Genomic DNA, 72,089 nt, shown 5'->3' with positions numbered 1-72,089 from the left:
CAAATTACCATGCTGTGAAGATAAGGTTTGGCTGATACCTCATTGTTTGGTTTTCAAATAATCCTTCATTTCCTGTTCCAGCTCAGTATGCTAGAATCAGACACGACTAAAACAACGTTTAAAGAGACCAGTTTTGTTCCCAGATCTGAATTTGTGATTCACATTCTTTTACTTTTGTTTTTTCCTCTTTCATTTGCACTCTGAGATTTCTAACATAACCCTTGAGATGGAAATATTTCTGCTAAGCTTATAAATTAGTTATTACCTTCACCCAGCTTCACTTATCAGCTCCAGAAGCTCCTTGAGTGTGGTGCACTGAGAAGTGTATTGCACTGGATTTTGAAATGCCACAAGGCACCTTAGACTGCGTTTCTGTGACCATCTGACCGGTCTGCCCAAATTTAATCAGGTAAAATTCGTTGTGCCTCTGCATGGCATATCTCGAGAGAGGAAAGAAGAAGCTTCAAGTACAGATAAATCCTGATGCAGCCTCAAATTTTGTGGATGTCACCAACAAAGAGACACAAGTCCAGGTAAATTACATCAATTGTTTTTTCCCTGATCCACCAGCATTGTAACTCCATGTTAGAAGGCCACCAGATTTATCAGTTGTGATTTGTCCTTTGTGGAGCCGTGTTGGCTGCCACCAATCACCTCCTTGAGTTCCATGTGCCTTAGCACAGTTTCCAGGAGGATTTTCTCTATGATCTTGCCATGCACAAAGAAGAGATCAGCCTGTAGTTACCCAGATCTTCCGTATTTCTCTTTTTGAAAATGGAGGTTATAGTTCCCCTTAGGTCACTACTTGATTATTGCATTCTTCATAACATTGCATAATATTTTTTTTTATTATATTTAAATTGATAATCTCAAAGCTTTTTCAGCTCTAATTCAGGAGATTTTGCTGGGGGGAAACATTTTAAAATTACCACCCCCTTTTACTGTAATTGTAGATAGAGGACATCTCTGACCCCCTGGAAGCAATTTTAATTAGGTCTCTGCATGCCAGAGAAAATACAAATGAATAAAGTATGCCATTGAAGCCATTGAGCCAGAGTGTGCTGGCTGACCCACATGACTATGGGCATGCTAGCTAGACATCAGCCCTGGGGAAAGTAATGAGAGAGCTCTTACAGAATTCAAAAAATAATGAATATAAAGGACTGTAATTAATATAAGACAAAGAGTAAAAATATAATGCAAACAATTGACATGCTTTCCCAGAAAATGTATCTTGTCAAATGATTCTGTTTAATTATCTGAGAAAATTGCAGGTTTGATTATTAGAGGTAATGGCACCAGGCATCTGACAAGCACCCTGTGTTCTGATATTAAAAATAGGGCTGTATTTCAGATTTCAAAAGTTGTTCTCAGATGGAATCGCCAGGGAATATGGGCAAGGTTCCCCACAGGCTCAAAAAGCTTCAACAATTTCTAGTCTTTGTTCAGAGCAAATATGAAATAATACTTATTTTTAGTTATAAAATGGAAAGACCACACTGGAAGTCTAATAATTCGCCATGAACTCAGAACAGCTCTGCAGATAAATTGGAGCCTTTGATAATTTGAGCAAATTTATATGTAATGTAGCCAGTTTCAAACTTTCACATCTGGAAAGACATGACAGCCATACTGGAGGAGACTGAGAAGGGAAGGAGTGAGTCTAAAATAGATTTAACTTCCAAAACAAGGAATGGATCAAAACAGCATAAGAAATTTCCATTGTACTAATAGACAGCAGTACATAAATTGAGGAAGGCAATTTATAAGTATGGTATGGAAAAGAAGCAAGTCCTAAAGTATTTTAAAAATGTGCAAAGTTAATTACGACTCACACATACATACACATACATACACACACCTGTTCTTGAGAAATAGTTTAAAGTAAGAAAAAAATCAAGCCAAAAACCAAGGAATACAAAATCCTAACAACAGTCTTCTTAAACAAAAATCTATGGTTACAAATTGACAGTTATTTCCTTATTTGTGACTGCAAATGTGACTAAGCAGTGTACAACATACTGAAAAAAATGGATTAAAAATTGATTAAATGGATGATAAAATAATGTCTTATTCAATGGAACAATTAATTCATATGCAATCGGTAAGTTTAACACCTGTGGAAAAATATATAACCCAAAGGATACAGGAGATGAAATGAAGTAATTTAAGCATTCCTTCTTGACTTAAATAACATGATTCGATATGTCAAATTAGCCTCACTGACTAGACCTAGCAAAATGAAACTATCCATAGACATCAAATTAATTTTAGAAAGGAACTATAACCCTCTTAGTGGGAAGGAAAATGGAATGTAGATAGTGTAGCTGAAATGAAAGAAACAAAATCCACAATCTAGTGACTAGCTAAAGGAATGATGAGCAGTGGATATTCTGCCTATTTTCTTGATCTTGCTTTGATTCGTAACATTCTTTTTCTGTACACTGATATGGATTATTATCTAAGAAAAATGTAGAGATACAGCAATTTATAGAATGTAGGCTTCTGCAAAATGACTATTCACAGACCAAGTGTATTATTTCAAGAGATAAAAGGAAAACTCATTCCAAAGTAAGCAAGATTCATGTGCTCATCCCATTTTCTTCTAAGACTATTTTCTGACAGGAAAAGAAAACATCTGCCTTCTTCAGCTTTACTAATGCTTATTTTAGTACATGTGTGAGGCAGGTACTCTTTTCCAAAAGCACCAGGTCAAAAGATTTGTTACTTTTTGTGAATGTTTGTTGACATCACTAAAAAGTAACAACCATGGTCATATAAATATATCAATATCTATCTATCTATCTATATATATATAAAAAAATATCAATAAACATTTAGGATTATGCAGCTAAAGCACTGCACTATAGAGTTTATTATTCATAAATGGATTTGCAGTGTCTTGCTGAGCTTTACCACAAGGGTAAATAATTGTCTGGTTTTGCCATGCTGGCTGTCTGAGTTCATCACTGTGGCAGTTTTTACTATGTTTTTCTTTTTGTCTCACTCCAAAGAGAGGGAAAGGTTCCCAGCTGCAGATCTTACATGGGATCTTACATGCTAGACCCATCCCCAGGCTACCTTACTGATGCACGTCTCCTACCATGTGCAAGAAAAAGTTTTTTTGATGGCTCTAGTACACTTCACACATAGCAGATGAATGATTTTAACAATGGCATCATCCTGAAAACTACATTTAAAAAAACACAACAAAAAAACCTCAAACAAACAAACAAAAAAACCTAACCAAACAAACCAAAACTCAGGCTGTTTCTACATGGTTTGATTTTTTGTATTTGCTGATTTTTCTTCTCCTTATGGATAATTTTTCTCTTCCTCCTCCCCTCTCCCCCCCCTTCTCTTCTTTTAAAAACACAATATCCCAGTAACAGGTGTCAAGATAAAAACATGTTCTAACTGAACAGAAAAACAGAGTAAATATAGGTTGCTACCAATAGTAAATAGTACTTGCTATGTACCTTTTCTGGCAGGATTATTCAATTTCTTGGCAGGATGATCCGATTTCCTGGCAAGATTGCAGTTTCCACTTCTTACCAGCTTTGTGACTCTCAAAAAAAAAAAAAAAAAAAAAAAAAGGAAATAAAAAAAACAACCCACACAACCAAAAAGGAAGAAATGTTTCAAAACAGGGGCAGGTATTTCCATCCTTTGAGACCATAGAGTAAGAGCCATTACACCATTTTCCATAGCTTGCTTCCACTGGCTCTTAGCCTTCGATATTTTAGACTAAATTATGTAGAAGGTCTGAGTACTACTGAGGATCTGAAGAATCAACAAATGCATTAAATTATTGTGCAGTGTTGATTTAGGAACAAAATAATAAATGACGTTCATAGAGCATTCATATGAGATAAAAAGAGCACTTGCATATTCAGCTTATTTTTAAATTAAGAATCTTCCATTTTTCTTTAGAAAATTGTTTATCAGCATAGAAGACAAAGCACTGGAGGGCAATGGAGGCAACATGAACAGGAAGATAAAGGAGGGTTTATGTTCTGAAGTATCCCTTACCATAACATCCTTGGCATGCTAGAAAATAGGATGCAAGAACACCTGTTCTTGTTCCTGGGGATATCTTACCCTTTCACATCTTTTCACCTTTCAGATTACTACTGGAAGTAATGAACAATGTAAACCTAACATTTAGTTTATTTATTACAAAAGAAAGATATTTTTCATTCTTTATTGCTGATCTCCAGCATCAAAAGCTCCCATGTCTTTCTGTGTTTGACAAGTGGAAAAAAACCCCAAATATTACATTTTTCCATATATATATATTTTACATTTTATCCATCATGTGCAGCTTCATCAACATTAACATTTGCAAAATGCAGAACTATTTCCATTAAGACTGAAAAAATTAATCTCCCAATTCATTGTTGTAAGATTCACTTTAGGAATGTGAAGTCAGACTGATGTGTAGCAAATAAATATTATCTAAAATAATTTCTTCATGTAATCATATTATGTAAAGCTGCCAAAATGTAATAACTTGTCTCAGTTTGGGTCTCTTACAACATCCTCATACACTAAAGCACTACCAACCCTCAATACCAAAGGAAATACTAATTTAGAATCTTCCAGGTGGAGATAGAGGAGGACCGTCTTCTGTTTTCAAAAAGTAGACATCAGCACATTCTTTAAATGGGTAAAATCACTTTTCTGTCATATTTTGGTAAATATTTTAGTTCTTTTGCGATAATGAGATCAGTTTGAATTGTAAGATATAAAACTTCAATGCAAGTAAAAATCTAATATATTAAAAATTTTCAGTGTATCATTCCATCAATTTTTTTTCTGAATCTCTCCGTTAATTAAGGATATTATTAATTTAGGACACAGAAAATGACATTCAAAAGTGCTAATTACTTAAAAGCTGTTTAAATAATTATGAAAGCCTCCCTGAGAAGCTCAAGGAATGTGTGTAATTACATCTGTCATGGATCTCCTAACTGACAGGATCCTCACCTCCTATGCATTGTGTTGTGTAGCTTAACTAGTGAGTCCTGAGCCCAGAAGTCCAAATCACTGCTGGACAGAATATGTATACAAGAGCACCATTTTTTTAAAGCAATTGATTTTCAAAATAAAAATATTTTATAAAATAAATTAAAAATAAGTTTTTGTTATATTTGGCTTTTTGTAGGATTCTGACAGTTCTGCGATATAAACAAGCATTTATTAAAAAGAGTTCTTGTAATACATGAGGTGGTTGGCATGCCTGAAAATAGATCTGATACAAATAAATCCTTTTAACAGACTAATTATAGGTCAGGGCACCCTGCAGGAAGTAGAAAATTGGAAGCAGTTAGATTTGAAACAGAAGAAACAACAATAAATTATTAATTAAGCAAGGTTATTTCTTTTGCATGGTTACGTTTACAAATAAAACCTGTAGACTACAAGTAGAGTGAAAATACAGAGCTATGCCCCAAGTCAAACCTTGTGAAGAAAACTGCAGATTTTGTTTCACAGAATAATAACATGAAATGCTTACCAGACAAGGAGCGTGGTCTACCTACATACATAAAAATGTCTGACCTGTCCAAAGGAAATTCTCCTGTCTTTACCAAAATTTTTGGTGGAAGGTCTAGGGAAACGAAATGTACCTTGCCTTGTTTTGTTCCTACTGCATGTCTGAAAATGCTTTAACTTATCTCTCTAGCCCTGACTGGGAAAGCAGGTACATCAGGAGCACATCCCACATTTCAGGAGCACATCCCACATTTCAGGGTGATTCCAGGAGCTGTTAAATTAAGTGTCGTTCAGTTCCAACGCAATGAGCTCCTGCAGTGAAAACAGGTGAAGGAGCTGAACCTCTTCCATACAGGCAGTGTCCCTCCATCATGGCATGGAACAAGTCTGCAGCCAGAGAGTACAGCCTGATGTGGGAGCTGCCAGGCACTCCTGGCCTCTCAGTATATCTGCCAGCCATGATTTAATATGCACTTAGCATTAGTCCTGCACAGTGTTTGTAGCCTCTAGGCTTGCATCAGATACTGTCAGTTTGGAAAAGGAGTCCTGAGACACGGTCTTTATGATTAATGTGAAATCTCCACAGTTTTCAGAAATACCTGGAAGAAGATATTTTGTTCACATGAAATAATTAAGTCCAGGTGGCTTCACTTTGCTCAAAGCAGGCAGCCCAATGGCCCAGGGCTGAAGGTCGAACCCTAAAACCTTTCATCATATTCATTAGACCATGCTAAGGGTCCTGCTCATCACTGAGGCACAGAACTGTGATGCTGCAATTAGTGACTGACCTGACATGTGGGGCAGCTTCTCAGACAGAAAAAAAGTCATTGATCCTCCACTCTTAGCTGAATTACCTGTCCGAGTGAATGAGTTGACCCAAGAAATTTCCAATCAGTTTCTCCATTTTTGACTCATCTTTACAATGCACTGCAGTCCAGGAACACAATAGAAAGAGCCTCTTTGAAGAAAACTTTGTTTCTTTGCTAAAGCTTTTTCACTTGCTCTCCTATTAATATTATTGAAGAACTAATGTGAGAGCTAACAAGGTGGACTTCTTGATGTCTAAAGACAAATTCTGGGCAAAGGTTCAGGAACAGAGCAAGTATACAGACATACTTCTACTACCTCTTGCTCTAGTTTGGAAGTTAGGGACTTCCAAAGCTAGAGATTGTATATCTGGGTTTATTTTGCCTTTAATGGATTTTTTTTATTACTTATTTCAAAAGTAAGTCAAATCATCTTTTGAAACCACATAAGCATTTAAAAACTATATGTCCTCTGGCTATGGGTCAGTAATTAGACACTTTATGGAAAATAATGTAGTTTTTTTTTTAATTTTCAGTATGAATATTGACATTACTGCTTCTAGAGTTATATTGCTCAAAATGCTGCTTAGGTACAAGTAGCAGTAAGTACTGCTTAAGTACCAATACAAGTATTTCCTATGATCTCTAGTTTATTCCTGATTTGATAAATTTCTCTTAATTTTGAGTCATTCCTGGTTCTTGACAGAGGAACTTGATCCATTTCAGGCTTCCTGAGGAGACACTATTCAATGACACTGACCATCCTTCCTGTTTGTCTTTCTACCTATTTCATTTCTACTTTGTTTTTTTACCTGATTTCAGAAAAGCTTGGTATAAAAATGTGACTATATCAGAGGTATTCAGTAGTATAACCACTTATAATTACTCTCTTTTTTTAAGACATTCTACTACCATCGTTCTATAGTTTCTAAGGATGGAGATAATGTTTTCAATCCTATTCAAGATGTCTTAAAGATCTTCTTTCACAGTTGTAATGGCCAAGTTAAAACTCATTATAAGGTATGTATAGTTTATCTTTTTTTCTCTGAGAAAACTTACTTGATGTTTATCAATGTGGAATTTTATCTGCTACTTCACTCAACATCATGAGATAAATCAATCTTTCATTAATTCAGTGGCATATAAAAAAGCATTGTAACCAGAAGTTACAACTCAGTTTGTATGTTAATGGAAAAGATTATGTCTGCTAAGATGTCTCATTAGCAGTTGCTGCATTTGAAACCAAAGAAACATCATGCAAGAGTCCCAGAGGCAGGATTCCTTGCCTTGGTGGAACCCATACAATGTGCTTCAGGACACCTCCCTACACCTATGGAAGAAATGCAGCAATGGCAAAAATTAATTAGGACAGATCCTTAAAGACTAGGGAAGTTCATTTTATTTCTATTTTTTCACAAATTCTTGCTGTTCTGTGTGTTTTCTCTTGTAAAATAGGAGAAACAAGCCAGAAATAATTATGCCCTAAATCTAAAAACAATGTGCTAACCATCATATACAAATCATTAAGCTGGTTAACAGGGTCCTAGTTTATTCAAAAGAATAAAGGAAGATTAAGAAATTCTCTTCACAATCACAAAACTATCCTCTCCCAGTATAATAATATTGATACATTAATGGTATGTTTTGAATATTGACTTCATTTCAGATGAGTCCAAATCCATTATGCATATGCTTCTGAGGAAACCTAATGCTATTTTTTTTCTTTCAGTCAGATACGAAGAACATCTTCAACATCTCTCATGAGGTTTTCAGTAATTCAAGAAATCAGGATCTGGTAACCTTAACTGCTCAATTTGTTCAATATTTGTCTGCAAAAACTAGTCTACCTGTTAAATTAGTACTCAACACTGTTGTCTCTGCATGGATGAGAAAAACCTGAGAAACATGAGAAAAAACTACGTTCAATGATCAATCATTTCAGTCTATCTAATTCTCCTTTAGGAAGATTTTATTTTTGTTAACCTAAGATTTTTCAGGTTAAGAAAAAGATAGTGTTCTGACAAAATGTACACGACATTGAGATTCCCCAGGCTTAGCCTGCAACTCTGCTAACTGAGCCAGCAGGCAGGTGCTGAGCATACAAAGCGAGTGAAAAATATAACTGAATACATTTTCTGTCAGGAATATAAGGGCTTAAAAGAAAAGCAGGATGTCATTTCATGCAAAAGTACTTATTTCTGAATTTTATGTCATAAAATCCAAGGTCATCAGGGCAGTGAAGGATCATGTAGTTTGTAAGGTTGAAACTAAAAAAATTCCACTTACTAGTATGATGCAGTAAGCCACACTTCTTAATCAATCCATTATGATGACAAAAAATCTGAATTAATTAAGCAAATATTCATAATAGGAGGAGTTTTAAAGTACATTTTGATGATAAAATCCTGGTCAAAGTCCAGGATGAAACAAAAACCGAATTCCAGCCACAAAGAACAGAAAAGAACAGATGGACTGGGTCAGCAAAAGCTGCTTGCTCCACAACTTCTGTTCAAGGAAGTATATTGTATGTTGTTGGCATGATAAATCTTGTTTAGAAAATGTACAAAGGGAGTAGGGACACAAGCCCTGCTCTATATAATCAAGCTGCTGAAAGCAATAGTGAAAGGAATGACAGAAAATTCCCAAGTCCTTTGAAGTGCCTGCGATTTCAGAAAGAGGTTTTGCTAATGGACTCATTTGAGTAATAGGTAAGAAGCAGCACTAATAAGAATTAAGTATATTAGCAAAGCTAGCCTCTCATAACAGCCAGATGTCTTCTGTTGCACCCAAAAAGTAGTGACTGCAAATATTAAGTGCAGAGGAAAACATCCATGTCAAATATATTAAAAATCTTTAGTATTAAAACATCTTAGAAGAAAATTTCATACAACTTTACAAAACCATTTTAAAAAAATGTGCTTTCCAAAATACAAAATAATATTCAGGGAGACATACACTAATCAAGAGTGAAAGCTTTGAAAATATAACAAGCTCAGAATTCTGAGATGAATGGAGACTTCAGAAAATATCAGAGGTCTTAGAAAATACAAAATTAATTGGATTTTTAAAAATATTTCTTCCTGGTAATCACTTTAGTGCTTTCCAATTGTTGTTATTTGATTTTAAAAATGACTGGTGATGCAAATTTAATATCACAGCCATTGCAAAATCTGTTATGAAAATTTGCAACATATGTTGAATGACATTTTCAGCAATCATTTGTCAGGTGTCAATGTAAATTGCAGCAAAATGCCACAAGAAAGCTTTAAAACAACTTTTTCCATCAAACTCGGCTGAGAAATAGTGAGTATACATGCTTACCCATCTTCTGATTTTGCATATATAATTTCCTATATTGTTCTTAACACTATAGTGTTGAGAATGTTTGGCTAGTTTCTTAAATACGTTTGATGCTTGCCTTGTGGCAATTTAATTTTCTATCCTGTTCTGCCATAGTCTATGTGATTTTATGTACACACTTGTGGGTTTATATCCATTAGTTAGATAGAGCTGCACAGTTTTTCTAAAATGATGATTTGTTGTAATGATGCTCTCTTCTGGCAGAAGGTTTTTCTTCCCTCTTAAGGAGGTCACAAGTATGAGCTCCTCCTCAAATATTTATCTTTGCCATGAGCCTAATGATGGAGATTCTTTAAAAAAAATTAATTGTCCAGAAAGCAACTATATACACTCTCTTTGCTAAGGAAATGAGATATAGATGACTTGGGAAGCACTTTGTATCCAGAGAAAGAGATCTCAGAGAAAGTCCCAGGAGGATTCCAATTACTTTCTTTCCTTCTCCTCTTCTATTCCCCTGACACAAGATGTTCCCAGGTCTGACACTGGCCTTGAGGTGAAAACTCCACAGCTGCAGGACTTCTCATTCCTCTTTGCTACTTGAAGCCTCAGGAAATATGGGCATTTCTTTTTGTTGGAAAACATGCTGAAAAGCATGATGGCACTTGGTACAGCTGCTACATCTTGGTGGATGGCTGCTACAGGCTGTGCACCACTCAGCACCTTCTCCACACAGCCCCACTCTCCAGGGATTTCAAGGTTTGCACTCCCTATCAGCTGCAAGGCCTACAAAGCATTTTTTCCATCAGGAAAAATACAATCTGAGTTATTTCACATTTTGTTTAAAGTGAATTAGGTGTTTTAATAAAAAGAAAAAAAAATCCAACTGCCTTGTAAGAGTGTCACTGAGAGCAGGAATGTTACCAGTGATATCTCCACAGTCAGTGGCTGCTTCTCCTGCACCATCCCTCTGCTGTTAGCCCATATGGAAGCAGATATTCAGTTTTCAGGTTTAGTCTCTGTGCTAGCCTGGCCCAGGAATGGAAGCCTATTCATGATGCCTGCTGGCCTGTAATGCTGTTTAAGAGCCCCAGAGGCAGAACATCACTGAATTGTCTGAGATACTTTCTCCAGGAACCAATGGTTTCAAATAAAATGGAGCACTTGGCACAGCCTGCTGTGTGCATTTTTTTCCAAGATGTTGCAACTGGGTTTCGTTCATGCTGTCTGAACTAACCAGAGGTCCTGAGGAAGAGTTTAGTGTGAACCAGGGGAAGCATACTGGTGCTGACTTTGTGAACAGAGAGCTAGCAGAGGTCATTGCCACTCCAGCACCGGGGCAGGCAGCATGGTCAGAGCTCACCCTGTCGCTGTTATGTTTTGTTTCACTGCTTGTTAGAAAAACGTAGTTTACAAAGTATGGAGGCAACTCTTTCAACAGAAACATATCAGTAAATGGGCATTGTTTTCTTCCATTTTCTTTCCAATATTTCTTTGCATTTTCTATTTGACTATTCATCTTGTATTGACTGCACATCTCCCCACATTTCTATGAGGTTTCCCATCTTTTTCTTTCCTTTGTTTTTATTTACCCCCACCTCCTTTCAGTTTATTTCTTATTCAGTTTCAAATGTCCATTTGTCTCTCACACAGTCAGATTTGACTAAAGTACTCTTTTTCAAACACTGCATATGACACAATTCTGCTCACAAGAATCGTTCACAAGAATGATTGCAACCTCAGTCCAGTAAAAATTTGTTGACCATCAGCAAGGTCAGAAGAGGAGCCATTAGAAGAGCATTAGAAGAACAAATTTTTGTATCATAAATCTATTGACCTTTTAATAGCAGAGTCAATTAAAAAAACCCAAAAGATCACATGCTCCATTCCCTGCAAGAGCTGGAAATGTCTCCGAAGCTCTCAGGTGCCCAGCTCCCACTGGAGCCAGCAGAAACTTGTTTGCATCACACTGAGGTGCTGTAGGCTTGTTTGCATCACACTGATGTCTTACCACAGAAGGTTTGGAAAGGAGCCAGAGAGTGTGTTCACAGATACAACCTCCTCGTGAAGAACATTGAACCACCAGACCCTGTTTGACAAGAAGAGAATCTAGCAAGAGCATTTTGCTGCTGCAGTTGTGCTCTAAGGAGAAACCTCATCTGATGGAATGCAAGTGTCTTTCATTTCCTTCTTCCATTGAACGAGAATGGAAAAAGTTGTGGAAAGTGCACATAAAATAGCTGAACCGGAACATTTGTCATGCTCTGGTCAAACATCCTAGAGAGCTGATAAAGAAACTCTGACAAATTAACTCATGCAGGTATGAAAGTATGATGGAAATTAAACATCTGAGAAAACAGAAAAATAAAACTGTCTTCCAGTGTCAATAGTGTGACCAGAAATGTAAATATTCATTATATTTCTTTAACAAATTGTCTCAAAACAATGGAATGAAACTATGTAAATAACTGAAGGATAACACTTCAGTGATATTTCCAAAATATTTTATACAGGGAAATGTTTACCGGGGACTACTTCAATTACAAAAAACCTGAAGGTTAAGCTCAACAGATTTGCATGTGAAAATTTCCAGTGCCACTTCTTGTCAGAGACAGCAGATAGGAGTCAGCATGGTGCTGCATATCCTCAAACACACTTTTCCTTTGAAAAATGAGGAGAATAAATATTTGTATTTAATGTGTAAAATACTGTTCCAGATTACAATTAAACTCTGGAGAGACACACACATAAATGTTCTTTTCTGATTAATGCCTTTTTTCCCCAAGTCTTGCTGCTATTTGTGAGCCCAAGGCAGTGATAGATAATGGTCCTCACAACCATCTTAAAATGAGCTGCCCAATGCCCTATGAGGGCTTCTGAGGTTTTTGTGTCATTTTATAGCATACATAGCATCCTTTGCTTTTTCCTGACATAATTCATAAATGAAAGGCTTTAATGAAACCTTGAACAGTGCACAGTCCTTGCCAGAAACTAATTTGCACTGAACCTTTTAAAGAACTCTTTGATTGCTTGCCTTTTCATGGCAATGTAATTTAAGTAATCATGATGTCTGAGTGAAAGTCTATTACTATCTGTTTACCTCAGTACTTTGACATCTGAATAGGAATTATCCTATTTTAATTTTTTATGCCTCAAAACACACAAAAAAACCCAACCAAAAAGCCTACTCAAACAAAAGAAAAAACCCTAAACCAGATCAAACCAATCAAAACAAAAACAAAAACAAAAAACAAACAAAAAAAAACCTCCAAAACAAACAAAAAAACCTCAGCTAAACAAAACCCCCAAACAAACAAATCCAAGCACAACAACAACAACAAAAAAGGATTGAATTGTACCTTGTTAGTAGTGCTTAGGTACATATGACAAGATTGTAGGAAAATTAATTATGGAAAGTAAAAGCTCTTAAGTTATTCTTGCCCTAAATCCTACCTTTACTTCTGCTGATACTAAATAGGGAGGCCAGACAGAGTTGGCATATTGCCCTTCTGAGGATGTTAGGAGTCCTTGCCATGGCAAAGGAAAGAGTAGAAGCAAATGGTCACAGTGTACACAGGTTGCAGAGCCTGCTGAGACTTGCTCACACCATCTGAAACAAATACACTTCACTCAAAATAATTCAGCCCCAGCTTAGCACCTGCAAACATGTGGACTGGATGTTTTCGTTGGTGTGTTCCAGAAGAATAAGGAATAACACCAAAGATGTGGGTTTGATCTTCATACAGGCCATTCACTTAAGAGTTGGGCTCGATGATCCCTGTTGGTCTCTTCCAACTCAGAATATTCTGTTGAAAGTCAAAGAAGTGGGGCAGCATGGAGAGAGGTTAATTAGGAGAAAGGGTCTGCCAAAGCATGGGGACTTGCTGTGCCCCAGATCAGCTGTCAGGGATTGTGTGTATCCTAGAGGGTGGAGTAAAAGGAGACATTCACAGACAAATGTTTGCTTTGGAAATAGTGACAATATTTTCATAAAATCATGTTTTAAGTGGTTGTAATTAAATCCAGTTTAGGTTTTAATTAAACTTGATAAAACTTTCCGTGGAAAATGGACCACGTTTGTGGTGGTTAAGTCAGAAAGATTTTGCAGATATCTCAACCAAAAAATTATATTTTTCAAGTAAACCATGAGTAAATATTGTCAATTCTAAGTATGGTATAACTTAACTGCACTTCAAGACTTGTTTCGAACAGTTAATAAACTAAAGAAGACAATTAACTGGGGGGAAATGTGCTGAAATTGAATTCACACATACAAGTATCATACAATATATCTTAAGATATATGAGAAAAAATTTTGCCCTGTAGTTAGGAAACCAACCTTTTTTGTGACAGGGAAAAGAAAGTTGGTGCTAGAAAAAGAAAATAGATCTCAGATGACTTCAATGATTATCAGAATACAAAAGCTTTTCAATAGCATTAATGAGTTCAATTTTCAATGCAGACTCCTAAAGCCCTAACATTGGCAGAAGCAATTAACATAAAATATGTATTAATAAATATTTTAATGATGATTCGTTTTATTTGTAAACTATAATAGCTAGGAAAGCATATAGGTTTAAAACAGACTTCTCAAAATGAAGTCTTTAATATCAACCTCATTAGTAATGTGTGCTTCCTCTGCATTTAACTTTTTTGACAGCTGAAAGGCATTTCAGTACAGCCTTGAGGTTAATGTGAATACACTTTTTTTTCCAAATTGGACTTTAATAAATATCAAATTAGTAAGATATTTAATATTTTTCTATGTTTTCATTAGTTTCCAGATGCAAACTAAGCAAATTATAATGAGAAAGTCTAGTGTTTTTGGAGCCTGAAGAACAAAGATGAAAGATGAATTATAAGGGGTTGATATGCTCCTTTTAATCTATGGCAAAATTTGCAGGTATTGAACATACACATAGAAAATCCACCTCCATTGATAATCTGTGTGCTGTTTCATTCTTAAATAAATTTATTCTGAATGCCGTGGGAAGTAGCTATGACTGTGCATTCATCTGAGAGGCACAGGTATTGAGTAACCACACAGCAGCCATATAGATACAGCAGTCTCAAGGTATTAACAAAGGATTAATGTCTCTGTATGTGTGCTATTTTTCACAGCATCCTCGGAGATGATGACATTTCCAAGACTTTGGTCTTGTTATCTGTTGATGCTAAAAATCAAAAATAATTATTCATTTTTTCTCATCAGTGCTTGTAAACAGTAATAAAATGTCTGGTTGCAATCTTTGCTGCTTGTCTTACCTCAATACCATCAAAGCAGCAAGATGAAGAAACCAAGCCATTGCTATACGAAAACTATAACTTGTAGACATAATAGTAAGTATTGCTATATTTATCCTGAGAACTGCTTAAACATCATTGCAATCATGATTTTTTTTTTAAAGTCTGCTTGCCCAAGAACATAAGAACTACAACTGTTACAATCAACCATATTATAAAATATTTTTCACCATCTGCTGGAGAAACATCTTGAAGCATGCTGCAGCTCATATCAACACTGCCATCAACAAAAATAACCATTCCAGAAGCACTCCCAAGTTCCAATGAAACCATAGATCTTTCAAGATGGCAATTACCCCTTGGGGGAAAAAAAAAAGTTTCATTCAATAGACCAATGGTATGCACAGAGTATTTGGAAAGAGAAGGGAGAGAAACAACCGGGTGAGCAGGCTGCTGCAGTTCTCACCATAGCTGTGGGCTTTGCAGTGACAGTCTCAGCTCCTGACTACCTGATATATCAGGTTAAACTAAATGTTTTCACCTATTTGAAAAAGGAGAAATTAACAAGACTCATGTAAAATGTTCATTTGACCAGGACAAAAAAAAGATTATGTGGGGTAATCCAGCTTTTTTTCTTAATGTCTTTGCATTTCTAGATGGCACATATCTGTCTTTCAATAACTCTGTTTGTTTTTTTTTCTATGATCTGACATTGACACATCTTTATTAATCTCTCATCATGCACAGATGCAAAAGACAGACCTGAATGAAGTGTCAAGGGTATTGGCAGTGCTGTGAGCCCAGAGCTCCATCTGACTCTCAGTGCTCAGCTGGGAGCAAGGCTCCTGACTCACGTCCTTCTGAACATTCTGTGTTAGAGCTGTGCTTTGCTGGGATGCCTGGTTTATTTTCCACTGCCATTTTACCAACCAAACTGAGCATGGGTAGCTCACTGCCTATCTATAACTTCCTGCTCCTATCAGCCTGTCTCCTTTTAAGCTTTTGATTTTTCTCCATCTATGAATTTTTCACAGGTGTTTTTTTACTTCCTAAGTAACCACAAAGTTCTAGATGAATTGTGGGCTTTAAGGAGTGAGAAGTCCATACATCATGAGAACATGTATTTTTCACTCGTCTGATTGCAAAAATTATTTTCAAATGTTCACATAACACATACACATGCAAAGAACAAAATATTGAGCCACGACATTCACTGAAGAGAATATTGTAATATGGAACATGATCTGGTACTATTTCACTGATTCTAGTACTAGGTTTCAAAAAATTCTGATGAATACAATAATCTAAAGACAGTAACTTCTTCTGCTACCTTCATATCACAGACATATTCATAATTTTTATTTCAACTATTTTATAAATGTTAAAAAAATTTTTTGGGAAAATTTCCTGTTATTTTATGTGATTTGGAAAGCTTGCAGTCCCACCTGCAGCTTATCATTGCTTTGGCACTGAATTTGTTTTTGACCTTTCCAGATCTAGATAACGCTGCCAGGCCATCAGCCAAGAATGACATTGGACTGAGATAAGCTGCTATTCAAAATTACTGGTGGGTTATGACACATCAAAATTATTATACAGTTTGTAAAAATAACCAGTAGTGAGGAAGTTTTCAGTAAACAGGAGTCACTGTCTGCCAAGGGACATATCTGATACGTAGTGTCTCACTACATAGGGCTTACTTACTACTGAGAAAAAGAATACATGGAGAGTGCTTCTCTAGTCACTGAACTAGGGACCAGGGATTCTCATCCATGGATGAAAATAAGCAAAAAAGAGACAATGATGATTCATTACAGCTGATAGACTACCTTGATGGGAGCTCCATTAAATGGATTTTCTGAGATTTTCAAAGGAAAAAATTCAAACTGAGACTTGACAACCTGCCAATAGGAATAATACAAATTAAGGTTTGACTTTAAAAACCATTGGCCAGAGCCAGAGCAAAAATCTAGTAGATAAGCTGCAAAATAGGGAATTTTGCTGAGCCAGAAGACCAGGGAACCAAGCTTTTACTCAATGTGCTCAAGTTCATTTCAGTCACAAAAAGAGTAAGGTGGTGGGATCAGTGTACACAGCATGGCTAACAAAGAGGAGGAGCTGGAAGCCATTACTCTGAGGGAACTGGGGTGGTTTATAGTGGAGAAAAGAAGGCTCAGGAGGACATATTACTCTCTACAACTTCCTGAAAGAAGGGTAGACAAGAGTGAGTTGGTCTCTTCTCCAAAGAAACCAGAAATTAAACAGGAGGAAACGGCCTCAGGATTCAGCAGGGGAGGTTTGGGCTGGATATTAGGACAAATTTCTTCACCAAAGGAGTTGTCAGACATTGTAACAGCTGCTCAGGGAAGCAATTGAGTCACCATCTCTGTTAAAAGACAAGTAGATGTGGCACTTAGGGATATTCTTTAGTAGTTTTCTTGGAAATGTTAGACTAATGATTGGACTCAATGGTTTTAAAGCTCCTTTCACAACCTAAAAGATTCTATGATTTTGCATTTTTCTGGTATAAAATATGTGCTTAAGTAGTCTCTTGCACTTACCTTATCAACTGCAACCCTATCAAACCTGCACCCTTCAGGAAGAATTCTCCCTGGTCTTGAATTCATATTGCTATCGATGATATTGTGGTTAAAAATCAAATTTCATAATTTAAGATGATGATTGAACATATATTATAAATAAAAAGAAAAATGTTTGCAAGGGACTTCAAACTTGCTAATTCTGATTTAGTCCTAAATAAGAACAGGAATCCAAATTTGCACATTCTCTAGAAAGACAAAAAAAACCAAAAAACCCCTCCTGCTTATATTTTTAGCCAGTCTTGGTCTTTATTTGTTAGATTTTCACCACAAATTTGTTTAGTTAAAGGAGAATTCCAAGAACTTGCATTACAGGTAATTTTTAGTTTAGGGAATTGCTTTTCTCAACCCCAGCCGTGGTTTAGTTTCCAATGTGCAGACACTCTATTAGCTCAGCATGTTTTTTGCCATGGTAATGTTAGGTGCCAAAAGCAGAACAGCAGCAGTGTTCCTCATGGTGTTACATCTGCAAATGCTTAATGAATGGTGCAGCTTGCACATTTCAATAGATTTTTAATTATATTTGGCAGAAAAAATAAAGCATGACCTGGCTTAAAATGTATCTCAGTCAGATCCCTGGTATTTAAGCAAGAAGCTGCCTCACTGGAATACAAAACCTGTCTAATTGTTTTAGAGAATTCACACTAAGAATAAGTTTTCTAACTGTTCTGATTTCTAAATGTTTCTCACAGTATCTTGTAGATACTGTGGTCTGGGTTTTTTATTTTATCCAAGGACTTTTTCAGTCATGTGTTTTAAATTGTCTACTGGTAATGAGAATGTTGCATGTTGTTTGTCAGTGAAAGTGATTGTGTCAGTCAGGGTGTAGTCCATGACAGCATATTATGACTCTGAGATGGCTCTTATCAGTAGTGTGTTCATTTTAATAATTTTTTTTCATAAGCTGAACTCCTCCTTTCTCTCCTACCTTGTCTCAGTCTCCACTCACCATTGGTAGTAGAATTACTTGCAGAATGTCAGCAAGAGTTTTTCAGGAAAAGGTACCAGAAATAATTTTTCTCACTTGAGTGGATGACTTTGGTTGCAGAATAAAGCAGAGGATTGCACCTCTGTCCTGAGAAACTGACTTCTGCTGTACAAAACTCCTCTTCCAAAGCCCAAAGCCTGCAGCCCAGAAGCCAGATGCTCTTCACAGCATCCATCCCATACCAGTACTCTCAGTGCCCTGGAGCAGAGAAGCTCACTTACTGCCTGGAGGTGTTTTCTCCAGAAATTTTCCTGCTTACGAATTTTACAGAAATTAGGCTCGACCTCCTTTTTATGCTTTCATCAGCATCCATTCTATCACCCAGTAGTATCAATTCAGAACAGTGTAATACATATCCAGCTCACATTACTACAGCACAGTGGACCCCAAAGCCCCCATGGGCCCATCTGGCCAGTGGCTGAGATGCAGACAATCTGAACTACAACGTCCTCTTTAGGCTTTTAATTAGTTTCTCATGTATTTCATCCTTCTTTTACTGGTTGTCATCTTCTATTGCATATCTACAAGGCACTGTGGGAGCTAATTAATTATTCATATGCTAGTGACTTAGATAAGCCTTTTTGGGAGGTCTCTAGATCCTAATTCATATAATGCCATATCACTGACTTTTCTGTAGATTTACACTCAATGTACTTTAATGAACCACAACACATCCTACTTGCTAATTTGTCATCACTCATGGTTAAAGATCCCTGCTACCTGCTTGACACTGCTACAGAAATTAACTTTCATGTAAAGCCCGTAGCCTACATCTAAGACTATTTCCCCCTGTTCTCTTCAAAACTCCCTCCTGCCATGAAATGTTCCTCAAATTAGACCAATTCCTTAACTTTCCTTATAAATTCGTATTCAACTTCATTTGGTTGCCTTCTAGAAAGATGAAACATCATGACAAGCCAACCTAAGAAAAGGTAAATATATTAAAATGTGTATTTTCAATAATTCAGATAAAACTGTTTTGGATATGCTGTCTCATATTTTCTCTTTCCTTTCCATATGTATGTATTTTGCTGCGTTTATAAACAATAATTATAATCCTTATGAGCTTCTGCTTTTTTTTTTTTTTTTTTTTTTTTTTTTTTTTTTGGTAGGATAAAATTCCAAATTCCATCTTTTTTTAGTACCCTGTCATACAGAAAGCTCTCCAGCCTTTTTCCATCAATCTTTAAGGCCCTGTTTAATTCTGTATCCCATCAAAATATGAGGCTAAAATTGTATCATGTCACATGCCTAACACAGGGCCAATGTGTGTTAGTGGGCTGTCTTCCTCTCTTAATTTTTTTGTATCTAGAGAGTACCCAATTTGTCCAAAAGTCCTTTATGTGTACTTTGCATATTGTGCTGTTATTAGTACCATGTCTCTGAGCTCTTTTTCTCCAGGCTTTGAGAGATGCAGCTCTTCCTATGTAACATCATAATCTTTGTTTTAACAGTGTTTTTCAACCCAGCATCTCTGGCAACCTATAAGTGTTCTTTTGCTCTTTGTGATGAAATCATTAATACTAATTGCCTGCTTTTCACAGGAAAACAGATTTATTATGCAACCAGTGTTCTCTAAATAGAATGCACAGGGCTCTTGATTTTAACAACCTGCAGCCAGCTTTCACAGTTGATAACAATTTGCAGATAAAAATCAATCAGCCATACTTGACTGGGCTGTATAACTGTCCTACCATGCTTAACTAGGCTTGTAAAGTCACCCTGTATCCAAAACTCCTGCTGTTTTTATTTACACAATCTTTTTCCTTTTCGTTTTGTTAGCTATTTGAATATTCATGAAAGATAGTAATTCCTTAAACCAGAATTATGACCAAATATAACATTGCATTATATATCAAATTTTCAATCTTTATCCCTAAAATAAGCCCAAACCAAAGCTAAAAATGCATGTGCTGCCTTTCAGAGATGGATACTTCTGAGACTCTTAAATATTTTGAAAAGTGTTATAAAAAGAGAGTTATCTGATATTTTAAACCCCTTTATAATTAACTTCCCGACTCTTTACTAAGTTGCTCTATGTGCATGAAACTCATCATGTATTCAGAATGCCTGGGCTTGTAGAGGACTTTGTTGTTATAAGAAATATTTTTTAGAACTTTATTTCTGGAATGTGACACAGGAGATTTTAAAAATCTATAAAATCAATCAGATGATTTCTGAGAAAATGTTATGAGATACACACCTGAAAATAGTTTTATAACAGTCAGTAAGTTTATATAAATCCCATACTGCATCAAAGAGAAAATACATTAATTTAGCATTTTTATTAGAAATAGGAGAGACAAAGATGCATGGAAGAAAATCCAGAGGGGCCTTAAGTGCCAGGACTGATCATTTTACCAAGCTCCATCAGGAAGTGAGAAGCATTGGGGGAAAAAAAAATCATCCTACTATGTTGTAAAATAAGGTTTGCTTGCTGAGTTTTTACTTTCTTTATACACTTTGTGGAGGAAGTCAGGAAAGGTTTTCTTCTATGAGGTGTCACAGGGAATGGCATGTGCTGAGGCCTGCTGTCTCTGAAGTGAATGGATACAGATACATCCATTTTCTTTCTTCTCTTTCTCTGTAGTTATCTATAGATCCAAGGGGCAAAATTTGTGCAGAAAGGAAACCAGTTTAAATGCCTAATTTAAGCAAAAATTAAAGTACCCTTATGGACATGAATCAAAGTATACAACACTTTGCACAACGGGATTTTTAAAATACTCCTTTGGAATAGACTGCTGGGAAATGCTCAGCTGCCTGAACCTTATTTCTCCTGCCCCAGCAAGGAGAACTAGGAGCTGGCTGTTCTCCCCTTCTGTGGATGGTTTGTCTTGCTGGAGCAGCTGAGCACCATGTAGCTCCTTTAACACTGTGTGTCTCTGAGAACATACTGTAACTAATGGTTCAGAGGAAATTGCAATCAATAATACTAAGTGTCTTGGGAACAATTACTCTTACTTGTCAGTGGAACTGAGGAGTTAATATCCTAACCAATATGGAAGAAAGATATCTTCCACAGGGAGTTTTGCAGATAAATTTCACTTTGCACAAAAAAGTATTCCCCTGAACCATTTCAAATACATTAATCTTACTGTCTCTGAATGCTTTTCTGTATTCATATTATGGGAAGAGCACGGACTAACATTCTCTTTATTATTTCTGATTTAATATCCTTCTTTACCATAGCAGATTTTACTGTCTTGCAACAAACCTACTCTCCACTCCTTTCAAATTAATTAGTCCAGTTTCTTTCAATCTTTCCTTTGAAGGAAGTTCTTGATCTTCTACATGTCAATAATTATAATTTCCCTTCTCAGGACTTTTCGTATATGTGAGAAGTGTTAAATTGGTCCCTCTCCCATTCAATGCTTTGCATTTCTACACGTTGAATTACAGTAGCCATTGTGTAGTATAATCACATAACAGCCTTAGAAAGTTCTTTTTTGTCTGCCCAAATCTCGTCTAACCTAAATAATTTCATCCCTATAAAGCCTCACGACAGGGCTGTTTCTGTTTGATTGAATCGATGAGAAACATTAGAGAATTAGAAGGAAGACCATGTCATCGATTACAGAGTAGAAAATAATCAGAGGATAGTAATTTCTGTGTATTATATTACTACTCAAGAGAATTTGAATTAACTAGAGTTAATACAAGCTGTTCTAGTTTTGGCTGGGATGGAGTTAATTTCCTATAGTAGGAGGATATATTTTGGATTTGTGCTGGAAATAGTGCTGATACCACAGGGATGCTTTTTCACTGCTGAGCAATGCTTACACAGAGCCAAGGCCTTCTCTGCTCCTCACCCCACTTCACCACTGATGAGGCTGGGGAGCAAAATATTTTGGGGGGCACACATCTGATCCCAGCTGAGCCAAGGGATATTCCAACCCATGTGGGGTCGTGCTCAGCATGGAGAGCCAATGAAGAAGAAAGGAAGGAGTTTCAGAGTGATGGTGTTTGTCTTCCCAAGTGACCATTACACATGACAGACTGTGACAGACAGGCATCTCTGGGGATGGCTGAACACCTGCCTGCCCATAAAAAGTGGTAAATTAATTGCTTTGGTTTTGTTGCTTTTGTGCAAGGATTTTGCTTTACCACTTAAACTGCCCTTATCTCAATCCTCAAATTTTATCCTGATTATCTCCCATCTAACAAGTAAGGAGTGAGTGAGCAGCTCTGTGGGGTTCAGTTGCTGGCTGGAGTAAAATAACAGAGTTTTCTTTCCCTGCTCCTCTGAATTTAGAAGGACACATCTGTTATACTTCATTTTAAGAAAAATGGAACTTTGGTCCTCCAGTGACACCTGATCAAACCAAAACTGAAAACATTCTTCCTATACATAAAACATTTTAAGTACTTTTACTAATACGTATACACACAGAGGAATGAGGAAACAGATATAATTAGTTAATTTATCTAGAGAAAAGACACAAGGCAATCCCATTGATACCTCTAAGTTTTAAGTTTTCTGTTCTGTAATGCTTGGATGTGCTTTTCCGTCGTGCTTGGGTGATGAAGACAAAACAGTCCAATTCCACCTAGGGACTCAAGGACAGTATCTTTAAACTTCAAGCCCTAACCATAAACAACATGAAAAGAGGAGGGCAGACACACAAGCAAGCAAGGAGGATGAAACTTCCCTATTTGAGACTATCAATTGGATAGTTGACTCCTGCATGCAAATGGACTGAAACCTATAAAGGTGTGAGAACTCGTGACCAACCCCTCCTTTGCTTCCATCTTGGAGCCATCCAGGCAGGGGCCATGACTGTGGCACTTGTATTGCTAGGATGTGGCTTTTGTAGGCCTTTCGTGGGCCTCACAATAAATACCCATTTTATTCTTCTCAGCACTGTGTGCAGCCTCTGTTCCAGCTCCTCAAGGCGTCACCACTGTAGTTGTCAAGAAATTCTCTTTTCATGTCTTGACAAAAAAAACCCCACGCAGAATACATTTTGAATGCATGAAATACCTCCAGAATCTCTCACCTTTCAGAGACATTTTGGTCCAGAACACAATTTTTGGCTGCTAGGGCATGCTTGACACTAATGTTCTGTAATGCTTTTGTTTGGGTCCAAGTTGTGGTGAAATGCACTGGTGAATTTTCCTGCGAAAGGTTGGATACCAGCACTGAACACCCAACAGAATGGAAACCTCAGAGGGCTGAGAAGCCCCTAAGGACTGTGGAGACTGAGAGTTGAGTGAGGACCAGGGGATACCTGACGTACCTGAAGTTCATGATACAGCAGTTGCTGGGGCTGAAAAACTGCAGGATTCTAAAAACAAAACTTTTAGATTTCATTAGTTAATATAATCTCCCTAACTAAAGAGCTAGTAAAGGACAGCCTTTTGGGACTGTACTTGTCAACTTGGATACTTATGTTTTGGTTTGGTTTTTTTAAGCCATTAGTTTAGAGGCCCAGAGACATAACATAGGAATCACTATTACATTCTGACATATTTAAACATATTTCATTTTGGTCATCCTGCCCAAATTATTTTAATGCCAGTGCATATTGCAGACATAAGTGCAGTTCCAGTACAGGTGATCCTTATCTATTGTAAGACCACAAAAGTTTAAAATCAGAAAAATGTTCTTTTCAATTTGTATATTCGGGAACTCCTGCCTTTATATAACAAGGATACCTTGCATTAGAACTTTAAAGATCGTTTGGATGCAGAGATTGAGTGCACCCCTCTAGATTTACAGATGACACTAAGGTGGGGAGGAATGTTATTCCACTTCAGGGAAGGTTCTGCAAAGGAATCTGGACAGGCTGGATCAATGGGCTGAGGGCAATAGGATGAGATTCATGGCATAGTGATGTTCAGTCAAAGGTTGCACTCAATGATCTTGGAGGTCATTTATCTAACCTCAGTGATTCTATGGTTCTATGATTCTATACTTTGTGACCAATACTTCAATTTTAATTTATTGCAATGAAAAATTCCATAGTCATTTTCCGAGCAGCTTCATGTTACTATTGTTTCTTTAGAAGCAGATGTTTACCTTGGATCAAAAATTCTGCAGTGAGAAACATGCAAAGGAAATCCTGCATTCGGTGATGCATCTGAAAAATTATATTTATTAGTTATAAGACTATACACATTTTCTCTGCCTGGATATATTTTGCATTATTTTGTATTTTATAGTATATAAAAGAAATACTAAATTCTTCTAACCATAATGGAAATTTGACTAAATTTGAAGGTTTGCATCAAGAAAGTAATGAAAGCTTCACATTTTGAAAAAAAACCAAACTAATTTCCATTGCAAGGACCAAAGGAACGTTAGAATTACTCTTCTGTGAAAAAGAAATGATCATTACATAGATACCTTGTCTCATGCAGCTGCACAGCTAGAATCTCTCAGCAACATTTTTCTTGTTCAACCAAGCATTCCTTGAGCTCTGACTTTAGAGCCTTTACCTCATTTTTTTTGCCTCCTGATAGACTTTCACTACCTGTGAATTAGTTAGCTTCTGGAAACAACTTTCTATGGTAAAGCAAAAAGGGAGTTTTACAGGACAGAGTGGAAAATCTCATTTGGATGTTGGCAAATGAAGCACTCAGAGGAACTGAATACTGGCCAGACAGCTAAGTATTTATTTATGTTCTTGAGAATCTCAATCAATAATTAGGGTGCTACTGCCAAATTCTATGCATATATGTAATTTTATCTTCTGAGCTCAAAGGCACTCTTTTTCTCCACCAAAATTACATCGAGTCCTGAAAGTTTCCATCAGCATAATGAAGGATACATCTTCTACTGGACATGGCCATTGCAGGTGTTCAAGGCTCTATTTTTGTGCCTGAACCTCTCATCAGAAACCAGCTGCTGCAAAATAGTGTCCCTGAAACAGAACAATGGCAGAGATGGAGCAGGTTTGGGCTTTTTCTTACAGATGCCTCTGAAATGCAGCCTGGGTGTTATTACAGAAGATGTCTCAGAGCAAAGGACAGCCTGGCAGGGAAAGGATCTACAAGGGATTGATGTGAAAAGAAGGTAGGGGGCAGGGGAAGGATCTGTTCTGCCCTGCTCAGTGTAGAGGCTGTGAGCTGAGTGTGTGACTGCTTCCCTGGAGAATATGTGGTGGTTTCACCTTGTCTGAAGCCCACAGTGGGGGGAGATCCCAAACTGGACACGAGGGCCTCTGGGACCAGGGGCAGAACAGTGAATTCTCTAACGTTATTCCCAGGAAGCAAGACTACATAGAATATTCTGCAGAGGGGCAACTTCAGGCACAGTAGCATTTGGTCTTCTCAAATAAACATCATCTAAAAGACACTTTAGGAAATAAAAATCTCACAGATTTAGCAGCTGGGCCATGCAGAAACATTTCTAGTGTCAATAATTTCAGTGCAGCTGTCACCTCACCCAGCTTTTACTGAGGTTGCCATGATGGCACATTAATGAGACTTTCCAAATAGATTTATCCAATCTTAATATACATATATATATATATTTATCTCTAAATATATATAAATACATCAAGTAAAATATAGCCAAACATGCAAATCAGTACTTTTGAGGAAGGGCCATACTATGACCATTTCTGAGCTAACCTGTTTTTATTCTTATGGACAATGTTTTTGAAGTTTGGATTATATGCCTAAAAAGTGGGAGCTACAATCATGGTTGAATACTGCTTGAATTATAGTGTCAGAAAGGTATATTTTACATGGTAGAGGCAGAGAGTAAAATAAGGGTATGTAAAAAAAGAGTTACCTAGTGAAACAGGTTACTAACTAGCTGTCTCTGCCTACAGAGCCTCTCCATCCTCCTCCTTCTAATCCCATAAGGGAACTTTTTGTTTTTACATCGCTTTGAGATTATAGCTGGGACATTTTTAAAATCTATATAATTGCTGTCCTTCAAAAAATTTGTCTTTGGAAACTGTTTCCTAGCAACAATGTATTTATCATTCTCAGGCAAAGAAATGCCATCTTGCCATTCAGATACACTAATTATGTTTTCGGGTTTTTTTAGACAAAGAAATACATGCATTCAATGCGACATTAAATTAGAAGGAACAGAATTAAGAAGAAATAATGGCAAACATGACTGTAAAAAAAAACCTAATAATATATATTTGCATAGATGGATTTTCTTACCAGCGAAGCTGTTGCTGTCATATAAAAACAAACTGAAAGCTCCCACACATATATAACTGACTAGCATTAATTACTTTTAAAAAGCAAGGAGATAGAATAGGGTAATTTAATGATCTATAGCTTTGAGGATATTTTTTAATTGAAGTATGCTTCCTTTGTTAACCTCAGCGTTGTGTCCTCTGCTTGCATCTGATGCATGTGAAGAGCTGTGCTTGTTACTGTAGGTCCTTAATTCCACTAATGTCACGCAGCACTCTCAGACTACTGTCAGGGGTTTTGTCATCTTTGGCTCTGTGCTTGTATTACATCTGTTTAAAAATACTTTCTCATCATGAATTTTGGAGACACTAAATTACTTAGACTTTAAGTATATTTAAGATTATTCTTTATGCTTTGTTACTAAACAGGTGAAAGAATATTGTCATGATGGTTTATCTTAAGCCAGACCATTTTGCCCTTCTGATAACTGGGGATGCTCAGCAGGATGGCTGTCCTAAGCAATTCTTCAAAACTCTGTGTTGGTATACAGCTGAGGACAAATATTGCCTGAAGGTATAGTGGAAAACAATTCCTCTAATGCAAAATTATTACTACTAGAATCAGTAACATCATAAGAATGTTCATTCAGAAGTGTGCAGATATGCAAAGTTTATTATGCTTTGGATTACATTTTCCTGTATATTGACACTAGATTGGGTATATAATAACTGAAATCACTTGATCTTAAATGCTCAGCTGTATTATACTGGACTTCATGTTTCCTCTTTTTTTCCTGATCTTCCCTGTCTTTTTAGTGCTAAATGAGGCAAATGATTTAAGTGTGTAGGCATTGGAGGCAAAATACATTGTGGTACTATTGGGAGAAAGTAAATTGATTTTGCATGAGAGGAAAAAATATCACTATTGGTGGAAGAAAAAATATTATTTCAATATTTCCTTATAATTAAACAAATCACGGTTTAAAATATGTGCTCAGAATATTATCTTGATTGCCACATTGATAATTAAGAACAAAATGTTAAATAACTTTCAATTAACAGTGAAATTTTGTATTTAAAAATGCTCCTAAGTATTTTCATCAACCTCATTTGTCATGGCATCTTTGATCAGGGAAGTAGGAAGAAAATTAAAGCAGGTGTCAGCTGTAAATTTTGGACCTGGAGAGTTGTGCTATCCATGAATTACCCAATTGAAAAAAAAATCAATAGAGGAAAATTATTTATGTTTAAATCAGACTAGCTTTTTAAAATATGGAAAGTACTTCACGATAACAGTGTAAAAAATCTCTCCTTTCCTCACCTTGATGTTGAAGAAATAAATAATAGCAATAGTTGTCTTGGAAAAGGAACTTATTGTGCTGCTTTTAGCATATTTTCACAACTTTATGGGGAAGCAGCCATTCTCAAACAAAAATCCATTTCATTAATAAGTCAGACACACTGATACTGTGCAGAATTGAATGACTGACAGAGCTGGATGGAGTTTTTTATTGCTTGAGTCTTATTCATGGTAGAGCTTTCTATGAGTTATTTATTTTTCTTACTAATAGGAAAGCACAAATAACAAGTAGCTCCAGGAGTAATATAACTGTATTCTGGTATAAATGGTTTTTCCCATGTCAACATGTCAGTGGTATGAATTTCCACTCTTTGGAAGACCTCAATATCCCATTGGCAAGAAGCTGAACATTGTTTAGGATGTATCTGCTACCACTAGCAGAGAATCCTTCTGAAATATAATGAAAATCTCTCAGGATGAAATTCCCTTATGGACCAGAGCTGGTAATTACATGCCTCGGGGGCTAAAAATAGCTCTTTGACAGTATTAAATGTGTTTGCTAGGATAGTGGGTATTTAATTCAATTTCTTGCAACATTTTAAACACAAATTAGCTGACTGGTCCCAGTAGACTGGAGGCTATGGTTTTAATCTGCAAAACTATCTCTCCCTCTCAGAGACAAAGCAGGAACTGAATAACTCATGCCAGACCAAGCTGGAATATGTAAAATTTCACAGCACTGGACTGGCTGCTTTTCACGAAACAGTTATTGTCTTTTGGGAAAGTTCCTCTTTCTCTCATCAGATTTTGATTAGAATAGCTCTTACCTCCAAATTAGAAAATTAGCTCATTTTTCTAATTGTTATTGTGCTATGCAGAGAAAGTTGTGTGCATTTTTTTCACTTCACTGATAGTTTTCCAGCAAACTGAGCAATACACAGGACACATAAGCGCCAAAATTTTGGCATGTATTTTTTTTGCATAATGGTAGCAACTAAATTTTCCAAACTATAAAAACACCTGAAATATTAACATGTTAATAACTAAATCTACAATAAACTTCATCAGCTTCATGAATCTTTAGAAGGATTTCTAGCCAGGAAATCCAGGTATCTCAGGCTTTTGAAAGACTGGTATTAAAGATGGCAAGAATTTAATTTTCATAGTGATACTTTTCCAGCAGAAAAGAACCCTTATTACCACATGTTTTGAATTTTTCATGCTGAAACATATGGAGGAATACATGAGGGAAATTAGCTTTGCCTGTATTAGGCCAAGTAGCTGTAGATACTTTTTCCCTAACTATGTGTTCAAATGAATTTAGTCAGGCTTTTGTCACTCCAACCTGGTTTATTTCAACATAGTCTTTCTTGAAATGACATGTAGAAAACACATCAACATCTGAATTAACATTGAATTTATTTGTTGGGGACCACTCTTGTACAATATGCATTTATATAAAAAGTTGAGTGGAAATATTTCCTGTAAACTGTTGATTCACTTTACGGTTTTAAATATTTTGGGCTCCACACAATTTGAAGTGTTTCTGCAGACACAGTAACACAAACTGGCTGAATGGTTAAATACAAACTGGTTGAAGGAGGAAATTGAGACCTGCATTAAAACTCCTGGTAGATAGTTTTTAATTGTAAACTACTGTCAAGAGCTGCTTTGCAATGATACAAGGACCTTTTGTTCCCTATGCATGTGTGATACACATCTTGGCTGTGAAAAAAAAAAGACACCTATCCATCTTTCTTTCATAATAGAGTGCTAAGCTGAATTCCGGGACATTAGAAGCAAATTTTGTGCATATACATACATGGAGACACACTCATGCAGAAAAAGAGAAGCCCTTAGAAATATCAATTACTGCCAATATTACCTCGTTGAGGATAGAAATATCAAGTAACATGTCTTAGGAAATTGTCTTTGTAAAACTTAAATAAGCTGTCAGCAAAAGATAATGATGAGTAATGGTGAAGAAATGTTATAATTGCTGCAAAAAGTAAAATAAGACATGTTTAAAAAGTGGTAAGGGCAAATTGGAAGGCTGACTTACTAAAGACTACTTGGCTACAGATGCATTCAGTAGCATTTATTTTAATGGACTTCACCACTACTGCAGAGCCCATGTATGTTCCTGTACACACGTGTGGGGCTGTGCGTGCATTTGTGAATATTTATATGTGTATGCTTACCACACTGAGTAACATCTGATACATCTGGCTCTTGGAAATAGACCCAAACATAAAAATCTTTTACCAAAGCTGTGGATGAAGTCTTAATAAATACTGACACCTTTTATGGGTCAATTGGACTTTTTGTGGAAATGGTAGGGGTCCCATCCTTTTCACAAACTGAGAGAATTCAGTATACCCAGACCATACTCAGCTAATGGGCATCTTTACTGAGACTCATCTGTTTCCAGCAACAGACAGCACTATTGGTTTTGAACAGTTTTAATATCGTTGCATTATATTACAAATGGTATATAAATGTCACAGAAAGGAAGGAATTCAGACAAGAGATTTATTAAGAACAATTAGTGACAGTATTAGAAATGGGACTTTCATAGCCCGAGTAATTTCTCTCCATACCATCTCCAGTATTTGTATCAGAAAGCAACAAGTTTTCAAACTCCTTTTTAAATTAAACTTTGCTAAATATCCCAAAATAAGCACTTGTGCAGTTCTGCACAACTTATTTTCCTAGAGTTCAGCATTGGTTTTCATTGCAGCACTTCATTCATTTCAGGTCTGAATGAATCCATGTTTGAAATCTGTAACTCATTCTCACATGGCCTATTTCTAACAATTTAATTGAATAATAATCTACCTAAGTTAAATTATACAGCTAAAATTCCACAATATTGTAGAATTGTTACAACTTATTGCTTCTGCCTCCAGTAATATCAGTTGTTTATTGTTAATGAAAGCTATTACTACATTAAGAAAGCAATTCATTTAGTGTCTGTTGTAAGTTTGCCATTAAAAAACATTACTAATTGGTATTAGAGATAATGAATCAACATCATTTAACATAACCCACTGTCTCCAGTGAGTCGAGAATTAAGTAATTTTCACTTCACTACCAAAATCTATGATTCTTCCAGGGACCTGTTCTTCTGTTAACTCCTATCATTAATTATCTTGAGTGTTGAGGGAATTGCACCTGCATGCAACAGGCAAGTAAACATCATCCTTAAAATTTTAGCACATAACTTGAATAGTCTTTCATGACATTGTTGAAAGGATTGGTATTTTCTGCGCTATCTTTCCCATCTCTCTTTAATAAAAGCCATTATATTAAATAGATCCCAGAGAGAATACTGCTACAATCTCTTCAGCTTTCTTGTAGATGTCAGTTCTTTTTTTACCCATGTGCCTTGAGTCCCCAAGACTTACCTTCACTGATGTTGACTCCTCTTGATTTCGACTTGATCTCCTTATATCTTACTTTTTTGGCTCTGCCAATCCCAAAGACAACTTTTAAATAGATCTTTTTAACAACTTTTAAAAATATCCTTTTCCAAGTAATCCTGTGCTCCAAACTGCTATGCTACCATAGGCGTGCTGAGACATGGATTGGTAGCAGTCACACTCTTTTCTATAGAGATGACTGTAGGAAATTAATAACATTTTAGCCACAAGATATAGAAGTTTATTTTGCCTATCAATAAGGAGAGCAAGAGTCACATAGTGTATGTGCTGTTTTCTTTTTTTTCTCTGAAAGCCATAATTTTCAGATTTCATGCTAAAAAGCAAATTCCTGATTATAATTCATAATATCACTTCAGCACATTTAACCATTCCTTTTGTGAGAAGAGACTTGGCGATCTTAAAAATGCTCCTTAGTGCTTTTTAAAAGTTATTTTATTTTATTATAAAATAAAATAAAATAAAATATTAATAATTCATAATAAATATAAGAATAAAAAATATTTTATTCCATTTTTTTCTTTATATCCCTTGATGTAACACTGCAGGCTTGCAATCCCTTTCCAATATACTTTTAAGTCTACATTTACAGTTAGCAATTTCTAACGTGAAAGTTATTGGCATCTTCAGACACATGCAAAGACAATACTCTATTAGATATCAGACAAGAAATAAAATAGACCACCTGTCTTTAAAGAATTAACAATTTAAGCATACTTGCAATTTTTTGTCTTCAAAAAAACCCGAATTTTAGTGCTGATGCAATACCATATTATTACCTATTCAATAAAATACACGAAGCATTAAATTTTTGAGAGCTTGAAAAAAGTCTATTCAACACTGTGTGTGTATCTGTGAGGAAGCCGTGTATATAATGTGTACCACCTTTATGCATCAAGCTCCTAAGAGCAAATATCATTCTCTGACACTGAAAAGCAGTGTTCACTCACAAGTTATGGAAAAATAGTGAGATAACAAAGTATGAGTGTTTTATCAGCAGCCTGATGACAGCCTTTGACTAGAGGCCAAAAAAGGCACTTGGTGTATTCTGGGTGTATGGGGAAAATAAAGGCAGGAAGACAGCTGAAGAAACACATCCCTCACTCACCAAAACCCAAACCCTGTCCCAGGAAAAGGATTAAACTAGCCAAAAATCCATGGGTAGAATAAATGAATTGGGCACTAACACTATCATGGTCTTATTAGCATCTCTTTATATGTTAGTTTTATAACATTCTCACTGTGAAATGAATTTCTGATCTATTTTGTATGGCACAAACCAGACACAGATTATTACAGTTTTATTTTTGGTTCTAAAGAAGAATCTGCTTAGTTTGTTTCAACCACATGATTTTTCATGCTTGAAGAATCAATTTACAGCATGAAAAAATATATTTGTGACAGAGAATATTTCAGTTGGTAACTACAGGCCTTGGAGCAAGCCTAGAGGTATGTAATAATGATAAAACCTTTAATAATTTCAAAGAGGAAGAATAAAAGTAGCAGTACACAAGATTCAGCTGCATAAAATATTAAGCTGTTCCAGTAAAAGTGAAAAAGACATGAAGCATTGTAAAGCTACAGGTAGAAAATACCTAAGACATTAATTTTAGAGAAGAAAAGAAACACCTCACTTATAATTTTCTGCAGGAATCAAAACTAACAGTAAAGGTTAACGTTCATTTAACTTTTCATTTGGAGAAAAAAAAAGGTTACAAATAATAAAAGAAAAAGTAGGAAATTTTTTATTACACAGAAGTATAAAAAACATCACTAGCAAAAATGCAATTACGAAATATTTTTCTTGATCTGTTAGTGAGATGTTCCTTTTATGCCCATTGTATGTCCACATTTTCTGCAGTTATATAAAATGCATTGTGTTAATAAATTGCTTTCTTTTTTGGTTTTTTAAAATTAATTTAAAGCATAGGCAATTAAAGTTTAAAAGCACTGTTTCTATTTAATAATGGGATGGATAAACTCAGTTCATAAGCATTTGAATTCATTCACCATCTAAATTCCCTGTAACATGCTGTAGAAAATTAAACTTCAATACTTGATGCCACTAAATACATTGCAGGTTATATACAGAGAGATATTAAAATAAAACTGAGATAACCATATTAGTGAAAATGCAAGATTTCCTTTATTGAAAAGAGAAAATGTTTAAGACCACACTCTTCAAAATAAACCAATGGAAACAGGAATGCATTATGTTACATGCAGAAGCAAGGACCAGGTGCTGGAAAGACCAATATACTTGTTCTGGAAATGCTGTATGTGCTAACACTAGTAACAAAAGAAATTCCTATTAAAATGTTACCTAAGGAAATTCAGGCTAATGCTCAAAGAAATTTTAAACTTTAGAATAATTTTAGAGCTCCTTCAAAAAAAGAGTTGAAAATAGATTTTTAAAGGAAAAAAGTCTATCAAATAGCTTTTATTAAAAAGTTCTATTAACATATTCTACAGGAATCTGTAAAAAAGGGTTAAATTTTTATAGGCTGTTAATTGTGTATTTTTGCACACTTCTCATGAAACAGTTGACACACAGTTAACTTCTTAGCTTGCCTAAGCTCCTTTACCTAAACCTTACTGCACAATTCATTAGTTTTATTACTGTGTGAAAGTATTTTATTCATTCCAGTTAGTGCTCCTACATGGATAATATAAGAACTTCAAGTGAACTATATGGGGGAAACAAAATTTTGATTATATGCACTATGAGACAAGCAGAATGTTTCACATAGTATGGTAAGATGTTCCTATCATACAGATATACATCATTATTATTGGTGGTCTAGAGTACATGAGATCTTTATTGCACTGCTAACATCTGTTTTACCATCATGTCATTATTTCTTAATCTTCTTACCACAGCAGGTCTTTGTTCCACAACATTTGTCAAGGGATGGGGAAAACCTCCATGTGCTGTATGGCTCCAAGAGCTCTCTTTGACTGAAAGGGGAGCAGACAATGTTGAGTCAGTGGAGGATCAGAGGACACTCTTCACCTGTGAAATTGTTTATTAGGTGACAGGATTCTTCATAAATAAAAAGCAAACTGTTTGCCATGAGACATTATACTAATTTTTTACTTGATAATTAGGTTAAAAGACAAAGCCTGACCAGTAATACAAAAAGAACTGTACAGGATTTTGAAGGCAAAATTACTTTGGTCAGCAACTAAATGAAATGAAAGAAACAAGGGAGATTTTTAAGATGCTCAAAGCAGGATCAGGGCAGGGACACATGTTCACCTTTTTTTTTTTTACATCAAGAACAAAACTGGGACTATAGCGCTGTTTTTTCACACCTTTGGAGAAAGGGACATTCTGAATTTAAGATTATTAATGATCATAATTATGTAGTTAGAATTTAAAGAGCTAAGCTGTGGTATGCACTGGATATACATATTTGATTTATTGAATGCTTCTGCTTCAAGAAAAATCTCAAATATTCCTACTTATTTCAGAATTTCTGAAACAAATTTAAATCACTAGTAGTTTTCATTTATTTTGCAAAAACAATTCTTCATTCTTCGTAACAGCAGCAGAGAAATTCTGTTCACAAAATTCCAGGATTCAACTGAGGGCTCTGGAGTCTGTTATTTGCTGTAGGCTTGCTTCCAAGCCAGGTTCTCACTGGCTTTAGAGTAAAGAGTAAAGTAAAAGTAAAGAGGAGAGCCATACTATCCATTGAGGTTGCAAATGATGGCAGAAGCTCTTTTCTAGGGATAAAAGCAGCCCCAGATCTCACCAAAGTTTCAGGAAGACTTCTTAAAACAAAACCAATTCATTAGTTTATTTCATACAGCTCCTACAGTCCCATTTCGGGTATACTTTTAAATTGAAAGTATTAAACTTTCTTGAAAAGCTATTAATACAGTCTCTCTTGTAGATGCTACCACTCTGATTATATACTTTTTCTGGCAATTTCTTACATATAATACAAAATTCATTATTTATCTTTTCAAGGCTCTGTCATCTTAAAATGCTTTGTAGGTCAGCAATTTAAAACTGAATATATGTGCTTGGATTCATGTCAGTTTGAGGCTGAGGTCAGCAGAGGTGGTTGCTGACATCCCTACACTACATACAATCCGTGGGGGATGTGAGAGTTACATCTGAGCACCCATGGGATGATGAAAACATCTACCTGAAACATCATCCCTGAGAAACATTGCAAAGCAGGATGGTACAGTACTGATGATACTCTGTTTTCCTATTTGTTCTATAATTTTCAAAATTAGTCTCTCTGTCCCAGGAATTGATGCAAGAGTTACAACCTACTTCTTGCATAACCTCTCCTTCCATCTAAGTAATCAACTTCTCAGTAACATAAGAATGAATCATCCTCATTCTTAGCACAGAGTAGATTGAGCAAAATATGATCCCTGGTGTTGTCCCAGACCACATTGCAGGAACCTGGGAGCACATTCCAGCTCTCCAAATGACAGATCATGTCTTCAGCATCTCCACACCTAAGTCTTGGCTATCTGTCCTCACATCTTCAAATGCCACTTTGAAGTAAACCCTGGCCTAGGGGCAGAGCAGAAATCAAGGTGAACACCCCTTGAGCTAAAACAAGAGAAAGAGGATAATTTTCTGTTCTCACACCACAGATACAGACAGCTTTGATCCTCTCCATGGTGTCTAGGCCATGCATGTGTACTTCCTGGATATATGTTCTCTTCAAAGCCAAGTGTGTTTGCAAAGGATACTCACTGATTTCACCACAGCTGGCAGCAGTGCCACCATGAGCAACTTTTTCCATTTTTGTGCAAGAGCATGCAGCACTTGTGCTCTCACTGGAACTACAACCTGAGCAAGAGTTGAGTATTATGTACCTGTCACTGTGCTTTTCTTTCCAGTAGGCCTGCATGCTGCAAAAAAAAAAAAAAAAAAAAAAAAAAAAGAAGAAGAACAAAAAACCAAACCAAAAGGTAAATTAATTCTTGAGTGACAGTTTGATGATATTTTTTCAAAAAAATTCACCTAGGTATAAGTTCATGTGTGATGTCTAATCTTTAAGCATTATAGCCACACTACTTGGAAAGTTGCAGTCAAATTAAAGAGAAAAAAACTATTCAGCACGCTGGTGTTTTTCAAGCCCTGGAACTGAAGACAGCTCTGGGCTAGCATCTTCCCTCCAACAAGAACTTCCACTCTTGAAAGTGTCTCTTGCCTTTTTTTCTTGTTTGATGTCGTAAATCAGACACCCAAGAGACAGAAGGGAACTAGGACAGATTTTTCAAATGCAACAAACAGAGCAAATGTAGCTGGGTGGCTAAATAGCAATTCTCAGTGCCCCAAAGATTAGAGAGCAACACTTTTTTCTGAACTGGTACAGAGAAGAGGGGAAGGGGGGAGCTAGGGGTGGAAAAAATAAATATCTATCTGTAATTCCTTTTACTTCAGCTGAAGATGTTGCCATGGGAACTCCCAACAGAGGAGATGGAGCAGTGGACCTGACAGTTTCTGGGAGCTGGTTCAGGAACAGCTGACTTGTTTCCTGTGATATTCAAAAAGAGGGGGAGAATATAAAAAATATTTTATTTACTTTTATTTCCAAAGTAAAACTCAAAGCTGTACGTTGTCAGCTTTGCCTGCCATAATGTCTATTAACTTCATTCATTATTACTAGGTCACTGTCTCTTGAAGAAAAATGGAGTGGAAAAATCATTGGATAGACAGCAACTGAAAGCTTTTATGCTGCTGCTCATTCTCTACACATTGAGAGTGATTTTTTGAACAGACAGTAAATATTGGTATTCTTGAGAACTGGCACATGGTCCTGCTATGGTAGTTGTTAGATTGCCTGTCAGATGATTTGAAACTATATGGTTTATGTAGAAATAAACCTGTCAGAAATAAACATGTAAATATTTTGTGAGTAATGAGGGCAAAAAGCTTACCATTGTTCCTAGGGATATTCTGTAGTGGTACGCCAGCTTTGAATACAATGCAATCAAAAAGGAAAGCACCAGTACACTTATTTGAGGTTCAAAAAGCATTCTTACCTTTCTATGTGAATTAAAGTGTGAGCAGAAGACTTGAAATTATTAATTCATAAGATCAATGGGACATGGAGCCTCTAACCATTAATACCAAAACACTGTATTAGCCCAGCCAGCCTTCAAAGTAAATTAAATATGTAATGTGAAAATTGCTTTGGTGAAAACTAGCAAGAAAGCATGACACTGAATGTGATAACTGAAATCAGCTGAAGTCTGGAGAATAGGCTACCTAAGCATATTCTAAGGGCAGAAAAGTTCTGGTAATTTTATAGAAGACCCAATGATATCTGTACTATAAAGAAAGAGAGACTGCTCATTAACAAGTTTAACCTGACTCTTCTCATGCTCCTTCAGATTGTTTTTAAAATATAGAATAATTGCTTCAGAAAAATACAAAAGATTTGTCAGAAATTGTTTCACATGGTGGCTTCTCAATGCTAACAGTTAATATGGCCTAATAAAAGGATATTTAATAATTATATCTCTAATTAGTCTGTTGCTATTAACAGTCTGGTGGTAGATTTTGAAATGTTATCCTTTTGCAGAGGATGGTCTCTAATATTTGAGTTCTAAAAGTCCAAAATCTCTTGTAAGGATCTGAGCATATTATAAATACAACTCTCACTTTAACTCTCTCTCCTATTAACTACTGTAAGAATTGGGCAGAAATCCTGGATATATACCAGGATATCCTGGGATAGCTGTTTATATTCCAGAAAAAAAAAAAAAAATTGTAGGAAAAACTTGTAAGAAATTTCAGTATCTATATTTTCTGTTTTTACTTCTGCAGTGGTCACAGATCAGACAGGAGGTATAAACAATTCCCTAGTGGAAAGAAATTGCTCTGCCATGGTAATTATCAGGTGTTTTTAGCTCAAGGTTTATTAGCAGCAATTGTTGTCCTAGGAATGATTACTGTGGAAGTATTCAACCTACTCCCTATGTTTAAGGGATGTATTATGCTGCTGTTTAATTAATTTGGTACCTTTTCCTAAACCCAAATTAAAACAGGAGCTCAAGCATGACAAAACCCTCATGTGAGGAGAAATAATGTAGATAGTTGACTCCACTGATTCTCAAACTCATCCTTCCATATCCCACAAATGAATGCAGAGAGTTTATTTCTCATATATATATATATATACAACTTAAAAGTTTTCAAAGGAAATCTCTATACCTCAGCTGCAGTACAGACTTTGAACTTAATATATTTCCTCCATTCTTGAGCATTTTCAGGTTTATATTTTTAATGTATTGCTTTTGTAACATGAGCTACTAGACTTGAGCAACGAAAGTAACAAAACTGCATTTTACATTGACACATCTTTTTAAATGTCATGTGACTGCCAAATCACAGAACCAGAGAAGGGTTTGGATTGAAAGGGGATATTGGAGATCATCTAGTTCCAATCTCTCTGCTGTGGGCAGGAACACTTTCAAGTATACCAGGCTGCTCAGAGCCCCTTGCAACCTAGCCTTGAACACTTCCAGGGATGGAGCTACCACATCTTCTCTGGGTAACCTGTGACAGTGCCTCACCACTCTCACAGTGAAGAAATCTGATCTAAACCTACCCTCTTTCAGTCTGACATCATTCCCTTTGTCCTGTCACCACATGCTCTTGTACATGCTCTTGTCTTGTCACCACCCCCTCTGTCCTCTAAGTTCCCTTCAGGTACTCAAACGTTACAATTAGGTCACCCTGAAGCCTTTTCTTTTCCAGGCTGAACAATCCCAGTTTTCTCAGCCTTTCCTAGTAAGAGAGTTGCTCCATCCCTCTCATCAGCTTGGTGACCCTCCTCTAACAGCTCCATGTCCTTCCTGTGCTGGGACCCCAGAGCTGGATGCAGCCCTGCAGTGGGGTCTCACCAGAGCAGAGCAGAGGTGCAGAATCCCCTCCCTCCCCTGCTGCCCACGGTGCTCTGGATGCAGCCCAGGACACGTTTGGCTTTCTGGGCTGGGTCATGTCCAGCCTCTCATCCAGCAGCATCACCCAGTCCTCCTTGGCAGGGCTGCTCTGGATCTGTTCATCCCCAGCCTTTGTTGATACTGGGAGTTGTCCCAGCTCAGGTGCAGCACCCTGTACTTGGTCTTGTTAAACCACATGAAATTCCCAAATGTCCACTTCTTGAGCCTGTCCAGGTCCCTTTGGATGGCATCTCATCCTTCAGGAGTGTCATCTGCACCACTCAGCTTAGTCTCATCAGCAAATTTTCTGAGGGTGCACTCAATCCCTCTGCCTATGTCGTTAATGAAGATATTAAATAGCACTTGCCCCAGTACAGACCCCTGAGGGACACGTATCAATGTGTCAAGAACAACAGTTGGGATGATTTTGAATTGTAAGATAGATGTTTGCTATTTGGTAGTCTCAAAGGAAATTTTTCTACCTAGTATTATTAATTAAAAAAAAAAAAAAAAAAAGATAAGAAAGTAAGAAATGTAAACCAGAAGAGGTAAAGACAAAAAAAGGAATGGTTACCACATTCAGAATTTATAGATTGATATTTTGATACTTAAACTGGTCTACCAATATCAGAGCTGTGTAATGGTCACAACTCCACAAGCACAGAGGCCACCATGTAAAGACCAGTGTTTGACAATGAACCAAACCCTAGAATTTTACACAGTGGTGACAAATTATATTAATAAAATATCAATTGCATGTCACATTCTACTTGAGTGCAACTGTAAACTTGTGACAATATGTAATTACTATCATCAACTATCTACCCATATTATTTCCAATTAAATATGAGTTGCATTATTTGAGAGTTTGATAGATCTAAACAAAAAGGTAGTCACCCAATCTGACATGCCTACTTTCATTCCATAAATATTCACTGCATAAGCAGTGAAATTACATCAAATTTCACTTCATGAGCAATGATCTCATGCTCCCACATACAGTTTCATTATTCTTCCTTACACTGTGTCAGACCTTCCAGACAGAGGTATTTATTGGACCTACATGAAGGAATTGATGAAGACTACAATTAAAACAGAATAAATCAAATCCACCTGTAATAGTCTCAATAAGTACCATTTGGAATTCCTCTTAAATTAATAAATCTATATAGAAAACACATAGTGTTTCATTCTACATGAAGCAATAGTTTATGAATACTTCATGAAAGAGGAAAAGAGTTAAATAACCTCTCACAGAAAACTGCAATATTTAGAGAAATAACCTTAACATTACCTGTAAGATGGATTAAATAAAAAAAATGAAATAACTGTTTCTAAAGAAAAGAGAACACCTTTGAATTATTAAAGGGAGAGGTTTGACTCAAGTCTTTTGTCTTTGTACTGAGTCAGAGGAGCATTTACTTCACCCAAATCTCCAGCATCAGAGAGAGCTTTTAACAGTGGAAGTTATTTATTGTGAGGAAGTTTCTTTAACAGTTTTTAGCTGAAGAGCAATGCTACACCGAGCAGAAACTGAAAAATTTTCTCCTCACTTGAGGAATCTAAAATCTTGCTTTAATTTCTAATATCTCCCTTCACTGTTATTCTTGCATTACTTCATAAATAATTGAGAACAACCTTATGAATTACTGACTGCACAATTGTTGCCTCTTTGGTGCTGATATTTTTCATCTAATGAAGTTCTGACTTTTACAATTTGCCACTTGTTGTAAGAAATATTTTTAGTTCGTGGCTAATATTAGAGATAAAAGTTTAACTTCATTCTTTATAACAACCAGAAAAAGAAAAGCAAGCTGTGGAAAATGATTTGAATTTATGTGGTTTTCAAAATATTAAGACATTTTAAATTAAACATACCCACAAAACATATAAATGAGAGAAAACAAAGGAAAGATACAAATGTCAATTACATGTGTTTTATTGTTACATGTTATTGTATCTTCCCTGATTTAGTAGTTTTGGATGTGCAACAGTCCCCAAAGTAATCATTATTGTAGATATATATAAAAGTTGGTGATGTTATAGACAATTATGAAGGAAAATAAAATATTTTACACTTAAATATAAATGAATAATAAATACATATAAATGAGTTTTGAAAATATTTATTAAAATACAGGAACTCCAGAATTCAAATCAATATAATTTGGCCTCTTTGTCTGCTCTATGGTACAGCCTTCATTTATGGGATCACTAAAGTCTCTTTCACAAAATGCAAACTTTTATATTTGTAATGGTCTCATATTTATGTCTTTAAAACTCATAGTGAATTTTATTCATTCTTTTTCTTTCATTAATCATAACACAGAAATTCATATTTGACACCTCTCCATTCAGGTTTCCTGAATTAAGAATTCTGTGATCTGCTAGCCAGACTTTTCTAGTGTGGAAAATAAGTCTGTCACAAATTAGATGATACTTAGCTCCTAACAGATTATTCCATCAATTCTGTCAGACTGTGTAAAATATTTCATTTCATGACCAAGCATCGGATTTCAATATAGAGAGGCTGTAATTGGTTTTAAATTTCTGAACCACACATTGAATCAGTTTAGTTTAAAGACCTGCCTTAATGTGTGCTGAATTGTTCTTACATAAACTGTGATATTAAACCAGCTATTCATTGTAAAGTGCAATCAGAAATGCACTTTTTAGGTAAGAATCACAAGTGCACTTGCTAGGAGTGCCATGTCACAGTTCTCTGTAAAAGAAACACTTTGAGCTTAGAAGAAAGAACTTTAGAAGAATAAAAATGGAGAAAAAAAAGGAAAGGGAAAAGCAGTGGCATCAGTATGGGGTTGATGATTCAGTCTGCATCTGTTTCTTGATGAGCCTTAGATGCGCTTGCCCTTAGCCATCAGAATTTGGGGGGAAAAAGACAAAACTGATTGGTCAGTTTTCAAGAATTCCCTATGATTGCTACTCAAATGCCTTATTCTAGAGGCTGTGTTTGTGTCAGGAACTTTTAGGCTTCCAGCAGCTTCCAGGAGGTAAACATAAACTTAGCTTTTTTATTTGTGATCTTACCCAGTCATATCTAATCAAGCATAAATACCAGGAGAATAGTCTTGTGTAGGCAAGTACTTAAATAAGCTCGTTTGACTTTGAGATCAGATAGGTAAGTGAAGGTCACAATGACAAGCAAGAGTTTGGAGGAAGGATTTTTTTTTTTGTAAGTTTTCTCAGGATCTACTAAGTCCTTTTTGGTTGTTTGTGTCTTTTTTCATTTTTCAATCTGGTCTAATTCCAGAAGGTTCTCAACCTCACAGAATTCAGATTCATATTAAGGAAAAATGCACATTCATTTATGTAATAAGCATACTATAACCTCCCCTTCTTTTGTGTATCTTCACTCATTTCATGCTTTTTTTTCCAAGCATGTTCATGTAAAAGGTCTCTCCATTTAGTGCTGGCCCTTGGTCTGGCTGGGTAGCATTAATGTCCTTCAGAGATGCCCATATGCTGCTGTATTTTTGTTTTATTTTGGCTAAAACAGTGCTGAAAACACAGCAGTTAAGAGCTTTGGCTGTTATTGAACTGTGTTCGTGCATCATCAAGGTCTTTCTCCCACTCTGCACTCCACATGAGTAGGCTGTGGGAAAGGCTAGAAGGATCAAAATCAGGACCTAAAGTGACCAAAGTGGTATCCTACACCATCCCATCCCAATTATATGATATTATACATGTGTGGTTGCAGTTTCTTTCCAGGTAACCATTTGGAACACTGAGATCTTCCTTTCCCAGATGTGGCTGGACACCTGCCTATTAATAAGAAGTAGAGAAAAGGGCCCTTTTTTCATTCTCTGCTCAAATGTTCATCTTTACTTTATCTTGATCCCTGAGTTTCTTGCCTTCTTTCTCTTTTTTCCCCGTTCCAGAGAAAATAGCAATGGGTGTGGTCTCAGTCAGCTTTGGGCTGACCACTGTTCAGAGACCTGGTGATACTGTAGATAGTCCAGCAAAGGTGGCCACTGAGATGGCTGAGATTGAAGCATCTCTCATATAAGGAAAAGCTGAGAGAGCAGGGACTTTTCAGCCTGGAGAAGACAAGGTTCAGTGAGGAATCTTATCAATGTATGTAAGTATCTGAAGGAAAGGTGTAAAGAAGAGGGAGCCAGGATCTTTTCAGGGGTGCCCAAGCACTGTGGATAAGCTGCAATGGACACCAACTAAAACATAGGAAGTTCTCCCTAAAATTCAGTAAAAACTTTTTATTTGTTAGGATGACTAAGCACTAGCACAGTTTGCCCAGAGAGGATCTTGGATCTTCCTTCCAAGAGATATTCAATAGCCAACCTGGGAAACAGGCCATAGGTGGCTCTGCTTGAGCAGAGTATTTGTACCTGCTTTTCTCCATAGCTCTTGTCTATCCTCAGCCAGTCTGTGATTGTGTGAGTGGCTCTGTTGGTGTCTGGCTGATAGCTGGGTCAACCCAACACACCCTCTTTGAATTCTTAAATGCACACAAAACTTACATGAATCAATGGGGGCTGAAAGCAGCTATGCATCATCAGGTGCTTCAGAGAAAATTCTGATGTTGTAGACCATGAGTCTTTATGAAATAAGGCATGAGAAAGGACCCTTTCCTTACCTCCTCAACTAAAGTTATCTGCATACTTGGGTTCCTATTAATTGCCATATTATTTTTGTTGCCATGAAATATCCTGTTTCACTGTGGGGTATCCTTTCTTTTTCTATTCTGTTGTGTGCACCTTGTTGCCTAATCAGTTCCCTGCTGGGAGCAGATTTCAAGTTGCATACCTTGGTTCTTATTCACAGCTCACTTTCAGGAACTTAGTCTAAAATATTTAGGCTTCCTACTGGCTATATGGATTAAATTTAATATCTTGTGGCAAATGGGATCTAATTAGATCTCTGTCCCCTTACAGCCCTAAGCTCTAAGAAATAATTTTCTGGCATCAAATCTCAGAGGGAGATTGGAGAATTATCTCCAATTTAAAAAAAAATATTATAAAGATTTAGAATCAATTACAATCAGCTGTTTTGTGGCTGTGTATAGCTAATAACAGGTATTGCCACAGATATAAGACATTACTGACATACAGTTATTGTTCTCATCCCTTGGAAATGAGACAGGAATAGACTGAGGAGATGGAAATGTCTCTGCTTTCTTGGCAAAAAATTATTCCACATATGTCAAAAATATCCATTTCTTCACTTTACTCCACTTAGTTCGCTTTGTTGAATTGCCCACTTTTCTGATTTTCCTGCCTTCTTGCTTTTACATGCAAAGTTAACTTTGGGAAAACCTGTTTCTTCCACTGGGAAATCAGCAATGGCAAATTACCCACTGTTTGGCAACCTTTCACAAATGGTGCCAGCAGAATTTCAGCCTAAGTCAGTAAGAACAAGGCAATTTAAAAACATTAAAAATGCATTGACAGCAAAGAAATAAAAGCAGCCACTTAGGTACAAGCCAGAATAGTTAAAAAGCTTTTGGACAAAACCAGGCTTTTTGTTTTCTACTAAACACCTTATTTTGCACAGAGAGCTCTGTAAGTAAAGAAAGACATAGCAGTGTATTCTCTACTCAAAATACTTTTTGGGAAAGAGGATTGTAATATTTTTGTCTGATATAAACCGGTATCAAAATAAACCTAATGAATACATTCCTAATTTTTATTTTATTCATGATGATTTCAGGTCTTGTCTATCGTTTACAGTCTTCTGAAAGCTATTGTCTCTCACATGCAGCCATAAGAATTTCATCTGCATTTGCAAAGCCATCCATTATACATGAAGAGCTGTGCTGTGACTGCCATGGGGGAAGGGATTAGCAAGTGTGTAAGGCAGTTCTATAAATATTTGTCCTGAACTGGGACCTCATTACGGTGTTTACTACAGGAATGTGAAATACTAGGCTTTCTGCCCACTGCTTCCTTTAGGAATGCATTTACTGCTGGTCTTAAAAAGTCCTGTTTTTTTTTCTACATTAGTACTGCTCTATTGTGGATTAATGGTAATTTCCATCTTTTTGAAATGATGGAATTCCATCAGCTAAAATGTATATAATATATGAATATGTAAAACCCAGAAAATTATTTAATATCTATAATAGATGTGATAGATTAAGATTTGATAAATCATTTATAAATTAATTTTGCTTTCTTGACAAGGTAGGTGATTTCAGTGTTTCCAAGTGCAATATTTTTTTTAATGGTTCCTGGCAGGCAATTTATTAGGATGTTTACTTGGTATTTAAATTTTCCATATTTAGCTTGGTCATCTGCTATCTTTGATTTGAAATATAGAGGGAATAGGTAACAGGATGAACGTGTTTATCTCTGATCTTTTGAGAGTTGTGTCAATTCCTGGTGAGATACATGAATTTTCTAATCCATAACTGTATTTTACCATAGAACAACCTGGTCTTTGCACTGCAAGTTAGAATTTTCTGTGTGAATAAATCAGAAAAAAATAATAAATCTTAGTTTTGGGAGGAAGCATTATAACTTACAAAGGCTATGTCCTACAGTCCTCTCTTGTTCTTGTTTTCTGTTGCTGATTTTTTTTTTAACCTTTCTAAAGTTGATTCCTGATATATTGATTAAAGAGAATGCTCACACTTACTCAGCCTTAATTTTTTCAGGACAAGCCAACAGGGCCTTTATAGTTTTGTCTCTCCATGCCACAAAACACCATTCTAGGTCTTTTTAACAGCAGTTCCTTAAGAGTTCAATCTTTCTTTAAGTGTCATGACCAGCTTTTAATAGGGTTTTTTCAATAAGCTCCTTCTACCACTCTTTAGGTTGGTTCCCATTATGTGGTATGCTACAGAACAGCTGCACAGCGAGAATGAGGGGAAATGTCCCTATCTGCCTTTTGCACAGCCAGTGCATAGCAATAGGTCATGGTCTCACTGACAAATCTGTTACAGTCACCTTTTAATGTTCCTTTGACATTTTCTGCTGGCTAGCCATGACTTTATTGCAGAAATTCATATCAGTCATTGAATATATGACCTTTTAATTGTGGTACTCCATTTGTATCATTCTCACCTACAAGACACTCAATTTTTCCTGTAGGATATTTTCACCTTCTTTTGTACTAGTTGTGCTGCTATTATTCGATTTTAAGAACACTTTACAGCCCTTTTATACAATTTTTTTTCTTTTATTTTTGTCCTGTTCCAACAGTACTTACCAGGATCACCATTCAAGCCTAGCTTTAATAAGCGTCCTGCATTTTATGGATATGTGGAATTAACTGTTAAAAAGCTATATCATATAGTCAAGCCTAGCACAACCAAATAATGTAAAATTAATTAAACTTTTTCTGGTGTTGAATTTAGTTAAAAGATCTTCATATTTTAGTAAAAACTAACTGCAGATCTCAAGAAAAATGTCCTTTTTTTCTAGAACTCTGTTCCTTTGCACATCTAAATTAAATCTTTGGCTTCATGTCTGAGACTTTGTAAGTTAAAAAAGTCAACAGAGTAATTTTTTCTGATACTCCTAACTCAGGTTAAAAAAATCCAGCATGCAGAAATCAGTTATAGACAATTTGTCTAAATCATAATTTTAAGATTCTAAGTATTACAGGGAGAGGAGGAAATTGTTTTTTCCTCCAGCTAATTAACCAGCCTGTATAGGGAATATTATTGTAGGCTGAGTGATAAGAATATGTAAATCCCATAACCTCATGGGAGAAAAAGTGTTTCTACTTTATAGGGAAGATTTAATTTTGTTCATCCCAAATTCATAGAAACAGTAAGACATATGCCCTCAATGATCACTGTATCCTGAAGACTGTGTACGTTTATCACCTGCAGATTATTTCCAAATGTCACAACTTACAAGGTTCTTCTTTTCCAACAATTAAAAATTATTTTGCTGTTAGTTTAGGACTCCTCAGTGTCCAAGCCAATTCCCTTTCTGCAAGAAGAAAATCCTTCCAGGGTGGGTAAAAGAAGCTACCCACACCCATATTGTTTATGTTTTTTTTAACAACATGCAAATATTTTTTATTATACAGTCTTACAGTTAGAACACAATCTGGTTTTGTATAAACTAATATTTTTTTGAGTTGTGAATTATTTTAAAGGAATATCAAAACACCAGTAAAGTGTTTGACCAGAAATGTAACTTTGATGTAAAACCACAAAAGTACTGGTATGACTGCATCCAGAAATACCCAAATTCTCAAACATTTATTATTGCGTTTTCATTCAGAAAGAAAAATATATTAATTTAGCCTAATTCATCCACCTTTTCCAGAAAAAGTATTGAATTTAGAGGTAGCCACATAGTTACAGAAGGATAGAAAGCTGAGAACAGAATTTATAACAGTTTTTTTTTGTTGTTTGTTTTGTATGTTTGTTGTTTTATTGATTTTTTTTTCATTTGTTTTGGTTTTTGTAAGGAAAATCATATAGAAAGGATTTGGACAAGGCTGTGGATGCTTCAAGAATTCTGTAGTCTCTGATTCAATTCCTAGTTTTATTAGGAACTTTAGATTTTGTGAATCTACTATGTCCATCTCTCTCAAAGGAAGCTGTGATATTTCCTCTGTATAAAAAAAGCAGAAAAGTTGTAGAGCAGAAAAAAAAGCAAAAAAAGTTTGCAGAACTCTGTGAGATACTATATGTGCTATGCTTTAATCACAGATTTATTTAATTTACATATATTCTTTTATTAATTGAAATAAGAACAAAATTTATTGAAACTTATAAGAACCCATTTGCACTCTTAAATAATAAAACTTACAAAATCAAACAGCATATTGGCAGGCAATATAAGCATGCCCCTTTTTCTCTCTTAAAGAGAAAAATTAGAATATTATAGGGAAAATTAACTTTCTTTAAAGCAACTCTTACACTTGATATCTCAAATTTTTGTGTGAACATCCCCTGTTTTACCATGCATCTTTGCCTCAAAGGAAATTCAGAGCAACTTTGCTGGTAGTTTTTTAAGGGGTGAGCATTTCATCCTAATTGTCTGCACAGTCTGACTTCTAGTGTTACATTTAAAACCAAATTCCAGTAAAGAGTAAATTATTTTGCATGTTTGCTTAATACATTTTTTTTGTTTCTAAAAATGTTTTTACATCTCTCTTATCATCTTCTATAATCACATGCATTGACCTTGTCAAGGTGTAACCCCAACAAAGCCCCACTCAGATATTCCCTCACTCCCCCCACATCAGGATGGGGGAGGGAACCAGAAAGGCAAAAGTGAGAAAAGTCAGGGGTTTAGTTTAAGACAGTTCAATAGGAAAACAAAAGCCATTCTTGCAAACAAAACCTCCCAAGTGCCTGCACCACCTCCCATGGGCAGGAGGGTGCTCAGCCATCTCTAGGAAAGCAGGATTTCATCACTGTCACCCTGACTTGGGGAGACAAGCACCACCACTCCCATTTCTCCTTCATCCCTCAGCATTATATCCCAGGAATGACTCCATATGGTCTGGAATATCCCTTGGGTCAATTGGGTTTGCCTGTCCTGGTTGTGTCCCCTTCCAAATTCTTGTGCATGCCCAGCCTTCTTGCTGGTGGGGTGGAGTGAGGAGCAGAAATGGACTCAGCAGTAATGCAAATATTTTTAGCACTGATTTAGCATCAATCTAAACCACAGACACATACTAATGACTGTGAAGAAAATGAATCCTATCCCATCCCAAACCATCACAGTCTCCATCTCAGGACATCAAAAACCCTGACAAAAGCAAGGTTAAGATGTAAATTATCTGAAGAAACTGCTTTTTAAGGGAAGCACTGGGCAATTTGAGTGGTTGAGCATGGTTAATATCTATGTCTCCTCATCCCTTCTGAGTTTGTACAGGAGCACAGTAGGTATGACTAGAGATTAATAAGTAGCCATAATGAATATTCACCTGGTATAAAAGAAATTTTCAGGACTTAAAATTGTATCAAGGAAGACCGTCAGTTCTTCGAGGATTATTTGCTTGGTGAGAAATCGCCAGAGCACAAAACTATTCCAATTTAATTCCAAAGTGCACTCTGACTTCTTTTACCTTTGATTAGTCTCAGACAAAAAGAAGTTCCACCATTATTGGAAATGACATAATTAAGAGATCCTTCAATATAATTAAGAGTCTTCATGCTTAGATTAAATTAAATTTATTTCATGGTGAAAGCACTAAAATCTAGAAAGTGAAAGGGTCAATGGAAAAGAAAATTAAATTAAAATAACCCCCTCCCATGCAGATTGATTTTTTTTTTTGCTTCACTGTGATTCACGGTAAGGCTTTAGAAAGCTGGTAAGGTCTTCAAAAGGAACATTAAATTAGCTTTTGACTACACTAAGGTCTTCCCCTCCCCACCCCCTTTTTGTAAGAAAACGTATAAAAGCCACAAAATTTCAAGGAAGACAATAAAAACAATTAAGAGTGTAATCCATGTGACTGCATCACCAGCTACAGCATTCATGTATTTTCCTTAAATAAGGTATCTAATGGTTTGTTCAGTGATTGCATTTGGGATCATATCAAAGTCTGATCTTGTGACCTCTGAGAATACAGAATTCCTTTAATTATTTCTTCTGCTAATCAGAATATGTCCTTATCCTCCTTTAATGAAAAGCAAGTCAGTGTTGCAGGGCACCCTCTTCTCCTTCGTTTCTCTAGGAACTCTTCTGCTACTGAAGTTTAAAACCAAAACCATTAAAAATCTCACTGCAATTTCTTTCCCTCAGGGTGACCAGTCCCTGTAGTTTTATGTCCCAATTTTTTGTCCAGAACATTTTGACTATTATCCTCAAATTTTGACATTAATATACTTTGTATTCTGCTAAAGATCAGTCAAGATCTTCATACAGTGTTTCAACCCAAAAAGAGAATGCAAGTTACTTCAGGCCAGAATGTTTTCTTTCAGAATTTCCTTTTTCTGTTCAAACATGGCAAAAATATTTTTTTAAATGCTACCGTCTTTCAAATTAAAACCTTCAAGAACACACTGTGAAATGTGAGATATGACAAAAATATAATAGATATGCAGAGTAGTTAGATCATTTCTGCCCCCCTCTTTTCATCAGTTTCTACTTTCTAAATAGAGTAAAAATTACATGTTCTTTTTCCCTGGTTAGGGAAAATTGCACTTCAAAAATATCTGCTTTGTATGAATGTTGCTCTCTTCAGGATTATTTGTTGAAATAAAAGAAACGCTTCATTCTTTCTCATGTATTATGGAACAATCTAGAATACAGTAGATTTTCATAATCAGTAGCTTTCCTTCTTATTACCTTTTACATTCTAAAGCATACATGAAGACCAACAAGTTTTTTCAAGTGTTGTGTACAGTTATGAATGGGACATATTTATGTCAACAGTAATTGTTCTGGGTTTGATGCTTCTCATTTTGTTATTTTCAGTTAAATTTGTAGCGTTATTCATCCTTCTGTAGTTTCACTTAAATGCTGTATTGAGTTTGTATTGTACATGTCTCTAGCAACAGAGCTTTGCAAAGGATCTCACCCTTCTTTATGCATTGTCAAGCATGGTTTTAAGTCATTCATATAATTTTGTCATTCTTATACTTTTTCAAACTACTTTTTTTTTTCCAAATAAAAAGTATGAATACCCAAAGTTTATTAAGCAATATATAATTATGTCATATTTATATATGGCTTATATGAAGTCACAACTATAATTTTCTACATATGAGGTATTCTTTCTTTTTTTCTGTTTCATCAAAGATTTGTAAACACAAAAGGTAGTCAAAAATGATGGTCTTTTTTTTTTCCTCTTCCATGGCAACATTTTATCACAAACTAAGTAGGGAACAAAAATGAGACAAGCAGACAAAAATAATTAGGGAGAAAACAGTTTGAGGCACCTCTGTTCATAAGAACAGACTGTCTGTAGCTAATTCATATTACTTAAATGTCACAAAATTCATGCCATAAATTACCTCTCATCTCCCAGAAGGAGTATTAATCTATCTAGATTTACATTCTATTGTCTAAAAATTGTTTGCAGTATTATTTACAATAAAGTTAATCAGTCTATATACCAAACAGAGAATCAGACAACAGCAGCATTAGTGTATTAGCATTAGCAGCAACAATATTAGTGTGCAATGCAAATACTTCTGAAAATACTGTTTCAGATTACTAGCCTTCAGCTATCTCCTTGTGCAATGTGACCTGATATACACTTACCTTTAATATTTAATAATATTCATATTGTTCCTTCCATTATGACAGAATAACTTGCATTATATTCCCAAGTGGAGCTATAAAGTAGTTGTAGAAATGTAATTTCAAGGAGTGACCTGCTAAACATATACAAAGACATAACTCGAGTATTGAACCTTTATTTCAATTATTTATTTTTGTTGTATTTGTAAAAGGATGTCATATATGTGCCTAGTATAATGACAATATAGTAGAATATTAAAAACTTTAAAGTTATTAAAAAATGAAAATACTTTTATGTTTAAATATTGGATGCTTCATTTTCAGCATGGAAGGCTATTATCAAAAGTTATCTTTAAATTTAGGCTGGCTCAATCAAGCTATTTTCCCTCCTGAAATGGAAAATCAATTAATACAAGGTTTGCTCTACATTAAAGCAAATATCAGATGTAGCAATCCCATGGGAATCTCATGAGATTTAATAAAACCAAGTGTGATGTGCTGTACCTCCATCAGGACAACCTCTGGTATCATCACAGGATGGGGATGAACAGATGCAGAGCAGCCCTGCCAAGGAGGACTGGGTGATGCTGCTGGATGAGAGGCTGGACATGACCCAGCCATGGGCACTCACACCCTGAAAGCCCCAAACGTGTCCTGGGCTGCATCCAGAGCACCGTGGGCAGCAGGGGAGGGAGGGGATTCTGCACCTCTGCTCTGCTCTGGTGAGACCCCACTGCAGGGCTGCATCCAGCTCTGGGGTCCCAGCACAGGAAGGACATGGAGCTGTTAGAGGAGGGTCACCAAGCTGATGAGAGGGATGGAAAACCTCTCTTATGAGGAAAGGCTGAGAAAACCGGGATTGTTCAGCCTGGAAAAGAAAAGGCTACAGGGTGACCCACTTGCAGCCTTCCACTAACTGAAGGGAGCCTACAAGAAAGATGGAGAGAGACTTGACAAGAGCATGTAGTGACAGAGCAAAGGGAGAATGGTTTCAAATTGAAAGACATTACATTTAGATTAGATTTTAGGAAAAAATCTTTACTGTGCATGTGGCGAGGTGCTGAAACAGGTTACCCAGAGAAGTTGTGGATGTCCCATCCTTGGAAGCATTTTGAAACCATGCTTAATTGAGCTCTAAGCGACCTGGTCTAGTGGAAGGTGTCTCTGTCCATGGCAGGAAGACAATAACTCAGCCAAATGTCATCTACTAATTTTTTTCACATGAATTAGGGTTTTGTCAGTATTTAAGTGTTTCTTTAGTTGGTTCTCATTTCTCTGCAGGAAGTCTGTTCATCTCTTCTCTAAAATACTGCTTATAACAATGAAATGGAATTTTTTAGGTTTTGTGAAGTGTATAAAGATATATTTTCCTTTATCATATAGCTGAGCTGCTTTCTTCACAGCAGCGAGATGCTTGTACCTTATCCTTCCTCTCTTCCTAACTTAAACCTGATTTGAAGGGGAAAAAACCTATCTAAAACTCACATTCCTCCTTCTTCTTTCCCCAACCACTATTACTATACTAGCTAGGTAAGAAAGCAAGAATTATTTCTTCATATAAACAGGAAATCATGAACTATTCCCAAATGAGTTCCAAAACCGTTTGCCATGCTTTACCTACCAGCTGGAGGATAGAAGCTGCCTGGGAGAGCAGCCTTTACCTAGATGAGCAACCACGTAAATTTGTACCTGGAACTATTTTACCTGAACTCTAGCAGGCTCCTTGGGATCTCAGGAGATGTCACATGCCACCTACCACCAAAAGAAAAGAAAGACCGTCTACCTTTTCCATCCCTTGTCCAAAACAAGGAATCTAGTTTGTACTGGCTTTTCCTTGTTGCATCCTGATGTAAAAATGAAAAACCTCTGAGAATAATCTGTATTTCAATTTTTTTTTCTAAATTACTGTAACGACATTTTCCCATTGGCCAAGAATTTTCAGGATTTTCAGGATTTTAGGATTTTAGGATTTTAGGATTTTCTATTTCCCCTGTCTTGCACACATTTGATTTTTCACCTCTTCCTTAATGCTAAACTTCCCTGCGATTGAGGTTGGAATCTTTATTTAAGCAGTATGAGCTATTGAGGCTACACTTGTTTGCTCAAGGACCAAATTTGAAGGCAAGCATTTTAAATTCACCAGGTCTACTTCAACTGTTCTATAGGATCAGTCCTGAAAAGCTTCCTGTCCCCTCCCACTGTGGTCCAGGGAAACTGTGACTTGTGCTGACCTCCGTGGGTGTCACAAATGAAGCTCAAGGCACTTCACAAGAGTGCAAGGATTAATTAGTTAGTGTTTAGAAAGCACTTCATAAAAGTAAAGTACTGAACATTATTGCCACATTAAAGACAAGCTGGAGCCCCTTGGACAGAGTTATTGTATTATATGGGCTCTTTGTGCAGATAATTATACATCATAAGATATTCATAATCATATCAGTAATTCAAGTTATTCAGTCCTCATTATGCATGTCTTCTATAAAGCTCCAGCTGTTATGTGATCCATTAAAGGTAGGATCTCCATGTGTTCGGAACACAGTTTCCAACCAGTCTAATGCTACACAAATGTCTGACCAGAGAATTGGGATGTCTTTATAAAACTTTAGGTGTGGATCTGTGGGCATCTGTGAGAATCACCACCTATAATACATCACTCTAATTAGTAAGGAAAAGGAGTTGTTTCCTTACAGACTGCTATTTTGACAGAGTTTCAGAGACACAAATAGATTAACTTGACAAGTACAAAAATACTGGCAGGACGTGCTGAAGAAAAGTTTATGTTTGTTGGTTTTAAATTTTTAGGTGTCTCATCTCTTTCTTTTTTCCATTTCTAGTTACCAGAGTATTTATTCCTTAGTCTTGAAATATCTGAATAGCCAACTTTTCATAAGAACACTGCATTTTTTTAAGGAGTCTGCAGATGAAGCAGAGTGAAACGACTTGAAGAAGTTCCTAGGCAGAATAAATTTTTTTCTACTTTTGTTTTTTTGCTGTATATATTTACTGTCTTGAAATCAGCATCTTTTTAAACCAATTTAATAATTTTGAATCATGTTTACCAAGGATCAGGTTAGTGAAATTTTGAAAAGCATCTGCTGTAGAAAAGAATAATATCATAAGCTATTATGGTAGCAGCAGGTAAATATTTCAGTCCTTACTAAGAGGTTAAAACTCTAAGGAATACAATTCTCAAGATGGAAATCTTCCTGTATTAATACACATATATTTATAATTACTTTGGTACACTGCAGATCTGGGGTGCATTGGGAAGGGCATTTCCAGCAGGCTGAGGGAGGTGGTCCTGCCCCTCTGCTCAGCCCTGGAGAGGCACATCAGGAATGCTGTGTGCAGTTCTGGGCTCCTCGGGACAAGAGGGACAGGGAGCTCCTGGAGCAGGCTGAGCAGAGAGCAGCAAAGATGCTGTAGGGACGGGAACATTTTTAAGAGAAAGGGCTGAGAGAACTGTTCAGCCTCAGGAAGAAAAGAGAATATGTCCATAAGCATCTGGAAGGGAGGGTGACAAAAAGATGGACCCAGGCTCTTGTCAGTGGTGCCAAGCAATAGAACAAGATGCAGTGGGCAGAAACCAGTGCACAGAAAGTTTCACTTGAGTGTAATGATGAATTTTATGGTGCAGGTGACCGAGCACTGGAACAAGTTGCCCAGAGATGCTGTGGAGTTTCCCTCACTGGAGATACTCAAGAACCATTTGGACACAATCCTGTGCCCTGAGCTCTGGGATGAACCTGCTCGAGTAGGGGGGTTGGAGCAGATAACCTACTGTGATCCCTTCTGACCTGACCCATTCTGGGATTCTGGGGTTCTATGATACAAACTGATTTTGAGAAGCAAGAACACCTTACAGAAACACAGATGTGTGGTATTTGCCCATCATATTAAGACCACAGGGCAAAGCCACCCAGATTGTCTAAAAAAATACCCAGCTCTGAACACAGGTTACGTGAACACAAGGCCATGTGAGATGCAGAAGTTAGATCTGCACCACTGTATTTTTATTCTTAATTTCAAACTTTTTGTTAAGTGATTTTCCACAGTAGGTTTTCTACAATACTTACAAACATGAAAGTACATACTACTGAAATTTTCTGTCCATCTATTTATCTGACAGTCAATAAATCAGGAGAAAAAAAAAAGACTATTTGTTCCTTGTCAAGAAACCACATTGAGGAACAGGTGTGGAAAGATTTTCAAAGGTAAATATTTGTTAAATTGCCTTAAGAATTCAGTACATGAGTAGATCTTCAAAATACATATATTTTTTTTAAATGGTAGGAAAAATTTAGATCTGAACAATCACTACTATATTTTCAGAATATTAAATGGGTCAATACAATAATGTGTTTAGCTGATTTATAAGGCAATTTTCCAAAGTATTTGGTGGCTTAAATTTGCTTCACTAAGAGAAAGAACTTATCCATGCCTATCACTGGAAGGAGATATGATTTAATGCTGAAATTTTAATTTAAAATCGAACCCAAAGTAGAGCAAAAAGCAGTTTTCTAATTTTTAGCATGCATGGTATTTCTCTGAGTCTACAGCATGAGGTAAAAGGAAGAAGGAATCTGATATTCTCCTCATTAGTTTATCATAACTACATCAAACTTGCAGTAATAGAAGCACTGAATTCATTCAGGAAGAAAGCACAAGCCGAACAAGTGTAAATATATCTTTACAACCAAGAAGGAGCACCCTTATGTTCAGTTTACTATTCTTTCAACTGTAGGCAGATAGTAGTGAGCCAACAGCAGAAGAAGTTTTGGGGAAAGGCTTTGCTTGTTCTTCATAAATAACAGCTTTCTGAATTCAAATGAATAGGCAAAAGTTTCCAAAATCCTATCCCTGAGTTTTTCCTTGAAAGATATAGAAAGAAGAGAGTTTTCTTATGTAATATTGAATCCAAAATATTTTTAAACGAAAATTCCATTTGCAACCATTTTACTCCTCATTTTTTTAGATATTGGTCAGTCTTCTTTCTCGCAAGAAAGATTGAGTACATCATAGGCGATGGAGTTTGAAACTCATATGAGCTTGAAGAAAAAGGTACCTAAAGATACCTAAACAACCGAAGTAGAGGAGATTTTTTGGGGAAAAAAATAAATCCAGAACCAGAAAATAATGTATGCTGATATAAAGATATACTAACTTAAGTTCTCATCCCAGATCCTGGGAGCTGCAGAGAAAACGTCATTACAACTGCTCTTCTTAACACCTCAGGATTCTTCCAAATAATGAGATGTTGACAAAATTGATTTCAGCTTTTTATTTTAGAGGACAAGAAAAAAATGTCCTATTAAAAATGTTTATGCATACCTATGATTCATTTCCCGTCCCCCAGCTTCTGTTCTTTTGATTTATAGTTCCCAAATATGACTGTTAAGATTTATTTTTCTCATCAGATCATTAACAGTAATGTAGAATAGCTCCTCTTTATTGTTCCCAAAGATATATATGCTGAACTTTTCGCACTGTTAATTTGTATTTCACAAAAAATTGCTGTAAAAAGAATCAATAGTTTGTTTGATCAACACTTCACCAAACTCAAAAACTATTCACTCCTTCTTTTTGGTCACTATATCAAGAAGATACTTTGCAAGTTCCTACAATAAGCATGAATTAATGTCCAGCATCAGTGCACTCTTAAATCTATGGACATAATTTATTCGGTAACTGCTCTGAATAGGAGTAATAAAATCTACTGAACAAAAGTTCAGGTAATACCAGAAGATGCTTCATCAGCATTTTTATGATTATGTACCATAACCTCTGGGTGAATAGCCATGATTAGCATCTCTAATACTACTTGCTGTAGAAACAGTCCAGATCCATAATATTAAAGTAAAATGGAGAAACATAAGATAAAATCTACCGAGAAAATGTTACTTTTAATAATTTGCACAGGAGTGATTAATGAAAGCCTGACAAACGTTTTGCAGGGTGGTACTAGGCTACTAACAAGGACTGATATATCCTCCTGCAGTTCTGCCCCTATAATTCTTCATTGATTATAGTGATAAAGCACTGAAGGGTATAGTGTGTGTTTTGTACATATAGATGTTGAAAAATTGTTTGCTAGGCTGTTGCACCATTACAAGAAGAACCTATGCAAAACAAGTGAAATTCAATAATAATTTCTCTCTTTCAGGGAGCACTCTACTGGGTTTTGTGGTAAGCTTCCCTGTGTGTCAGACACTTCCCAGATTATTACAGATTTTTTTTCAGATACCAAGTATCTGAGATATCTTCTCAGATAAAAGTCATTTACCACAGCTTTAGTGTGGCAAGCTTGAAACAACAGCAAGCTCTCTTCCTGACATTCATTTTGAGAGCAGGTCTAAAAAGGGATCCAAATACTCAGAGATGTAGAACATTTTCCAGAAAATGAAGAAACCTTATCCCATTTTCCCTGAAGAGAGAATAGTCAGGAACTGTTGAGGAGTAGTACTGACAGTGCAGTGCAATAGTTGCTTAATGAGAAAGTGCTGCAAAACTGCTTTTAGAGATGAGCAGCACTCTTGGGCTAGCTAGTAAAGATTAACATTCTTAGCACAAATACAGTTGCAGAACAATTCTTCTTCCCTGCAATATGGCATAAAACGAAGCAATCAAGACTGAAAGACATGAAGACATGACGCCTTTATAAGTTGGTGCTTAGTCTGTTGGCATGGAAAAATGGGAGAAAGTAACCTCTAGGAATCTTTTTCTTACACCTTTACACTTCTTAGTTGAAGAAAAAATGAGATAGTGAAAAAGAATAGAACAGGATGCAAACAAAAGGATACAAGAAAAGAAAAAAAGTGGGTTTCAGGTAGACAATTTGCATGAGGCAAAGTGACAGGTGCTAAACTAGAAGAGTTACTAAAATGCCTGAAAACCAAAGGAGGTCAAGAAATGCTGGTACAAAGCCTTCATACTTTGTAGTATAAATCTGTCACTGAGAGGAAATTGAACATGGGTAAGTGCCATAAAAAAGGGATGAGACAAAACATTGTCACATTCTCTTGCTTCTCATATCATTTATGAAAAATAATAATTTGTATGTCCACTAATCTTTGTTTGAACAATGACCAATCTTTTCTTTTAAATAAGGATAATGTTTCAACGTGAAGAAAATAAGGAGAAAATATGTAATAGACACCAAAATATGATCTAGATATACTTTCCAAGGACTAAGCCCTTCGAAATTTGAAACTATTTCCCACATGAAAAGGTTTACATGGTAAATCTTTCTTTTAACAGAACTGTAAGGAAGGAGATAATAAGACGGGGGGAATATGCTCTGCCAGTCTTTCTTTTTTTTTTTCCTCATTTCTCTCTAAAATTCATACAGTTTAAGCTGCTGTTTTGAAACCATGAAAGTGGAAGTCACTGCTTTTCATGGATTTGATTCCAACTTTTTTCTGGAGAGTTACAGGTGGGGTACTGTAATCCAGCTTTCAGTACAAGGAGCTTTTTAGCTGGAGCCTAGGAAGACAGAAATAAGAAAAAAGTGTGAAAAATAATGTCCAATTATGAGGATCCTAATGCAGGAATCAGGGGTTGTAGGAAGTCCTGATATAAAATTCTGTCAGGTAATAACATCCTCCACAGAACCTGAGCTTGATAATAGCAACCAGTCAGGCAATAACCATATTCTCATTGTGAATAAATACTGGTTGGTTGTAACAGAGACAACTTTTTATGGAAGTGACTGTCTCAAATAGACAATGTGCTCCAGAGGCAGTGTGGTATAATCCACTGTGATTTTGAAAAATCAACAATTATATGCTTAACCAAGATGCTTTAGAGTAATATTTAAAGGTAAAATCTACAACAATGACTGAATATTCACTGCAATCAGTGAAGAAGTTTAGTTTATACTCAAAATGCTTTGAGTTAGAAAAAACAAAAAGACACTTGCCCTGGGAAGATAATTGCAACTGATCCCAGTGGTGAAAAACCTTAGCTGAATACTTGAACCCTGAGTTTGGTGTCAATTATTATTTTCAGCATCTTTTGGAGTTTAGAAAGTTTGCTTCAGAACTGCAGCCTTGACTATTGTCTTCAAAACAGAATGACAAAATCCCTCAGAGGGGCAATTATGAATTATTATTTCTTCTAAATCATTAGATAATCAAGAGAGAATGACAACGCTTCTTCCCATCCTTTTTTATAGCACTTACCTCTGTTCACTTCCTTCACAGTGACAGATCTATATTTCCAGCAGCTGGGGCAATACACTGACCCACAAGTTCCTGTGGAAATTCAGACACTGTTGGAAATAGTTTAGAACTTATGTGATCAAGAAGTGCTTAAAGAATGAGGGCTGGTGACCCCTCACTGAAGGCACTTACTGGTATTAATTTCTGCTCCCTGCTTCTTGGATGGTTTATGCATTTAGCTTGAAATATTAATTACATATAATGCATTATATTGTTTTGTGGTTTCTTGCAAAATAATTTGAAAACTTATTAAAATAAAGCTATGTAGATTCCTGCTGTATACATAAAGATGAATTTATTGAGTTTGTGAGGCTAACAAGCTTTTTAATGGTAATCACAGCTGAGAGTTTCACCTAACAAAATCCCCTCCTTCAGATAACAGTAGTGTATCTTGATATAAAAAACCCCCATAAATCTGCTTAAAGAAGCAGGGAAGTGTGAAAATTTATCCTCAATAATTTTCTAAAATCTATTTTTGTTAAAAGTGTTTTGAATTCCAAATTTCAGACAGCTTTTAATGTGCAGAATAGTAAGGCTGGTGAGGCTCCCAGGAACCATTTAGACAAGACATTGCAAATTCCCTTCCCTGTGTCTGAGCTCCAAGAAATACATCAAAACCAAGTAGCTAGGGCATGAATATAATTTTAAAATGCTTCATATTCAAACCTCCTGCTTTATTTGAATGCATAGTATGGGTGAACTTTTCAGAAGAGTAAGACTCTTGTAAGGCAATGTTTTTTATCTGGAAACAATTCGCTTTTAGGAGAGGCTGGAATGAATACTATATCATATTATCACTCTCAGCATTCTCAAACTCCATAGAGGGAGTTTGGCAGTAACTAACAGAAGCCTTGAAGAGACTTATTTCCTTGTCAGGTAAAATACAAATATCATTTTCAAAGCATCATTATATGCCTAAGTCATATCAAAATTTTAAGTTAGACACCAGCCAACAAATTTCGTGCCCTCTCCAAAGCCACAGTAAGGTGAGAAAAGAAAGATGCATTTTGCTGTGATCTGTCAAGAAACTGACTTGAAAAAGAATATACATTTTTCTGTGTTAAGTACAAATTCAGATGCTTCCCTGGGGAGCCTTGTGCCCCTTCAAGCTTCTGTGTCATGGAGAAAGACATAAATCTTTCTGCTGAAAGTCTTAATTCATCGTTGGAAACACAAGCAACACTTTATCCTCCTTCATCAATTAAAGGACATGATCACCAGAAAATGCACAAACACACACAAAATAAGTATTTTCTTGTGGAGCACGTTCCTGGCAGTAGTTTGGATGAGGAGATAAGTGGCAGATTTGCTAGTTCCCAAATCAGACATAATCTCAGTACAGTTGAAGGCAGATATGCAGCTCTGCTTAAGGCAGATGGCAGAAAGCGAGGTCTCTTTATTTTCTTTAAAGAGGTAAGAATTACAATTGCATAGGCAATCTGTGTTGAACCTCAGAAAGAAGAAGAGGCTGTGGGATAATTAAGGACAGATGGATTAATTTAAAGAAGTATATTCTATGAATGTACAATCAAAATTTATTATCAAAGTACAGAATGGGATTTAACGACCAGGACCTTCTGAAAATGACCCCAATTTTCAGCAAAACCAAGTAATCCCTTAAATACACCATAAAGTGACTGTATTTTACAGTCAGTCTAAAGAATACAGTCAGTGGAAAAGTAACATATATAAGGATGTACCTCTTCTAACCTATAAAGACATAGAGAAATACAATTAAGATATATTAAAGTGGAAATAAGATATTCTTCAGTTTATTTTGTGCACAAGATAGCGCCCTGTATGTTAAAAATCATCTATTCCTTGACATTCTGATTTATTCTAAAATTCCTACCCCCTTTATTAAAAAAGTTTTTATGCATAGTGCACATTTGCTTCAATGATTTGAAGGCTCGAGGCAAGATGATGCCATATGCAATAGGAGAACACTCAAAGCTCCATTTTTTTCAGAGTTGTTAACATCAGTTCTTCGTATTGTTATAATGTAAGAAGACAGAAGCTATGAGACTTATTTTCAAAACCGTATGCAAGCAGCCAAGCTCAGACAACACCATATTTACTGTAGCTGAGACAATAATTCTGCTTGGGAAGCAAGAAACTTTGGGAAATAAAATGGACAATCAGGGCTGTCCAATTTTAATTAAACTACAGTTATGAACAAGATTTCAAAGTTATGGTTATTGTAACACACAGAAAAGTTAAAGGCTTAACTAAAGACTAAACAATTTTGACCTAACTGGAAATCATTTGAAATATTTTTATGCAAATGAACAGATTGTATAGTCTGTGCAACACTATACAGAGAAATACATATTCACATATCACAGGATCCCAGGAATTTTGACTTACCTATTTTGCTCTGAAAACACATTTTAATTTCATGGTGATATCTCTCAAACATAACATGAAAAATGTGGTGTTAACACTGTGAAATTTTATGTATTGAAATGTTATTAATGTTTTCAAGGGGTTGATATGGATCTTAGTTCTGTCATCACCTCTTCATGAGTTGTATCTGTGAGCTGCCCGAAAAGGTAATTTGGTGACCATGGGTGTATCCTCAAATCCTATCTCACAGTTGAAACATTCAGTTTTGATATCAAGACCTGAAAGGATTGGATTACAATTCTTTATTTTCAAAATCTATCTTCTGACATCATTGCTGCAAGAATACCAGTCCAGGATCTGACTCCTTCTCACAAAGCAGTGCCTTTTCCTCAAAAACTGGAATAGCCATGCTTAATTTCTTATTAGTTAAGCTAAAAATATGTCACTTACTTTGACAGTGGATATCACTTTTCCCATTCCTACAGTGATATTGTCACACGTCAAGGCCCTTGGCCTCTGCTTTGGAAGAGATTATTACTTCAGCAATTCCCTTGCACATAGTCTGATTTATTGCCTCAGTACTAATGCAGATAGCCAAGTGGATGACAAAGAGAACATAGTCTCCTTTCATCTGCACAAAGATATAATCTCTAATCAGGCTTTGCCACAGGACCCCTAGCCCATCAAATAGCTGCCTCTTCAGAGTTTTTTCTCTTGTCCTGTGAAAAAAACAGTAGGGCTTTTTTTTCAACTCCATTTTTGTGAAAAGAATACCTTCATTTTTGTTCTGTTCTCAAAAGTCAGGCAAATTTTCATCTCTTTCTTTACTGGGTGTCTGGGATTAACTCTTTCCTTGAAGGATGTATCATGTTATAATGGATCATGTGCTGTGCAGAAATCATAATTTATCCCTGCACTCGGTTTTTGGCAGGGATGAAACATACCTTTTGAAGCTTATGCTTCTGAAAGAAGTAGGATGACACTAACATGAAATTACTCTGTTTTAAAGTATTATAATAGGGAAATCTGCAATGATGGTATGTTCAGAGTTGCTTCTACAATCAATGGTGATATCAAATGTTCAGAACAGTTATTACAAAACCCATCTAAAATAACTTTGGTGAGTGATTGCATGCTTCAGAACATAACACTCACTGTGACATAACAGATATTGAACATATAAAGAGAAATATATAAAGATTTAATGTATACAAATATATGTGTATAAAATCATGCTATATAGAGAATACACTACTTGTTTACATAATTACAGAGCCTTTTTGCAACCTACTCACATAGTAGAACACAGAAAAGTTTTTTACTACATTAGAAAATTTAGGGCAGAAGGAAAAAGAAACCATGAATAGATGGAACCACAAATTAAATAAGCTAAAATCTTTATAAAAGTTCTTATTTTTGTGTTCAAATTGCTAGCATGACAGGCAAAGAAAAAACTGCACATAAATCCAAATACACTAAAGATTGTTTCAAATGCTCAAGTAATGTAAAGGTATTTTCATGGCACAGAAATGACCAGTTTTATTGGTGATAGAAAGCTTTCCCACTGGGTAAGGTTCTGTGCCAGACTCCAGGAAAAAAACGAAAACAAATTATATCCACTTTTTTATTGTTATTATTCTCTTTCATATTGTTCATAACATTTTTTTGTGAAGGCACCTCATTGTTATGTTCCCTCATCTGAGCAAGCTTTTATTGCTGCTTAACATTTTTAAGAGACATGCAAAATTAGACTCAGACTTGCTAGCTGCAAGCATGCTATTCCAAGACAGGTATTTTAATAAACAGCTACCAACTGCACATTCATGTGAGGCCACAATTTATGTCTGAGATTAAAATTGTGAATTTTTGGGGCAGCCTCTCCTCCAACACAGCCACAGTATACTGTACAGGTAACAAGCACATTGCAATATGTGGCTCTGATCAAAGTCTTGGAAAGTTTATATGAACTGTCCTTCCCCCTACAGTTATCTCTAATAACCCCTTTCATTTTTTGAGACAAGGTCATGTCTACCTCAGAAATCTTTGTTACAGAATATATAGAACTTGCACTCCCTCCCTCCCTCCACCGTGGAAATCAGAGAGCCAATGATTTTCTCATCATTTCTAATACAGTTGTTCAATAAGAGGTATGGTGTCTTACGACACTTACAAGTACTCTACTCATTTCTTTCTGCTGTTCCTGAAAGCATCCAATGAAGTTAGGCATTCATCTCAGCCTGAAAAAAATAAGACCTTGTCTCTTTCCATCTTCACAGGTCATTTCTTTTAGTGTTTGGAATAAGAGAGGTCGTTCTTGATGACCTCAGAATCAATCCTCAGTTGACACCTTCCCTGGGTTGCTTGCTGTTTCTTGCTCTTCTTGAGACATGCACAGGATTCAGACACTATTGAGAGCCTATGAAGTCGATGGAAAGGAAAGAAAATCCAGTCCAATGATCATGAATTGATAGTCTTTAGTGTAAGGTATTGGCAGTTCAATTGCCATTTTTGTAGTGGCATAGAAATCCATTGTGAGCTATCACGCTACCTTTGTGGTGTTACGTGGATACAAAGCTGTGTTGCAAGGCTGTACCTTAGCAAAAGGACAAGGACATCGAGCCATACCTTTCAGCAATAAATTGGTGTCATTTCCTGCAGTGAGTGTAGGGTCTGAGCAGCAAAATCAAGCTGGCTTCTATGTCTTGTATTGACCGCTTGTATGGTAAAATAAATCTGTTTGACTGAGGGGGTTTTCAGTAGTGAGTGCTACATGGAAAGGGCAGTGTTAATGTCATGAGAAGGTGCAGGTGACAAAACTTCTTCCCTGTCAGTCATTACCTGATGGACTTGTCCAGAGCCCAGAGAGCACCTCTGACATTGTGGGAAAGTGGACTAAAGAAAAGTGACCTTAGAGTGAAAGTGAGTGACGAGGGAGGAGCTGATGGGGCTTAGGGGACTACAGTCAAGGGAAGAGGTTTTCTTGCTTTCCCCTTTGCAGTTCCATCAGCTCCTTGGCACAACTCATCTAAGTCAGGGACCAGCACATATTCCTAGCATCTGCACTGGAGGACACTTTGTTCTTTGTTCCACGTCTTCTACTGTTAATTCTTCCTTCCCCTTACATCTTCACCTGCTCTTCTCCTTGTCCCACATCATTCCTCTCAGGAGAGGGTCCTCTCTCACGTCTCCACTTAAAGCCCTTCCTCAGCCCCTGCCCTTCCCAGACCTTCACACCCAGCCTGGTTTCAGGCTCCAGGCAGCTCTTTTAAATAGATTTGTCACACAGCAGGTAAAAGCTCACTTCATCAGTAACATTGGATATATGTGTATATATATATGTTATATGCTCCAAGAACCTCTTCCCATGTCTGCCAAAGACTTTCCTAACTTCTCAAGACTTCATAAAACGGTGTATGGGCATGATGCATGGTACAACCATCCCCACTCTCCTTTGCCATTAGCAAAGTATTTCCATGAATATTGTATTAGGAAATGATAGACAAAATTAATGACAGAAGCTCATAGAAGGCAAAATCCCATGGCCTAATCACTTCTGCATAATTTTCACGTTAATATTTTTGGAAAACCTGGAATTTATCAAATGTTAGGAATTTTTTTTAAATAATAATAATCCAATGTAAAAATATGAAATTTACACCCTCCCCCCTCCCAATTATATGCTAACATAAATACAAAAATATGTAACTCTTTAATTTTATAAAATTGGAAACGTAGGGGTTTGGAAAAGAAATGATTCAAAGGCACCAGTGTATGTCCTAAAAATATGTTTATGATTAAAAAGTAGGATACATTTTTAATCATTTTAACAAGTTTATTTAAAAACACAATGTCTCCAAATTTTTTTAATCAGTGCTACCTAAACACATATACAGATTTAATGGAAAGAGGTCTCACAAACAATACACTAAAGCAAACTGACATCTTTTTTCTATCCAATATAAAAAAACATCATAATATGCTTTGAGAATTTAAGTTGCTTTTAATTTGAAAAGCGATTGTTCTGCACTTTCACTTTTGTTTATAATCTAATGAAAAACTGATTTTTACACAGCAGAACAATTTCTGAATGTGAATACATCGGGATACATGTTCTGAATGTGGATAGAAATAGCACAAGGAAGGAAGATTAGCATGAACAACCTCTGAGTAAATGAAAAACAAATTATACTTCTGGAGAAAAAAAAATCTGCAGACTTACTTGCATTTTTCAAATCTTTTAGATTTTACTTTTTTTTTTTTCCTCAGTATAATGCTTGTGGACTCCCTACTCATGACTGGACTATAATTCTGTGCACATACATCTCTGGATATGAAATAGAAAGTCGTTTGTTTGTAAGTGCATTTTGAAAACCCCGGTATTTTTTGTACAAGAACAATACCTTTCATGGGTTAATATTTAGGATTTAGCCCTGCCATGCACTTCACTATATCCAGAACCTGGAATACATTAATTTTAGTTTAGCAAGGAATTAATTGAAGTTAGACTGCCCCTGCTGGTTTTAATGTTAAATTACCTTTTTTGTGTAGTCTAAAGGAATATCTAAGTACTTTTTCAAGTCTGGAGAAATTTTCTCATTGGAATAAAGAAAAACATAACCCATTCACATTTATACAGTTTTCTGTGGAAGTGCTGTGCATGTATCTTTTGCTAAAATTTGCTTTTAAACAAGAATAAATGTCTGGAATTAGCAGGATACTCTATTCTTACATTTGAAAAAAGTTCTCTCACAAGTTCAAATGTTCTTGTTTGAATATGTAAAATGAAAAGGTAGAAGAATTAGACAATTTAGTGCTGTTGAAACAAAACTTTTCTCACCATTAATTTAGGAGATCCTTTCTTACTGCAGTGCTTCAAATTTCTCATTTGCAATTCAACTCAGATTAGAGAAGTCAAAGTCTCTCATTTATATATGCAACAGAACATTCTTACTCTTAACAATGGTAATCCCAGTGCAAAGGTTTTTTAAGGGCTTGTAAATGTGAAAGAAGATAAATACGCCCCAGGTGTCCACCTATAATTTTTCATAGTTAATAGCCTCATGTTTTCATAGAAGAATAGGAGAAAGATCTTTGGCTGTGAGATTACTAACACAATTTCCAGATCAAGGGAAGCTTGAGAGGGGATCTCATTAATGCACACAGATATCTCACAGGTGTGTGCCAAGAGGATGGTGGCAGAATCTCTTCAGTGGTGCCCAGCAACAGGACAAGGAGTAATAGCCATAAACTTAAACACAAAAAGTTTCACTTCAACATGAGGAAGAACTTCTTTACTTTGATTGTAGCAGAGCACTGGAACAGGCTGCACAGGGAGGTCATGGAGTCTCCCTTTCTGAAGACATTCCAAACCCACCTGGACACATTCCTAAGCCACCTGCTCCAGGTGACCCTGTCTTGGCAAGGGAGTTAGATCATGTCTAGAGGTCCCTTTAAACCCTAATGATTCTGTGATTCTGTAATCTGGACAATTTTTGAAAATTTTGATAACCTTAAGTGTGATTATGATTATTTATTATTTTACATTTTCTTTCACAGGTCTTTGTTCATTTTTGAAAAAATATATAATAATATAAAATTAATAAATTTAAATTCTGTTGTTTTTTATTTGTGACTTATGAAGATACTGAAGTTTTAGAGAAAAAAGTCAAATATTTTATGTATTCCAAGACATTCTGTAAACACATAAACCCCCAAAATATCCTTTTTGTGAAGCAGAGCTGAAAACACTTGCTAAAGTAAGTTGTAACATCCCTGCAGCTATTCTGCAGCTATTCATTCTCTGGCTATTTCTGATTAAGGATCATCACAGGTTTTATTCTAGTTTTTTGGTGTTTCATAAAAGTTTAAGGGAACATACTCTAGGAATTCCCCAGAGATATATAAAATGTTTTTTCACGCTGAGTAAGCCTGAAGTAAACAACACGCCTGCCTCAGAGACAAGTCTTGAAATAAGCATCTGTTTTCTGGTGTGATCTTGACACGATTTTACATGTGGCTCTGTATTATTTTCTATTATCGAAAAATCTGGCACAAATTAAAGAAAAATTATCTTCTGTTGTTTAGCAAGCTACAGTTGTATTCTTAAGTAGTAGTTGCTATGACCTTTTCACAAACATTTAACCAATTTATGTCAGTGAAACTGTGGCTATGTGCCCTTGAAACTGGCAGGTGGAACAGTCAGAGTGGTGGGAGGAGGGCATCAGTTCAATCAGTCAGTGGAAGAAGAGAGAAATATTCTCTGGATAAAAGCAGTGTAAAGGGAGAAGAAAAGTATCCAGGTGTTTGGGAAAGAGATTGGCCCAACAGCAGGACATGGAAGGTCATTGTTAGAACTTGTTCCTTCAAAAGACTTTGTGGGAGTGAGAACTGAGACTGCTCTTTCAAGTGGGGAGCTGACCGGATAGCAGAGATGAAAGAACTGTCTTCCCTGAGAGCAAAAGAGATACTGGAGTGAAAAAAACTATCTCCTCGTGGAGGAGAGTTCCAAAAGTGACAGTTGAAAGGGAAAGACTTCACAGAGATGACCAGCAAGAAAGGAAGACCCAGTGACTGCAGCATGACAATAGAGGGATGGTGAAGGCAGAAACTGCATAAGTGATGTGAGGAATCATGGAAAATGAGATGTGGGAGACTGAGCAGGAGACTAAAGAGCTGCAGTGTTTGAAACTGAGAAATAAAGAGGAAAAAAGGATCTGAATACAAAGGGTTATTAGAGAGGTTGCTGTCTGTTAAAATCCTATGGCAGCTCAGACAAGCTGGTTTAAAATCTTGTGATGTTAATTTTGTACATGTATTGCTCATAAGTTAAAACTGTTTCATTGGAAGCTTGTCACTGATGTTCATGAAAACCATAATAACACTTTTAGACCTGTAACACTCAGTTAAAGGTGCTTCCTTTGATCCTTGGGCAAAAAAAATGCACGAAAGAATTGCACAGTACGTTGCATGAAGAGCTATTTTCAAGCGTGTGGAGTAATCCTAACTCCAAATAGAATCAACAGAAAGGACAGAATAGCCCCTTTCTGTAGTAAGCATCAAGCACCGAGCTTTATTCAGTGAGACAGCCTTGCTTTGCCCAGCACAACACAAGCAGTCTGGGTGCCTGGGGGATTCAGTGTTGAAGCAGGACGCCAGGACTGGCTGCAGCTCACAGGGATTTCAACAGCCCCTTGACCGAGCCCTCAGCCACAGGGAGCACCCGAATGAAGGAAAAACATCTGAGATCAGGGGGGCAGTACAGATAAGGATTATGATGCCTAAAAGAGGTAGAAAGTTTGTATAGATGAAAAAAGAGGATGTGAAGAAACAAAGCCCGCTCTCAAGTTTTTCAGTTCTTGGTATTTCTTCCAATCTCGGAAAAAAAACTAAAAAACAAACAAAACATTTTTTTCCTTCTCAGTGTTCTCTGTGTGTCAAATTTCTTCAATTTTTCAAGTTTTTTTAGATAAGTAGTCAGTCCTTTCATTAAGTGAATTCCTGGGTAGTCTGAAAAAAACTTAAAATTGCAAGGTTTTTAAACTTAATGAATTCTGTGTGACAAGGTTGATTAGAATTAGCATGCTTCTATAATGCAATTACATTGAATGCATAGGTTTCATGCAGAATTTAAAGGATGTAGAATGGAAATCTTTTATTCAATTTGTAATGTATTTTTTAGATGATGGAAAAATTTTCAGTTCTTTCTACTCCTGACAGCTTGTGTTCACAACTTAGATGACTCAGTGAAACAACGTTTATGCTGAGCTGACTTTCTGAGGTTGATGCATTGCTCCAGGATTAGTATGACTGTAACTGTGTGACTGATTTCTTCCTGTTGTAATATAACTACAGTCAGATTTACCTAGGAAAACTTCTATGTACATAATTTATGCAACTGCTTGCAACGAGATGACTCAAGGTTGCACTGATAAGTATGTGTGATAAGGAACTTCAGTGGCTTTGAATATAAAACCAGATTATCTCAAACTCTTAAAAAATATCTTAAAAAATCAAGCCCCAGGGGAAATGATGACTGATTTTCCACCAAACCAGGAATTTTTCCTCATTTTGCTTTGCTACTGGGGATGATATCCGTGGTAATAGAATATGCTATGGCAGACAAAGTCTTTTAGCATAATTTACAAATGCCACTATTGGCAGCTTCTTCCTCAGAACACTCCCTTCCTAGATTTTCAATATGTGGGCATATAAAAATACAGTTGTATTTTTACTTGTCTTAAAGGAAACGTCTGTTTCCAGTCCTGCTGCATGTTAATAATAAATTAGAATGCCATAGGAGATGCAGCTATCCCAATTTGATCCTCAAACATAGGTTAATTACATATTATCACAAATGTAGTACAACTTTTCACACTTTGCCAGAGAGCCCAGTCCCACACCTAGTGACTATTCAGGACTGAGAGGAAAGAGGCCAAGAACACAAAGCTTTTCCTTGTTGAGTGCTTGTTGAAATCCAACAGTTCTGAGGAGCTGGCACAGAATAAATGCTGAAGGAGTAACCTGGCATGTGCAGTTTTGGAGTATGACGTCAGAAAAGGACTTGGAATAGAAAACCTTTGGGTTAACTTCAATTTGGATATCACTTACATGATACAACTAAAATGCACTGTCAAAATATTGATGGATATGGCAGAAATCATGGAAATCAAGCTGTTCCACAAGAAGCATTTTAGAAGCAATTAGAAAATTAAAGCAAAACATTTAATTCTGGTGATTATTAAGTCTACCAGCATAAGTAGCTGTGATGCTTTTTTTCTACTTACTTTTCTTCCATGAAGACTTACAGTCTGTTTCTCTGCCAGTTGTTAAAAATTTCAGAATTGCCTTCAGAAATTTCAGTCAGAATTGCAGTTATAATTTCATAAAGTTATGATAATATATAATTTCATATAAGGAAAATGAGGCTTTGGCACTGAAGAGTGTGTGTTAGAGAGTAGGTCAGAGTAGAGTTTAAAGGATTGTTTGTCATGTGTTGCTTTTGCAAGCCTTCTTCACCTTGAGAAAATTCCTGTTTTGGTCAGCATCAGAGGTAAAGCAAGTCAAATGGGCAATGCCTATAATTTCTTTTATTACTGACAATCTTCCAAGGAATGCCAATAAATTGATATTAGAATAGGACAAATATCTCTATAAGTAAACTTGATAAACACAGAGTTCTCCATAATGTAAATAGAATGTCTCCACAGATATGTAGCTCCAGTGATAAATTATACCACATAAAGTGCTGCACCCTTTTGTTTGAGACCTTCGTGGGTCTTACAGTATTTTTTAAATTTATTGACACAGCAACAAATAAATGGTATTTAATAATAAACTTGGAAAGCAAGTTTCCAATTCATGATTCACACTAAAAATCTAAGAATTATGCTTAACCAATCATCAAGCAAAGAAGCAAAAATATACTAGATTATATGTTTTGATGATGAACAGCACAAATTTTGAATAATGAATGCTTGCAACCAACTTCTGATAGACAATCTTCAGAGTAAAATTTTCTCAGAGAAATAATACAGTGAACGAATAAACTGGAGAAAATAAAGGCCTGTATATGGACAAATATTGCACAGAAAAAAAGAGATAAACTGTAATAAACAAATAGAGAATTCACCTGTATTCATGCTTATAGAAAAGAACATACTTTCCTCTTACTTCTCTGGCCATAAGTCTTGAGTTACCTCATTGATTATATCCATTCTATTTCACAAATACACCCAGGCTGTGCTGACTTCTGTGTCACCTGGCACCAGTGTTGCTGAGAGACCACTGTCCTGAATTAGTCAGCGCCAGTTTACAGTGAGTGACATCCAGGACTGTATTTCCCATTCCCCGTCTATACTGGTGTTCTCATTTGGACCCATTTATGTTAATGAACCAATCCTGACTAACCAAACTGTTATCTCAGTAAAGTACAAAATTATTCATATATTCATAGATGTGAAAGTTGAAAAAAACTATTACATCACCCTATCAGCTCTCCTCTAAGAAAAGAACCATATGATTTGCCAGTTTAGCTCAAATAAATTCACAGGTGCATATATATATGTATATTTTTTTGGTTGGGGTTTTTTTTAATAGCCCTTACAGAAAAAAAAAAAATGGGGGAAAGGAAAGAAACTTACTGTCATAGTTTAAATAGTTACCCTAGGTCACAGAACTTATCATAAG

This window comes from Sturnus vulgaris, chromosome 4 (genome assembly GCF_052056855.1).
Source record: "Sturnus vulgaris isolate bStuVul1 chromosome 4, bStuVul1.hap1, whole genome shotgun sequence".
NCBI classification, from domain to species: Eukaryota; Metazoa; Chordata; class Aves; order Passeriformes; family Sturnidae; genus Sturnus; species Sturnus vulgaris.
Note: the sequence above shows the minus strand (reverse complement) of the source record.